The following is a 72,089-nucleotide window of genomic DNA, read 5'->3' on the forward strand; positions in this document are numbered from 1 at the left end:
AACTCAACCGCTACTTGAGCAGCAGAGGTAGCATCCTTAAATTTCATGTTCCAATTCTGCCTGCCAATAGAAAATTACCATTACCATCTCAAGGAAACGATTTCCCATGTTCCAACCTTTCATCGTTGAAAACTAAGTGGCATGAACCACCATCATCAGCACAATATTTCCTTGAAAGTTCTACAACATCTCTTTTAGCTAGGCTTGCATGTTCTGCAAACTCAGCCGCTGCTTAAGCAGCAGAGGTAGCATCCTTAAATTTCATGTTCCAATTCTGCTTGCCAACAGAAAAATTACCATTACCATCTCCAGGAAATGCTTGCCCATGTTCCAACCTTTCATCCTTGAAACCTAAGTGGCATGAGCCACCATCATCAACACAATATTGCCTAGAAAGTTCTCCAACAGCTCTGGCAGCTAGGCTTGTATGTTCTCCAAACTCAGCTACTGCTTGAGCAGCAAAGGCAGCATCCTTAAATTTCATGTTCAAATACTGCCTACCAACAGAAAAATTACCATTACCACCTCAAGGAAATGATCGGCCATGTTCCAACCTTTCATCCTTGAAAACTAAGTGGCATGAACCATCATCATCAACAAAATATTGCCTTGAAAGTTCTGCAACAGCTCTTGCAGCTAGGCTTGCATGTTGTTCAAACTCAGCCGCTACTTGAGCAACAGAGGTAGCATCCTTAAATTTCATGTTCCAATTCTGCCTGCCAATAGAAAAATTACCATTACCATCTCCAGGAAATTATTGCCCATGTTCCAACCTTTCATCCTTGAAAACTAAGTGGCATGAACCACCATCATAAAAACAATATTGCCTTGAAAGTACTACAACATCTCTGGCAGCTAGGCTTGCATGTTCTGTAAACTCAGCCGCTGCTTGAGCAGCAGAGATAGCATCCTTAAATTTCATGTTCCAATTCTGCTTTCCAACAGAAAAATTAACATTACCATCTCCAGGAAATGCTTGCCCATGATCCAACCTTTCATCCTTGAAACGTAAGTGGCATAAACCACTATCATCAACACAATATTGCCTTGAAAGTTCTACAACAGCTCTGGCAGCTAGGCTTGGATGTTCTGCAAACTCAGCCGCTACTTGAGCTGCAGAGGTAGCATCCTTAAATTTCATGTTCCAATTCTGCCTGCCAATAGAAAAATTACCATTATCATCTCAAGGAAATGATTTCCCATGTTCCAACCTTTCATCCTTGAAACCTAAATGGCATGAAATGGCAGCTAGGCTTGCATGTTCTCCAAACTCAGCCGCTGCTTGAGCAGCATCGGTAGCATCCTTAAATTTCATGTTCCAATACTGCCTGCTAATACAAAAATTACCATTATCATCTCAAGGAATTGATTGCCCATGTTCCAACATTTCATCCTTGAAACCTAAGTGGAATGAACCACCATCATCAACACAATATTTACTTGAAAGTTCTACAACAGCTCTGGCAGCTAGGCTTAAATGTTCTGCAAACTCAGCCGCTGCTTGAGCAGCAGAGGTAGCATCCTTAAATTTCATGTTCCAATTCTGCTTGCCAATAGAAAAATTAACATTACCATCTCCAGGAAACGCTTTCCGATGTTCCAACCTTTTATCCTTGAAGCCTAAGTAGCATGAACCATTATCATCAACACAATATTGCCTTAAAAGTTCTACAACAGCTCTGGCAGCTAGGCTTGCATTTTCTGCAAACTCAGCCGCTACTTGAGCAGCAGAGGTAGCATCCTTAAATTTCATGGTTCAATTTTGCCTGCCAATAGAAACATTACCATTACCATATCTAGGAAATGATTGCCCATGTTCCAACCTTTCATCCTTGAAACCTAAGTGGCATGAGCCATCATCATCAACACAATATTGCCTTGAAAGTTCTACAACAACTCTGGCAGCTAGGCTTGCATGTTCTGCAAACTCAGCCGTTGCTTGAGCAGTAGTGGTAGCATCTTTAAATTTCGTGTTCCAATACTTCCTGCCCACAGAAAAATTACCATAACCATCTCAAGGAAATGATTGCGCATGTTCCAACCTTTCATCCTTGAAAACTAAGTGTCATGAACCACCATCATCAACACAAAATTGCCTTGAAAGTTCTACAATAGCTCTGGCAGCTAGTCTTACATGTTCTACAAACTCAGCCGCTGCTTGAGCAGCAGAGGTAGCATCCTTAAATTTCATGTTCCAATTCTACTTGCCAACAGAAGAATTACCAATACAATCTCCTGGAAATGCTTGCCTATGTTTCAACCTTTCATCCTTGAAACCAAAGTGGCATGAACCACCATCATCAACACAATATTGCCTTGAAAATTCTACAACATCTCTGGCAACTAGGCTTGCATGTTCTGAAAACTCAGCCGCTGCTTGAGCAGCAGATGTAGCATCCTTAAATTTCATGTTCCAATTCTGCTTTCCAACAGAAAAATTAACATTACCATCTCCAGGAAATGCTTGCCCATGTTCTAACCTTTCATCCTTGAAACGTAAGTGGCATGAACCACTATCATCAACACAATATTGCCTTGAAAGTTCTACAACAGCTCTGGCAGCTAGGCTTGGATCTTCTGCAAACTCAGCCGCTACTTGAGCTGCAGAGGTAGCATCCTTAAATTTCATGTTCCTATTCTGCCTGCCAATAGAAAAATTACAATTATCATATCAAGGAAATGATTGCCCATGTTCTAACCTTTCATCCTTGAAACCTAAATGGCATGAACCACCATCATCAACAAAATATTTCCTTGAAAGTTCTCCAACAACTCTGGCAGCTAGGCTTGCATGTTCTCCAAACTCAGTCGCTGCTTGAGCAGCAGAGGTAGCATCCTTAAATTTCATATTCCAATACTGCCTGCCAAACGATTACCCATGTTCCAAACTTTCATCCTTGAACACTAAGTGGCCGGAACCATAATCATCAACTCAATATTGCCTTGAAAGTTCTACAACAGCTCTGGCAGCTAGGCTTGCATGTTCTGCAAACTCAGTCGCTGCTTGAGTAGCAATGGTAGCATCCTTAAATATCATGTTCCAATTCTGCCTGCCAATAGAAAAATTACCATTACCATATCCAGGAAATGCTTTCCCATGTTCCAACCTTTTATCCTTGAAACCTAAGTAGCATGAACCATCATCATCAACACAATATTGCCTTGAAAGTTCTATAACAGCTCTGGCAGTTAGGCTTGCATGTTCTGCAAACTCAGCCGCTGCTTGAGCAGCAGAGGTAGCATCCTTAAATTTCATGTTCCAATACTACCTGCCAATAGAAAAATTACCATTACCATCTCAAGGAAATGATTTCCCATGTTCCAACCTTTCATCCTTGAAACCTAAGAGGCATGAGCCACCATCATCAAAACAATATTGCCTTGAAAGTTATACAACAGCTCTGGTAGCTAGGCTTGCATGTTCTGCAAACTCAGCCACTGCTTGAGCAGCAGAGGTAGCATCCTTAAATTTCATGTTCCAATTCTTCTTGCCAATAGAAAAATTACCATTACCATCTCCAGGAAATGATTGCCCATGTTCCAACCTTTCATCCTTGAAACCTAAGTGGCATGAACCATCATCATCAACACAATATTGCCTTGAAAGTTCTACAACAGCTCTGGTAGCTAGGCTTGCGTTTCTCCAAAATCAGCCGCTGCTTGAGCAGCAGAGGGAGCATCTTTAAATTTCATGTTCCAATTCTGCCTGCCAATAGAAAAATTACCATTACCATCTCAAGGAAATGATTGTCCATGTTCCAACCTTTAATCCTTGAAACCTAAGTGGCATGAACCACCATCATCAACACAATATTGCCTTGAAAGTTCTACAACAGCTCTGGCAGTTAGGCTTGCATGTTCTGCAAACTCAGCCGCTGCTTGAGCAGCAGAGGTAGCATCCTTAAATTTCATATTCCAATTCTGCCTGCCAACCGAAAAATTACCATTACCATCTCCAGGAAATGATTGCCCATGTTCCAACCATTCATCCTTGAAACCTATGCGGCATAAACCACCATCATCAACATAATATTGCCTTTAAAGTTCTACAACAGCTCTGGCAGCTAGGCTTGCAAGTTCAGCAAACTCAGCCGCTGCTTGAGTAGCAGAGGTAATATCCTTAAATTTCATGTTCCAATTCCGCCTGCCAACAGAAAATTTTTCATTACCATCTCCAGGAAATGTTTGCCCATGTTCCAACCTTTCATCCTTGAAACCTAAGAGGCATGATCCTCAATATTCCCTTGAAAGTTCTACAACAGCTAGGTTTCCATTTTCTGCAAACTCAGCCGCTGCTTGAGAAGCAGAGGTAGAATCTTTAAATTTCATGATCTAATTCTGCCTGCCAACTGAAAAATTACCATTACCATCTCCAGGAAATGATTTCCCATGTTCCAATCTTTCATCCTTGAAACCTAAGTGGCATGAACCACCATCATCAACACAATATTTCCTATAGAGTTCTACATCAACTCTGGTAGTTAGGCTTGCAAGTTCAACAAACTCAGCTGCTGCTTGAGAAGCAGAGGTAGCATCCTTAAATTTCATATTCCAATACTGCCTGCCAATAGAAAAATTACCATTACCATCTCAACGAAATGATTGCCCATGTTCCAACCTTTTATCCTTGAAACCTAACTGGCATGAACCACCATCATCAACACAATATTGCCTTGAAAGTTCTACAACAGCTCTGGCAGCTGGCTTGCATGTTCTGCAAACTCAGCCGCTGCTTGAGCAGCAGAGGTAGCATACTTAAATTTCATATTCCAATACTGCCTGCCAATAGAAAAATTACCATTACCATCACAAGGAAATGATTGCCCATGTTCCAACCTTTCATCCTTGAAACCTAAGTAGAATGAACCACCATCATCAACACAATATTGCCTTGAAGGTTCTCCAATAGCGCTGGCAGATAGGCTTGCATATTCTCCAAAATCAGCCGCTGCTTGAGCAGCAGAGGTAGCATCCTTAAATTTCATGTTCCAATACTGCCTGCCAATAGAAAAATTACCATTACCATCTCAAGGAAATGATTCCCCATGTTCCAACCTTTCATCCTTGAAACCTAAGTGGCATGAACCATCATCATCAACACAATATTGCCTTGAAAGTTCTACAACAGCTCTGGTAGCTAGGCTTGCGTTTCTCCAAAATCAGCCGCTGCTTGAGCAGCAGAGGGAGCATTCTTAAATTTCATATTCCAATACTGCCTGCCAATAGAAAAATTACCATTACCATCTCAACGAAATGATTGCCCATGTTCCAACCTTTTATCCTTGAAACCTAACTGGCATGAACCACCATCATCAACACAATATTGCCTTGAAAGTTCTACAACAGCTCTGGCAGTTAGGCTTGGATGTTCTGCAATCTCAGCCGCTTCTTGAGCAGCAAAGGTAGCATCCTTAAATTTCATGTTCCAATTCTACTTGCCAACAGAAAACTTAACATAACCATCTCCCGGAAATGCTTGCCCATATTCTAACCTTTCATCCTTTAAACCTAAGTGGCATCAACCACAATCATCAACTCAATATTGCCTTGAAATTTATACAACAACATTTGTAGCTAGGCTTGCATGTTTTGCAAACTCAGTCTCTACTTGAGCAGCAGAGGTAGCATCCTTAAATTTCATGTTCCAATACTGCCTGCCAATAGAAAAATTACCATTACCATCTCAAGGAAATGATTCCCCATGTTCCAACCTTTCATCCTTGAAACCTAAGTGGCATGAACCATCATCATCAACACAATATTGCCTTGAAAGTTCTACAACAGCTCTGGTAGCTAGGCTTGCGTTTCTCCAAAATCAGCCGCTGCTTGAGCAGCAGAGGGAGCATCTTTAAATTTCATGTTCCAATTCTGCCTGCCAAATAGAAAAATTACCATTACCATCTCAAGGAAATGATTGTCCATGTTCCAACCTTTAATCCTTGAAACCTAAGTGGCATGAACCACCATCATCAACACAATATTGCCTTGAAAGTTCTACAACAGCTCTGGCAGTTAGGCTTGGATGTTCTGCAATCTCAGCTGCTTCTTGAGCAGCAAAGGTAGCATCCTTAAATTTCATTTTCCAATTCTACTTGCCAACAGAAAACTTAACATAACTATCTCCCGGAAATGCTTGCCCATATTCTAACCTTTCATCCTTGAAACCTAAGTGGCATCAACCACAATCATCAACTCAATATTGCCTTGAAATTTATACAACAACATTTGTAGCTAGGCTTGCATGTTTTGCAAACTCAGTCTCTACTTGAGCAGCAGAGGTAGAATCCTTAAATTTCATGTTCAAATTCTGCCTGCCAACAGAAAAATTACCATTACCACCTCAAGGAAATGATTACCCATGTTCCAACCTTTCAACCTTGAAAACTAAGTGGCATGAACCATAATTATCAACTCAATATTGCCTTGAAAGTTCTACAATAGCTGTGGCAGCTAGGATTGCATGTTCTGCAAACTCAGCCGCTGCTTGAGTAGCAATGGTAGCATCCTTAAATATCATGTTCCAATTCTGCCTGCCAATAGAAAAATTACCATTACCATATCCAGGAAATGATTTCCCATGTTCCAACCTTTTATCCTTGAAACCTAAGTGGTATGAACCACCATCATCAACACAATATTGCCTTGAAAAATCTCTTACAGCTCTGGCAGCTAGGCTTGCATGTTCTCCAAACTCAGCCGTTGCTTGAGCAACAGAGGTAGCATCCTTAAATTTCATGTTCCAATTCTGCTTGCCAACAGAAAAATTAACATTACCATCTCCAGGAAATGCTTTCCCATGTTCCAACCTTTTATCCTTGAAACCTAAGTAGCATGAACCATCATCATCAACACAATATTGCCTTGAAAGTTCTATAACAGCTCTGGCAGTTAGGCTTGCATGGTCTGCAAACTCAGCCGCTGCTTGAGCAGCAGAGGTAGCATCCTTAAATTTCATGTTCCAATACTACCTGCCAATAGAAAATTTACCATTACCATCTCAAGGAAATGATTTCCCATGTTCCAACCTTTCATCCTTGAAACCTAAGTGGCATGAGCCACCATCATCAAAACAATATTGCCTTGAAAGTTATACAACAGCTCTGGTAGCTAGGCTTGCATGTTCTGCAAACTCAGCCACTGCTTGAGCAGCAGAGGTAGCATCCTTAAATTTCATGTTCCAATTCTTCTTGCCAACAGAAAAATTAACATAACCATCTCCAGGAAATGATTGCCCATGTTCCAACCTTTCATCCTTGAAACCTAAGTGGCATGAACCACCATCAACTACTCAATATTGCCTTGAAAGTTATACAACAACATTTGTAGCTAGGCTTGCATGTTTTGCAAACAAAGTCGCTACTTGAGCTGCTGAGTTAGCATCCTTAAATTTCATGTTCCAATTCTGCCTGCCAACAGAAAAATTACCATTACCACCTCAAGGAAATGATTACCCATGTTCCAACCTTTCACCCTTGAAAACTAAGTGGCATGAACCATAATCATCAACTCAATATTGCCTTGAAAGTGCTACAATAGCTCTGGCAGCTAGGCTTGCATGTTCTGCAAACGCAGCCGCTGCTTGAGTAGCAATGGTAGCATCCTTAAATTTCATGTTCCAATTCTGCCTGCCAATAGAAAAATTAACATTACCATCTCCAGGAAATGTTTGCCCATGTTCCAACCTTTCATCCTTGAAACCTAAGAGGCTTGAACCACCATCATCAACACAATATTGCCTTGAAAAATCTCTTACAGCTCTGGCAGCTAGGCTTGCATGTTCTCCAAACTCAGCCGCTGCTTGAGCAGTAGAGGTAGCATCCTTAAATTTCATATTTCAATACTGCCTGCCAATAGAAAAATTACCATTACCATCTCAACGAAATGATTGCCCATGTTCCAACCTTTTATCCTTGAAACCTAACTGGCATGAACCACCATCATCAACACAATATTGCCTTGAAAGTTCTACAACAGCTCTGGCAGCTGGCTTGCATGTTCTGCAAACTCAGCCGCTGCTTGAGCAGCAGAGGTAGCATACTTAAATTTCATATTCCAATACTGCCTGCCAATAGAAAAATTACCATTACCATCACAAGGAAATGATTGCCCATGTTCCAACCTTTCATCCTTGAAACCTAAGTGGAATGAACCACCATCATCAACACAATATTGCCTTGAAGGTTCTCCAATAGCGCTGGCAGATAGGCTTGCATATTCTCCAAAATCAGCCGCTGCTTGAGCAGCAGAGGTAGCATCCTTAAATTTCATGTTCCAATACTGCCTGCCAATAGAAAAATTACCATTACCATCTCAAGGAAATGATTCCCCATGTTCCAACCTTTCATCCTTGAAACCTAAGTGGCATGAACCATCATCATCAACACAATATTGCCTTGAAAGTTCTACAACAGCTCTGGTAGCTAGGCTTGCGTTTCTCCAAAATCAGCCGCTGCTTGAGCAGCAGAGGGAGCATCTTTAAATTTCATGTTCCAATTCTGCCTGCCAATAGAAAAATTACCATTACCATCTCAAGGAAATGATTGTCCATGTTCCAACCTTTAATCCTTGAAACCTAAGTGGCATGAACCACCATCATCAACACAATATTGCCTTGAAAGTTCTACAACAGCTCTGGCAGTTAGGCTTGCATGTTCTGCAAACTCAGCCGCTGCTTGAGCAGCAGAGGTAGCATCCTTAAATTTCATATTCCAATTCTGCCTGCCAACCGAAAAATTACCATTACCATCTCCAGGAAATGATTGCCCATGTTCCAACCATTCATCCTTGAAACCTATGCGGCATGAACCACCATCATCAACATAATATTGCCTTTAAAGTTCTACAACAGCTCTGGCAGCTAGGCTTGCAAGTTCAGCAAACTCAGCCGCTGCTTGAGTAGCAGAGGTAATATCCTTAAATTTCATGTTCCAATTCCGCCTGCCAACAGAAAATTTTTCATTACCATCTCCAGGAAATGTTTGCCCATGTTCCAATCTTTCATCCTTGAAACCTAAGAGGCATGATCCTCAATATTCCCTTGAAAGTTCTACAACAGCTAGGTTTCCATGTTCTGCAAACTCAGCCGCTGCTTGAGAAGCAGAGGTAGAATCTTTAAATTTCATGATCTAATTCTGCCTGCCAACTGAAAAATTACCATTACCATCTCCAGGAAATGATTTCCCATGTTCCAATATTTCATCCTTGAAACCTAAGTGGCATGAACCACCATCATCAACACAATATTTCCTATAGAGTTCTACAACAACTCTGGTAGCTAGGCTTGCAAGTTCAGCAAACTCAGCCGCTGCTTGAGTAGCAGAGGTAGCATCCTTAAATTTCATGTTCCAATTTTGCCTGCCAACACAAAATTTATCATTACCATCTCTAGGAAATGATTGCCCATGTTTCAACCTTTAATCCTTTAAACCTAAGTGGCATGAACCACCATCATCAACACAATATTGCCATTAAAGTTCTACAACAGCTCTGGCAGCTAGGCTTGCATGTTTTGCAAACTCAGCCGCTGCTTGAGCAGCAGGGGTAGCATCCTTAAATTTCATGTTCCAATTTTGCTTGCCAACAGAAAAATTAACATTACCATCTCCAGGAAATGCTTTCCCATGTTCCAACCTTTTATCCTTGAAACCTAAGTAGCATGAACAATCATCATCAACATAATATTGCCTTGAAAGTTCTATAATAGCTCTGGCAGTTAGGGTTGCATGTTTGCAAACTCAGTCGCTACTTGAGCAGCAGCGGTAGCATCCTTAAATTTCATGTTCCAATTCTGCCTGCCAACAGAAAAATTACCATTACCACCTCAAGGAAACGATTACCCATGTTCCAACCTTTCATCCTTGAAAACTAAGTGGCATGAACCATAATCATCAACTCAATATTGCCTTGAAAGTTCTACAATAGCTCTGGCAGCTAGGCTTGCATGTTCTGCAAACTCAGCCACTGCTTGAGCAGCAGAGGTAGCATCCTTAAATTTCATGTTTCAATTCTGCTTGCCAATAGAAAAATTAACATAACCATCTCCAGGAAATGATTGCCCATGTTCCAACCTTTCATCCTTGAAACCTAAGTGGCATGAACCACCATCAACTACTCAATATTGCCTTGAAAGTTATACAACAACATTTGTAGCTAGGCTTGCATGTTTTGCAAACTCAGTCGCTACTTGAGCTGCTGAGTTAGTATCCTTAAATTTCATGTTCCAATTCTGCCTGCCAACAGAAAAATTACCATTACCACCTCAAGGAAATGATTACCCATGTTCCAACCTTTCACCCTTGAAAACTAAGTGGAATGAACCATAATCATCAACTCAATATTGCCTTGAAAGTGCTACAATAGCTCTGGCAGCTAGGCTTGCATGTTCTGCAAACGCAGCCGCTGCTTGAGTAGCAATGGTAGCATCCTTAAATTTCATGTTCCAATTCTCCCTGCCAATAGAAAAATTAACATTACCATCTCCAGGAAATACTTGCCCATGTTCCAACCTTTCATCCTTGAAACCTAAGTGGCTTGAACCACCATCATCAACACAATATTGCCTTGAAAAATCTCTTACAGCTCTGGCAGCTAGGCTTGCATGTTCTCCAAACTCAGCCGCTTCTTGAGCAGCAGAGGTTGTATCCTTAAATTTCATATTCCAATACTGCCTGCCAATAGAAAAATTACCATTACCATCTCAACGAAATGATTACCCATGTTCCAACCTTTTATCCTTGAAACCTAACTGGCATGAACCACCATCATCAACACAATATTGCCTTGAAAGTTCGACAACAGCTCTGGCAGCTGGCTTGCATGTTCTGCAAACTCAGCCGCTGCTTGAGCAGCAGAGGTAGCATACTTAAATTTCATATTCCAATACTGCCTGCCAATAGAAAAATTACCATTACCATCACAAGGAAATGATTGCCCATGTTCCAACCTTTCATCCTTGAAACCTAAGTGGAATGAACCACCATCATCAACACAATATTGCCTTGAAGGTTCTCCAATAGCGCTGGCAGATAGGCTTGCATATTCTCCAAAATCAGCCGCTACTTGAGCAGCAGAGGTAGCATCCTTAAATTTCATGTTCCAATACTGCCTGCCAATAGAAAAATTACCATTACCATCTCAAGGAAATGATTCCCCATGTTCCAACCTTTCATCCTTGAAACCTAAGTGGCATGAACCATCATCATCAACACAATATTGCCTTGAAAGTTCTACAACAGCTCTGGTAGCTAGGCTTGCGTTTCTCCAAAATCAGCCGCTGCTTGAGCAGCAGAGGGAGCATCTTTAAATTTCATGTTCCAATTCTGCCTGCCAATAGAAAAATTACCATTACCATCTCAAGGAAATGATTGTCCATGTTCCAACCTTTAATCCTTGAAACCTAAGTGGCATGAACCACCATCATCAACACAATATTGCCTTGAAAGTTCTACAACAGCTCTGGCAGTTAGGCTTGCATGTTCTGCAAACTCAGCCGCTGCTTGAGCAGCAGAGGTAGCATCCTTAAATTTCATATTCCTATTCTGCCTGCCAACCGAAAAATTACCATTACCATCTCCAGGAAATGATTGCCCATGTTCCAACCATTCATCCTTGAAACCTATGCGGCATGAACCACCATCATCAACATAATATTGCCTTTAAAGTTCTACAACAGCTCTGGCAGCTAGGCTTGCAAGTTCAGCAAACTCAGCCGCTGCTTGAGTAGCAGAGGTAATATCCTTAAATTTCATGTTCCAATTCCGCCTGCCAACAGAAAAATTTTCATTACCATCTCCAGGAAATGATTGCCCATGTTCCAACCTTTCATCCTTGAAACCTAAGAGGCATGATCCTCAATATTCCCTTGAAAGTTCTACAACAGCTAGGTTTCCATGTTCTGCAAACTTAGCCGCTGCTTGAGAAGCAGAGGTAGAATCTTTAAATTTCATGATCCAATTCTGCCTGCCAACCGAAAAATTACCATTACCATCTCCAGGAAATGATTTCCCATGTTCCAATCTTTCATCCTTGAAACCTAAGTGGCATGAACCACCATCATCAACACAATATTTCCTATAGAGTTCTACAACAGCTCTGGTAGCTAGGCTTGCAAGTTCAGCAAACTCAGCCGCTGCTTGAGTAGCAGAGGTAGCATCCTTAAATTTCATGTTCCAATTCTGCCTGCCAACACAAAATTTATCATTACCATCTCTAGGAAATGATTGCCCATGTTTCAACCTTTAATCCTTTAAACCTAAGTGGCATGAACCACCATCATCAACACAATATTGCCATTAAAGTTCTACAACAGCTCTGGCAGCTAGGCTTGCATGTTCTGCAAACTCAGCCGCTGCTTGAGCAGCAGGGGTAGCATCCTTAAATTTCATGTTCCAATTTTGCTTGCCAACAGAAAAATTAACATTACCATCTCCAGGAAATGCTTTCCCATGTTCCAACCTTTTATCCTTGAAACCTAAGTAGCATGAACAATCATCATCAACATAATATTGCCTTGAAAGTTCTATAATAGCTCTGGCAGTTAGGGTTGCATGTTTGCAAACTCAGTCGCAACTTGAGCAGCAGCGGTAGCATCCTTAAATTTCATGTTCCAATTCTGCCTGCCAACAGAAAAATTACCATTACCACCTCAAGGAAACGATTACCCATGTTCCAACCTTTAATCCTTGAAACCTAAGTGGCATGAACCATCATCATCAACACAATATTTCCTTGAAAGTTCTCCAACAGCTCTGGCAGATAGGCTTGCATATTCTACAAACTCAGCCGCTGCTTGAGCAGTAGAGGTAGCATTCTTAAATTTCATGTTCCAATTCTGCCTGCCAATAGAAAAATTACCATTACCATCTCAAGGAAATGATTGCCCATGTTCCAACCTTTCATCCTTGAAACCTAAGTGGCATGAACCACCGTCATGAACACAATATTGCCTAGAAAGTTCTCCAACAGCTCTGGCAGCTAGGCTTGCATATTCTCCAAAATCAGCCGCTGCTTGAGCAGCAGAGGTAGCATCCTTAAATTTCATGTTCCAATACTGCCTGCCTATAAAAAATTACCATTACCATCTCAAGGAAATGATTTCCCATGTTCCAACCTTTCATCCTGGAAACCTAAGTGGCATGAACCACCATCATCAACGCAATAATGCCTTGAAAGTTCTACAACTGCTCTGGCAAATAGGCTTGCATGTTCTACAAACTCAGCCGCTACTTGAGTAGTAATGGTAGCATCCTTAAATTTCATGTTCCAATTATGCCTGCCAATAGAAAAATTAGCATTACCATCTCTAGGAAATGCTTGCCCATGTTCCAACCTTTCATCCTTGAAACCTAACTGGCATGAACCACCATCATCAACACAATATTGCGTTGAAAGTTCTACAACAGCTCTGGCAGCTGGCTTGCATGTTCTGCAAACTCAGCCGCTACTTGAGCAGCAGAGGTAGCATACTTAAATTTCATATTCCAATACTGCCTGCCAATAGAAAAATTACCATTACCATCTCAAGGAAATGATTGCCCATGTTCCAAACTTTCATCCTTGAAACCTAAGTGGCATGAACCACCATCATGAACACAATATTGCCTTGAAAGTTCTCCAACAGCTCTGGCAGCTAGGCGTGCATATTCTCCAAAATCAGCCGCTGCTTGAGCAGCAGAGGTAGCATCCTTAAATTTCATATTCCAATACTGCCTGCCAATAGAAAAATTACCATTACCATCTCAAGGAAATGATTGCCCATATTCCAACCTTTCATCCTTGAAACCTAAGTGGCATGAACCACCATCATGAACACAATATTGCCTTGAAAGTTCTCCAACAGCTCTGGCAGCTAGGCTTGCATATTCTCCAAAATCAGCCGCTGCTTAAGCAGAGGTAGCATCCTTAAATTTCATGTTCCAATACTGCCTGCCAATACAAAATTACCATTACCATCTCAAGGAAATGATTGCCCATGTTCCAACCTTTAATCCTGAAACCTAAGTGGCATGAACCATCATCATCAACATAATATTGCCTTGATAGTTCTACAACAGCTCTCGCAGCTAGGCTTGGATATTCTGCAATCTCAGCCGCTTCTTGAGCAACAGAGGTAGCATCCTTAAATTTCATGTTCCAATTCTGCTTGCCAACAGAAAAATTAACATAACCATCTCCAGGAAATGCTTGCCCATGTTCCAACCTTTCATCCTTGAAACCTAAGTGGCATCAACCACCATCATCAACTCAATATTGCCTTGAAAGTTATACAACAACATTTGTAGCTAGGCTTGCATGTTTTGCAAACTCAGTCGCTACTTGAGCAACAGAGGTAGCATCCTTAAATTTCATGTTTCAATTCTGCCTGCCAACAGAACAATTACCATTACCACCTCAAGGAAACGATTACCCATGTTCCAACCTTTCATTCTTGAAAACTAAGTGGCATGAACCATAATCATCAACTCAATATTGCCTTGAAAGTCCTACAATAGCTCTGGCAGCTAGGCTTCCATGTTCTGTAAACTCAGCCGCTGCTTGAGTAGTAATGGTAGCATCCTTAAATTTCATGTTCCAATTATGCCTGCCAATAGAAAAATTAGCATTACCATCTCTGGGAAATGCTTGCCCATGTTCCAACCTTTCATCCTTGAAACCTAACTGGCATGAACCACCATCATCAATACAATATTGGGTTGAAAGTTCTACAACAGCTCTGGCAGCTGGCTTGCATGTTCTGCAAACTCAGCCGCTATTTGAGCAGCAGAGGTAGCATACTTAAATTTCATATTCCAATACTGCCTGCCAATAGAAAAATTACCATTACCATCTCAAGGAAATGATTGCCCATGTTCCAAACTTTCATCCTTGAAACCTAAGTGGGATGAACCACCATCATGAACACAATATTGCCTTGAAAGTTCTCCAACAGCTCTGGCAGCTAGGCTTGCATAATCTCCAAAATTAGCCGCTGCTTGAGCAGCAGAGGTAGCATCCTTAAATTTCATGTTCCAATACTGCCTGCCAATACAAAATTACCATTACCATCTCAAGGAAATGATTGTCCATGTTCCAACCTTTAAACCTTGAAACCTAAGTGGCATGAACCATCATCATCAACATAATATTTCCTTGAAAGTTCTCCAACAGCTCTAGCAGCTAGGCTTGCATATTCTCCAAACTCAGCCGTTGCTTGAGCAGCAGAGGTAGCATCCTTAAATTTCAAGTTCCAATACTACCTGCCAACAAAAAATTAACATTACCATCAACAGGAAATGATTGCCCGTGTTCCAACCTTTCATCCTTGAAACCTAAGTGGCATGAACCACTATCATCAACACAATATTGCCTTGAAAGTTCTACAACAGCTCTGGCAGCTAGGCTTGGATGTTCTGCAATCTCAGCCGCTTCTTGAGCAGCAGAGGTAGCATCCTTAAATTTCATGTTCCAATTCTGCTTGCCAACAGAAAAATTAACATAACCATCTCTAGGAAATGCTTACACATGTTCCAACCTTTCATCCTTAAAACCTAAGTGGCCTCAACTACCATCATCAACTCGATATTGCCTTGAAAGTTATACAACAACATTTGTAGCTAGGCTTGCATGTTTTGCAAACTTAGTCGCTACTTGAGCAGCAGAGGTAGAATCCTTAAATTTCATGTTCAAATTCTGCCTGCCAACAGAAAAATTACCATTACCACCTAAAGGAAATGATTACCCATGTTCCAACCTTTCATCCTTGAAAACTAAGTGGCATGAACCATAATTTTCAACTCAATATTGCCTTGAAAGTTCTACAATAGCTCTGACAGCTAGGCTTGCATGTTCTGCAAACTGAGCCGCTGCTTGAGTAGCAATGGTAGCATCCTTAAATTTCATGTTCCAATTCTGCCTGCCAATAGAAAAATTACCATTACCATCTCCAGGAAATGATTGCCCATGTTCCAACCTTTTATCCTTGAAACCTAAGTGGCATAAACCACCATCATCAACACAATATTGCCTTGAAAAATCTCTTACAGCTCTGGCAGCTAGGCTTGCATATTCTCCAAACTCAGCCGTTGCTTGAGCAACAGAGGTAGCATCCTTAAATTTCATGTTCCAATTCTACTTGCCAACAGAAAAATTAACATAACCATCTCCAGGAAATGCTTTCCCATGTCCCAACCTTTTATCCTTGAAACTTAAGTAGCATGAACCATCATCATCAACACAATATTGCCTTGAAAGTTCTATAACAGCTCTGGCAGTTAGGCTTGCATGGTCTGCAAACTCAGCTGCTGCTTGAGCAGCAGAGGTAGCATCCTTAAATTTCATGTTCCAATACTACCTGCCAATAGAAAAATTACCATTACCATCTCAAGGAAATGATTTCCCATGTTCCAACCTTTCATCCTTGAAACCTAAGTGGCATGAACCACCATCATCAACACAATATTGCCTTGAAAGTTATACAACAGCTCTGATAACTAGGCTTGCATGTTATGCAAACTCAGTCGCTACTTGAGCAGCAGAGGTAGCATCCTTAAATTTCATGTTCCAATTCTGCCTGCCAACAGAAAAATTACCATTACCACCTCAAGGAAACGATTACCCATGTTCCAACCTTTCATCCTTGAAAACTAAGTGGCATGAACCATAATCATCAACTTAATATTGCCTTGAAAGTCCTACAATATCTCTGGCAGCTAGGCTTGCATGTTCTGCAAACTCAGCCGTTGATTGAGTAGCAATGGTAGCATCCTTAAATTTCATGTTCCAATTCTGCCTGCCAATAGAAAAATTAACATTACCATCTCCAGGAAATGCTTGCCCATGTTCCAACCTTTCATCCTTGAAACCTAAGTGGCTTGAACCACCATCATCAACACAATATTACCTTGAAAAATCTCTTACAGCTCTGGCAGCTAGGCTTGCATGTTCTCCAAACTCAGCCGCTGCTTGAGCAGCAGAGGTAGCATCCTTAAATTTCATATTCCAATACTGCCTGCCAATAGAAAAATTACCATTACCATCTCAAGGAAATGATTGCCCATGTTCCAACCTTTCATCCTTGAAACCTAACTGGCATGAACCACCATCATCAACACAATATTGCCTTGAAAGTTCTACAACAGCTCTGGAAGCTGGCTTGCATGTTCTGCAAACTCAGCCGCTGCTTGAGCAGCACAGGTAGCATACTTAAATTTCATATTCCAATACTGCCTGCCAATAGAAAAATTACCATTACCATCTCAAGAAAATGATTACCCATGTTCCAAACTTTCATCCTTGAAACCTAAGTGGAATGAACGACCATCATCAACACAATATTGCCTTGAAAGTTCTCCAATAGCGCTGGCAGCAAGGCTTGCATATATTCCAAAATCAGCCGCTGCTTGAGCAGCAGAGGTAGCATCCTTAAATTTCATGTTCCAATACTGCCTGCCAATAGAAAAATTACCATTACCATCTCAAGGAAATGATTGCCCATGTTCCAACCTTTCATCCTTGAAACCTAAGTGGCATGAACCATCATCATCAACACAATATTGCCTTGAAAGTTCTATAACAGCTCTGGTAGCTAGGCTTGCATATTCTCCAAAATCAGCCGCTGCTTGAGCAGCAGAGGGAGCATCTTTAAATTTCATGTTCCAATTCTGCCTGCCTATAGAAAAATTACCATTACCATCTGAAGGAAATGATTGTCCATGTTCCAACCTTTAATCCTTGAAACCTAAGTGGCATGAACCACCATCAACAACACAATATTGCCTTGAAAGTTCTACAACAGCTCTGGCAGTTAGGCTTGCATGTTCTGCAAACTCAGCCGCTGCTTGAGCAGCAGAGGTAGCATCCTTAAATTTCATATTCCAATTCTGCTTGCCAACCGAAAACTTACCATTACCATCTCCAGGAAATGATTGCCCATGTTCCAACCCTTCATCCTTGAAACCTAAGCGGCATGAACCACCATAATCAACTCAATATTGCCTTTAAAGTTCTATAACAGCTCTGGCAGCTAGGCTTGCAAGTTCAGCAAACTCAGTCGCTGCTTGAGTAGCAGAGGTAGCATCCTTAAATTTCAGGTTCCAATTCTGCCTGCCAACAGAAAAATTACCATTACCACCTCAAGGAAACGATTACCCATGTTCCAACCTTTGATCCTTGAAAACTACGTGGCATGAACCATAATCATCAACTTAATATTGCCTTGAAAGTCCTACAATAGCTCTGGCAGCTAGGCTTGCATGTTCTGCAAACTCAGTCGTTGATTGAGTAGCAATGGTAGCATCCTTAAATTTCATGTTCCAATTCTGCCTGCCAATAGAAAAATTAACATTACCATCTCCAGGAAATGCTTGCCCATGTTCCAACCTTTCATCCTTGAAACCTAAGTGGCTTGAACCACCATCATCAACACAATATTGCCTTGAAAAATCTCTTACAGCTCTGGCAGTTAGGCTTGCATGTTCTGCAAACTCAGCCGCTGCTTGAGCAGCAGAGGTAGCATCCTTAAATTTCATATTCCAATACTGCCTGCCAATAGAAAAATTACCATTACCATCTCAAGGAAATGATTGCCCATGTTACAACCTTTCATCCTTGAAACCTAACATGCATGAACCACCATCATCAACACAATATTGCCTTGAAAGTTCTACAACAGCTCTGGCAGCTGGCTTGCATGTTCTGCAAACTCAGCCGCTGCTTGAGCAGTAGAGGTAGCATACTTAAATTTCATATTCCAATACTGCCTGCCAATAGAAAAATTACCATTACCATCTCAAGGAAATGATTACCCATGTTCCAAACTTTCATCCTTGAAACCTAAGTGGAATGAACCACCATCATCAACACAATATTGCCTTGAAAGTTCTCCAATAGCGCTGGCAGCAAGGCTTGCATATTCTCCAAAATCAGCTGCTGCTTGAGCAGTAGAGGTAGCATCCTTAAATTTCATGTTCCAATTCTGCCTGCCAACAGAAAAATTACCATTACCACCTCAAGGAAACGATTACCCATGTTCCAACCTTTCATCCTTGAAAACTAAGTGGCATGAACCATAATCATCAACTTAATATTGCCTTGAAAGTCCTACAATATCTCTGGCAGCTAGGCTTGCATGTTCTGCAAACTCAGCCGTTGATTGAGTAGCAATGGTAGCATCCTTAAATTTCATGTTCCAATTCTGCCTGCCAATAGAAAAATTAACATTACCATCTCCAGGAAATGCTTGCCCATGTTCCAACCTTTCATCCTTGAAACCTAAGTGGCTTGAACCACCATCATCAACACAATATTGCCTTGAAAAATCTCTTACAGCTCTGGCAGCTAGGCTTGCATGTTCTCCAAACTCAGCCGCTGCTTGAGCAGCAGAGGTAGCATCCTTAAATTTCATATTCCAATACTGCCTGCCAATAGAAAAATTACCATTACCATCTCAAGGAAATGATTGCCCATGTTCCAACCTTTCATCCTTGAAACCTAACTGGCATGAACCACCATCATCAACACAATATTGCCTTGAAAGTTCTACAACAGCTCTGGCAGCTGGCTTGCATGTTCTGCAAACTCAGCCGCTGCTTGAGCAGCAGAGGTAGCATACTTAAATTTCATATTCCAATACTGCCTGCCAATAGAAAAATTACCATTACCATCTCAAGAAAATGATTACCCATGTTCCAAACTTTCATCCTTGAAACCTAAGTGGAATGAACGACCATCATCAACACAATATTGCCTTGAAAGTTCTCCAATAGCGCTGGCAGCAAGGCTTGCATATATTCCAAAATCAGCCGCTGCTTGAGCAGCAGAGGTAGCATCCTTAAATTTCATGTTCCAATACTGCCTGCCAATAGAAAAATTACCATTACCATCTCAAGAAAATGATTGCCCATGTTCTAACCTTTCATCCTTGAAACCTAAGTGGCATGAACCATCATCATCAACACAATATTGCCTTGAAAGTTCTATAACAGCTCTGGTAGCTAGGCTTGCATATTCTCCAAAATCAGCCGCTGCTTGAGCAGCAGAGGGAGCATCTTTAAATTTCATGTTCCAATTCTGCCTGCCTATAGAAAAATTACCATTACCATCTCAAGGAAATGATTGTCCATGTTCCAACCTTTAATCCTTGAAACCTAAGTGGCATGAACCACCATCATCAACACAATATTGCCTTGAAAGTTCTACAACAGCTCTGGCAGTTAGGATTGCATGTTCTGCAAACTCAGCCGCTGCTTGAGCAGCAGAGGTAGCATCCTTAAATTTCATATTCCAATTCTGCTTGCCAACCGAAAACTTACCATTACCATCTCCAGGAAATGATTGCCCATGTTCCAACCCTTCATCCTTGAAACCTAAGCGGCATGAACCACCATCATCAACTCAATATTGCCTTTAAAGTTCTACAACAGCTCTGGCAGCTAGGCTTGCAAGTTCAGCAAACTCAGTCGCTGCTTGAGTAGCAGAGGTAGCATCCTTAAATTTCAGGTTCCAATTCTGCCTGCCAACAGAAAAAATACCATTACCACCTCAAGGAAACGATTACCCATGTTCCAACCTTTGATCCTTGAAAACTACGTGGCATGAACCATAATCATCAACTTAATATTGCCTTGAAAGTCCTACAATAGCTCTGGCAGCTAGGCTTGCATGTTCTGCAAACTCAGTCGTTGATTGAGTAGCAATGGTAGCATCCTTAAATTTCATGTTCCAATTCTGCCTGCCAATAGAAAAATTAACATTACCATCTCCAGGAAATGCTTGCCCATGTTCCAACCTTTCATCCTTGAAACCTAAGTGGCTTGAACCACCATCATCAACACAATATTGCCTTGAAAAATCTCTTACAGCTCTGGCAGCTAGGCTTGCATGTTCTCCAAACTCAGCCGCTGCTTGAGCAGCAGAGGTAGCATCCTTAAATTTCATATTCCAATACTGCCTGCCAATAGAAAAATTACCATTACCATCTCAAGGAAATGATTGCCCATGTTACAACCTTTCATCCTTGAAACCTAACATGCATGAACCTCCATCATCAACACAATATTGCCTTGAAAGTTCTACTACAGCTCTGGCAGCTGGCTTGCATGTTCTGCAAACTCAGCCGCTGCTTGAGCAGCAGAGGTAGCATACTTAAATTTCATATTCCAATACTGCCTGCCAATAGAAAAATTACCATTACCATCTCAAGGAAATGATTACGCATGTTCCAAACTTTCATCCTTGAAACCTAAGTGGAATGAACCACCATCATCAACACAATATTGCCTTGAAAGTTCTCCAATAGCGCTGGCAGCAAGGCTTGCATATTCTCCAAAATCAGCCGCTGCTTGAGCAGCAGAGGTAGCATCCTTAAATTTCATGTTCCAATACTGCCTGCCAATAGAAAAATTACCATTACCATCTCAAGGAAATGATTGCCCATGTTCCAACCTTTCATCCTTGAAACCTAAGTGGCATGAACCATCATCATCAACACAATATTGCCTTGAAAGTTCTACAACAGCTCTGGTAGCTAGGCTTGCATATTCTCCAAAATCAGCCGCTGCTTGAGCAGCAGAGGGAGCATCTTTAAATTTCATGTTCCAATTCTGCCTGCCAATAGAAAAATTACCATTTCCATCTCAAGGAAATGATTGTCCATGTTCCAACCTTTAATCCTTGAAACCTAAGTGGCATGAACCACCATCATCAACACAATATTGCCTTGAAAGTTCTACAACAGCTCTGGCAGTTAGGCTTGCATGTTCTGCAAACTCAGCCGCTGCTTGAGCAGCAGAGGTAGCATCCTTAAATTTCATATTCCAATTCTGCCTGCCAACCGAAAATTTACCATTACCATCTCTAGGAAATGATTGCCCATGTTCCAACCCTTCATCCTTGTAACCTAAGCGGTATGAACCATCATCATCAACTCAATATTACCTTTAAAGTTCTACAACAGCTCTGGCAGCTAGGCTTGCAAGTTCAGCAAACTCAGTCGCTGCTTGAGTAGCAGAGGTACCATCCTTAAATTTCATGTTCCAATTCCGCCTGCCAACAGAAAATTTATCATTACCATCTCCAGGAAATGATTGCCCATGTTCCAACCTTTCATCCTTGAAACCTAAGAGTCATGATCCTCCATCATCAATACAATATTGCCTTGAAAGTTCTACAACAGCTTTGGCAGCTAGGTTACCATGTTCTGCAAAATCAGCCGTTGCTTGAGAAGCAGTGGTAGAATCTTTAAATTTCATGATCCAATTCTGCCTGCCAACCGAAAAATTACCATTACCATCTCCAGGAAATAATTTCCCATATTCCAATCTTTCATCCTTGAAACCTAAGTGGCATGAACCACCATCATCAACATAATATTTCCTATAGAGTTTACAACAACTGTGGTCGCTAGGCTTGCAAGTTCAGCAAACTCAGCCGCTGCTTGAGTAGCAGAGGTAGCATCCTTAAATTTCATGTTCCAATTCTGCTTGCCAACAGAAAATTTATCATTACCATCTCCAGGAAATGATTGCCCATGTTTCAGCCTTTAATTCTTGAAACCTAAGTGGCATGAACCACCATCATCAACACAATATTGCCATTAAAGTTCTACAACAGCTCTGGCAGCTAGGCTTGCATGTTCTGCAAACTCGGCCGCTCCTTGAGCAGTAGTGGTAGCAGCCTTAAATTTCATGTTCCAATTCTGCCTGCCTAAGAAATATTACCATTACCATCTCCAGGAAATGATTGCCCATGTTCCAACCTTTCATCCTTGAAACCTAAGTGGCATGAACCACCATCATCAACACAATATTTCCTATAAAGTTCTACAACAGCTCTGGCAACTAGGCTTGCAAGTTCAGCAAACTCAGCCGCTGCTTGAGTAGCAGAGGTAGCATCCTTTAATTTCATGTTCCAATTCTGCCTGCCAACAGAAAATTTACCATTACCATCTCCATGAAATGATTGCCCATGTTCCAACCCAATACAGAGTACCAAACATTGATGATCAAGTGTAGGATGAGCCAGACCAAATGAAGACCAAGGTTACCACACTGAAAAAGATGTCCAAAACCAAAAGTAAGCTAATATATATCGATTTTAAGAAAAATGAATATTATGCTCCTCTAAACATAGAAGGAATCTTTAAACCTATGTTGCCTAGACTCTCCAAAATGATGGCGCACCCATGTCGGATCCTCCAAAAATACACTATTTTGGAGGATCCGACACGCACCCGGCGACATTTTCGAAGAGCCCTTGCAACATAGCTTTAAACTACAATCCCCTTAAAGCTGATAGCCTAATCACTTAAGAGGCCAAGAGAGTGACTGAGGAAAGGGGCTACTACTTTATCAACCTTTGTTACTTAGAGAGCCGAGAAGCAAGATGATAACTTTTCATTCATAGCATTCTTCATTGCTTACAGGAAGAAACTGCAAACCATAGTTGGGCAATGTTGAGTCCTTAGCAAATGAATTAGATTCAGCCATAATATAGATGCAATTGATACATTTCATATTATCTCTTTCATGTTTACAGCTCAATCTCAATGAACTTGAATGAGCTACTTTGTAACACAAGGGATCGGTTTAGTGTGACCAAAGACACTCAAAAACTAAACTCAATCCAGTTGAAGCTCAAAGGTTTCAAACACCCCTTCATGGAACACTTGGCTTTAATTCCTATATATTAGGAGTTTTTACATAGTTCAAATAAGAAATAATTTAATAAATAAAATTTAGTTGATTTTAAAGTTTTATATATTAGGAAAATAATTAATATACAATCACAATTTTGTCCAATGTGACATTAATTTTTAAAGGGTAAAAAAAACAATCGACATTTCATTAAGGGGCTTCGCGCTTTTAGTATAGTATATATATATATATATATATATATATATATATATATATATATAGATAGATAAGCTTCAGTTAAGATCTACCAACATGGCAGGATTTTGTACTAAATGCAATATAATAATACAATATTTAGGGATGGCAATGCGGCGGGTGCGGGGCGGGTTTGGCAAAATCCACAAAAATTTTAATCCGCCCCGCATAGCCATTTTTTCTGTTTTCAACCCGACCCGCCACACTTATGTTTTTTTTTTTTTCTAAAACAAACTAGTTTGACATTTTATACTACTAGAAGTTTAGATTGAGAGTTCAGTAGAAATGTACGAACAATAAAATATGATAAATAGCAATTTGTATATTGGATAGAGTGATTAAATGTTGAGCTAAAGACATAAAAGTAGTTTTTGCAGTTTAGAATTAAAATTTAATGGCATATTAATTTGTAGATCTAATCACTCTTATCCTAAGATTATTCATGATTCTGCCCCTAATTGATACTAGATAATTATCTCCACTGGAATATAAGGAAATTAGCAGTAAAAAGGAATACTTGTAGAAGAACAGTAGTTTTTCATATTAAGAAAATTAAGTCACTTATGGTGACAGTGCTTAACTGATTATATATATCCCTTATTACTAATTTCTGAAAGTTAACTATTCATGCTTTCCAAAGTTAACCATTATCGTTTTTAAAAATAAATTAATGAAAATAAAATAAGTACAAGATACAAAAACAAGAATGCTTTTCTTGGAGAGAAACCAAAATTAAATTGCTAGTGAGTTAGAATGTGAAATTTAGTGGAAATGATCACTTTGTTTCGGAGAAGATCAAAATTCAAAGCCAGTCCGCATTAAACCCGCTACCAGCCTCGCATTAACTTTTTAAAAACTGGTTTAACCTGCCTCCCCCCGCATAAGAGTAAACCCGCCCAGCCCAGCCCAGCCCAGCCCCACACCGTCCCATTGCCATCCCTAACAATGTTTATAGCTAAAAGTTCTACCATTTTGTCATATTGTTATGTACCAAATTGCAATTTCTAAAGGCACTGTATTGAACAACACAAACAAAATCATACCAACCAGGTAGACTTTAATAAACAATTTAACAAATAGGTTGATTATAGATGACACAAAGTTACACCAATCTAGTAGAGTTAGACAAACAATTGAATAAGCACAAAATATGCCAATCAGATAAAGTTTGTGAACAATTAACAATATAGATAGAGTAAATATAGCACAAACTCCAGTAGAAAAATTCCTGAGAGCATAATTGTGTGCAATGGTCCGAAAGCTATTTTTTTAAATACGGCCAATTACAAGGACATTCCGCTAAGACCACCCCTTATAGGGTCATTCCTGTCAATCTCCCGTAAGCTAATCAGGAAAGGGGGGGAAAACAAACAGACAAGAGACGTTTATTTACTTTATAGGTTAGTACTTCACGTCATTGTAGAATATCATCCTTAACGATGAACCAATTAGTGTCTGAAATAAATCTGAATGTTTCCAATTCTATGTCGTCAACTGATCCAGGATGGAGGGATAGACAAAGCGTATCCACATTGTTTACGTGTACCTACCACATACATTGTTATCACTAAACCATAGTTAATAGTTAATACATACATATTCTCACTTCTATATATCATTTAAGCATAGTAAATTAATATAGTCTGGTGTATACGAGAAGTTAGAGATCTGGTATCTATCATTGCCATTACAGCAATCTTTTTCACCCTATACAGTTTATACTGTCCTTGTCATAGCTTTTCTCCTATTGACAAATACCATAAGTTCATCTGTGACTTCTACAAAATGAGAATCTCATGAAGAGGCATCTCTAACTAATAAGTTATAACAATGTGCATATACGAGTCCCTTCTTGTCTATATTTTCATTAATGTAGTGCTTATGCTTTCCTGAGCCGAGGGTCAATTGAAACAACCTCTCTATGCTCATGTAGGGGTAAGGTTTGCGTACACACTACCCTCCCCATACAGTGTGGGATAATATTGGGTATATTGTTGTTGTTATTGTTGTAATGTGCACACACGAGTAATTATGTATGAGAGAGTGAGAGAGAGTGCACAAAGGGGTATTTGTTATTAGAATTTAAGGTTTGCAGCCACATATTTTGTATGAAATCTTGGAATAATATAAATATATAAGACGAAGCTGACTGCATATTGTAAATGCTGAGAAGCATAACAATCTCATACTGAGGAAAAAATCACTCCATCTTCAAGTGTTCATTGGCCTGAAAACAAAAACGTGAAGAAGTCAGATTAGTTCTCTTTAAACCAAAGCTGCTGAATCAGTGTATGCAATTGAAATTGCAGAAGCAAATTTTGGAAAACAATTCCATGTCCCCTTCCCACCCCCTCAACGACAAAAAAGAAAAGATAAAGAGATAAATAAAAGTTTTTTTTTTGGGTGGGGCGGGGTGTGTGTTCAAAGGAGAGTCCGAGAGGATTGGTGTGATCAGTTTGGACGTTCATCAACGTATTAAAGTGTACCCTAAATTATGCTTAAATACCAAATAGATACATCACTACTACAATAGTACGGAAATTCAAAATTTCCCATATTTTGCATCTTTAAAGGAGATTGAGTTATCCAACCTCTAAACACAAGATATACGATAAGACAAAATTTGCTTTGTTTCTAATTTGATAGAGATTAAGGGGAGTCTTGGAGCAACAGTAAAGTTGTCTCCGTTTACATGTCACGGCTTCGAGCCAACCCGATGCTTGCATCATGGTAGGCTACCTACATCACACCCCTTAGGGTGAATCCACTTCCCCAGATCCTGCGTGAATGTGGGATGCTAGTGAACCGGGCGGACCTTTTTTCTAATTTGGTAGAGAGACAGGCTCAGGGGTGACATGCATAAAGAGCAAGGTTGGTTTCTGAAAGCAGAGAAGATTAGCATTCCCAGCTATATAAATGTTATACATACCATAGTTTTGATGCACCTTTGTGAATTTATGGATGGTTTTTATGAGGGAACCAAATTTCATGGACTTCAGGGGCCCCATATGTCTGCAGCCATAAATGAATTTAAACTCAGATCCAAAACCTTTTTGTAACATGTCCTAAAATTAGTGCACGCTCCAGAAACGTTAACAAGTTGCTAATTATTAAAAAAGAAAAAATATTATAACCATGATTTGACCACAAGGGAAGACAAGAAGAATCAATTCAAATATGAACTAACTTTATACTAGGAATATAACTTTGAGAGAATCTCGTACCCTAAGACACTATCCCTTATGTTGTTTAATAACTCCAGATAATCAACAATAAGAATTTCATAACAGATGCATGTCTGCAGTCAGAGTTAAACTGTTCAAGACTATACCACAGTAGCAGTACCTTTAATATACTCAAATCAAATGAGCCGACGCATTATCTAGAGAGTCACATCATGCCACAGATAAGCAAAAAAAAGGCCAAGTATTTCAGCAGGGGTGTACTTACTCAATCTCAGTGTACCGGATTCTCCATGCTGGGAAACCCATGTGACATCTCACAGGACCATAAACTAATAAAAGATCAGGCTCTCGTCCCTCATAACCTGCAGGATTGATAATTTATCCACGTGTATAGAAAGCTATCGTTTAAGAAAAGATGAAAAATTCATATTGATGAATAAATCAGGCAAACAGGGGGAAGGAAGATAAATCGACAGACCTGCTGCTTGTAGAGCCTCAGACATGTCAGACTCAGTAATATTCGGTTTTCCTGGTTTGGTGCTGGCGTAATGCTTGACAAAAAGTAAATTAGCTGCCTTGGCCACGGCAGGTTTTGAATCAGCAAAAGAGACAAACTCCAGATCTACATGCTTGCGGCACAGAAGGATATCGGCAAAAGAAACATAAGACAGTCATTAGTGCAATATTATGTAGATTTAACTTTAAGCTGAGACCCGGATGGCATTTGCCATTAAATCATTTAAACCTCATTATTCCACAGTTTTCATTTGATTTTATCACTTAGTTTGTTTTTGGCTCTTTTCACTTTGTATCCAGTATTTCTAGGTGTGCTTGGCTCTTTATCACTTCTCATTCAATCTTTCAGGTCTCTGCACTCCTCCCTTTTCATTTGTAAGATATTTATTTATAAAACTGGTTACAAAGAGCAAAATTTTAAAAAAGCAAAAATGGCAATTGTAACTGGGACAAAGTTAGATGTCAATCACATAGAACCTACTAGAAAAAGTTAACTTTCTTATGTACCAATAATCTCTTCTCCTTCACCCCCTAACCCCACCCCAATATAACCAAAAAAAGAGGAAAAGAACTAAACATTATATAGAGAAAAAGTGACGAGAAAATCTTAACTTATTTTGTTTATCATTCTTCTTTTCACGATCCAGGTTCACAGTCCATCATAATTGTAAAAATAGCACTGGTGACACTTCATGCGTTTAAAGTTGCTTCAGATTAGCATTCGGTAAAAAAGAAGAGAAATGTAATTCGAAAGAAAATATTGGTCACTGTCCTAGGCACGTCCGAATATTAAGATTTAACAGACACCCAATAACAGACGAGAAAGGGTCTTTTGAGGGTCTTCTGTTTTTTCTCCGTCCTTCCTATTTTAAGTGACATAATGAAAATTAGAGGTGGATAAAATATTCTGAGTAGGTTATCATTATTGAGCTAGTTAGAGATATCTTTAAACATAATATTTCCTAGATCCAGAAAACGTAAGAAATATATGTCATCGTAAATATAAAAATATTGTGCACTCCTCCCCTTCCCAGAACATTGCCTGCGTGCTTTTCAAGAGTCAACAGTCTAATGTTCTGAAATGAGAAAATCTCAACTTTCCTGATCCATATCAAAAAGATGGACATTAAGATCCTACATTATCGATCAGTGATCCCCCCCTCATTCTTGAAACCTAAGTGGCATGAACCACCATCATCAACATAATATTGCTTTGCAAATTCTACAACAGCTCTGGCATCTAGGCTTCCATGTTCTGCAAACTCAGCCGCTCCTTGAGCAGCAGTGGTAGCAGCCTTAAATTTCGTGTTCCAATTCTGCCTGCCAAAAAAAATATTACCATTACCATCTCCAGGAAATGATTGCCCATGTTCCAACCTTTCATCCTTGAAACCTTAGTGGCATGAACCACCATCATCAACACAATATTTCCTTTAAAGTTCTACAACAGCTCTGGCAGCTCGGCTTGCAAGTTCAGAAAACTCAGCCGCTGCTTGAGCAGCAGAAGTAGCATCCTTAAATTACATGTTCCAATTCTGCCTGCCAACAGAAAATTTATCATTACCATCTCCAGGAAATGATTGCCCATGTTCCAACCTTTCATCCTTGAAACCTAAGTGGCATGAACCACCATCATCAATACAATATTGCCTTGAAAGTTCTACAACAGCTCTGGCAGCTAGGCTTCCATGTTTTGCAAACTTAGCCACTGCTTGAGCAACAGAGGTAGCATCTTAAAATTTCATGTTCTAATTCTACCTGCCAACCGAAAAATTACCATTACCATCTCCAGGAAATGATTTCCCATGTTCCAATCTTACATCCTTGAAACCTAAGTGGCATGAACCACCATCATCAACACAATATTACCTTCAAAATTCTACAACAGCTATGGCATCTAGGCTTCCATGTTCTGCAAACTCAGCCGCTCCTTGAGCAGCAGTGGTAGCAGCCTTTAATTACATGTTCAATTCTTCCTGCCAAAAGAAAATTTACCATTACCATCTCCAGGAAATGATTGCCCATGTTCCAACCTTTCATCCTTGAAACGAAAGTGGCATGAACCACTATCATCAACACAACATTGCCTTTAAAGTTCTACAACAGCTCTGGCTGCTAGGCTAGCAAGTTCTGCAAACTCAGCCGTTGCTTGAGCAGCAGAGGTAGCATCCCTAAATTTCATGTTCCTATTCTGCCTGCCAATAGAAAATTTATCATTACCATCTCCAGGAAATGATTGCCCATGTTCCAACCTTTCATCCTTCAAACCTAAGAGGCATGAACCTCCATCATCAATACAATATTGCCTTGAAAGTTCTACAACACCTTTGGCAGCTAGGCTTCCATGTTCTGCAAATTCAGCCGCTGCTTGAGAAGCAAAGGTAGAATCTTTAAATTTCATGTTCCAATTCTGCCTGCCAACCGAAAAATTACCATTACCATCTCCAGGAAATGATTGCCCATGTTCCAATCTTTCATCTTTGAAACCTAAGTGGCATGAACCACCATCATCAACACAATATTTCCTATAGAGTTCTACAACAGCTCTGGCAGCTAGGCTTGCAAGTTCAGCAAATTCAGCAGCTACTTGAGTAGTAGAGGTAGTATCCTTAAATTTCACGTTCCAATTCTGCCTGCCAACAGAAAATTTATCATTACCATCTCCAAGAAATGATTGCCCATGTTTAAACCTTTCATCCTGGAAACCTAAGTGGCATGAACTACCATCATCAACACAATATTGCCTTTAAAGGTCTACAACTGCTCTGGCAGCTAGGCTTGCATGTTCTGCAAACTCAGTCGCTGCTTGAGCAGCAGAGGTAGCATCCTTAAATTTCATGTTCCAATTCTGCCTGCCAACCGAAACATTAACATTACCATCTCCAGGAAATGATTGCCCATGTTCCAATATTTCATCCTTGAAACCTAAGTGGCATGAACCACCACCATCAACACAATATTGCCTTGAAAGTTCTACAACAGCTCTGGTAGCTAGGCTTCTATGTTCTGCAAACTCAGCCGCTCCTTGAGCAGCAGTGGTAGCAGCCTTAAATTTCATGTTCCAATTCTACCTGCCAAAAGAAAATTTACCATTACCATCTCCAGGAAATGATTGCCCATGTTCCAACCTTTCATCCTTGAAACCAAAGTGGCATGAACCACTATCATCAACATAATATTTCCTTTAAAGTTCTACAACAGCTCTGGCAGCTAGGCTTGCATGTTCTGCAAACTTTGCCGCTGCTTGAGCAGCAGAGGTAGCATCCTTAAATTTCATGTTCCAATTCTGCCTGCCAACCGAAAAATTAACATTAACTTCTCCAGGAAATGATTGCCCATGTTCCAATCTTTCATCCTTGAAACCTAAGTGGCATGAACCACCACTATCAACACAATATTGCCTTGAAAGTTCTACAACAGCTCTGGCAGCTAGGCTTCCATGTTCGGCATATTAAGCCGCTCCTTAAGTAGCAGTGGTAGCAGCCTTAAATTTAATGTTCCAATTCTGCCTGCCAAAAGAACATTTACCATTACCATCTCCAGAAATTGATTGCCCATGTTCCAACCTTTCATCCTTGAAACCAAAGTGGCATGAACCACTATCATCAACACAATATTGCCTTTAAAGTTCTACAACAGCTCTGGCTGCCAGGCTAGCAAGTTCTGCAAACTCAGCCGCTGCTTGAGCAGCAGAGGTAGCATCCTCAAATTTCATGTTCCAATTCTGCCTGCCAACAGAAAATTTAGCATTACCATCTCCAGGAAATGATTGCCCATGTTCCAACCTTTCATCCTTCAAACCTAAGAGGCATGAACCTCCATCATCAATACAATATTGCCTTGAAAGTTCTACAACAGCTTTGGCAGCTAGGCTTCCATGTTCTGCAAACTCAGCCGCTGCTTGAGAAGCAGAGGTAGAATCTTTAAATTTCATGTTCCAATTCTGCCTGCCAACCGAAAAATTACCATTACTATCTCCAGGAAATGATTTCCCATGTTCTAATATTTCATCCTTGAAACCTAAGTGGCATGAACCACCATCATCAACACAATATTTTCTATAGAGTTCTACAACAGCTCTGGCAGCTAGGCTTGCAAGTTCAGCAAACTTAGCCGCTGCTTGAGTAGCAAAGGTGGCATCCTTAAATTTCATGTTCCAATTCTTCCTGCCAACAGAAAATTTATCATTAACATCTCCAGGAAATGATTGCCCATGTTTCAACCTTTCATCCTTGAAACCTAAGTGGCATGAACCACCATCATCAACACAATATTGCCTTTAATGTTCTACAACAGCTCTGGCAGCTAGGCTTGCATGTTCTGTAAACTCAGCCGCTGCTTGAGCAGCAGAGGTAGCATCCTTAAATTTCATGTTCCAATTCTACCTGCCAATCGAAAAATTAACATTACCATCTCAAGGAAATGATTGCCCATGTTCCAATCTTTCATCCTTGAAACCTAAGTGGCATGAACCACCACCATCAACAAAATATTGCCTTGAAAGTTCTACAACAGCTCTGGCAGCTAGGCTTCCATGTTCTGCAAACTCAGCTGCTTCTTGAGAAGCAGAGGTAGAATCTTTAAATTTCATGTTCCAATTCTGCCTGCCAACCGAAAAATTACCATTACCATCTCCAGGAAATGATTGCCCATGTTCCAATCTTTCATCCTTGAAACCTAAGTGGCATGAACCACCATCATCAACACAATATTTCCTATAGAGTTCTACAACAGCTCTGTCAGCTAGGCTTGCAAGTTCAGCAAACTCAGCCGCTGCTTGAGTAGCAGAGGTGGCATCCTTAAATTTCATGTTCCAATTCTGCCTTCCAAGAGAAAATTTATCATTACCATCTCCAGGAAATGATTGCCCATGTTCCAACCTTTCATATTTGAAAACTAAGTGGCATGAACCACCATCATCAACACAATATTGCCTTAAATGTTCAACAACAGCTCTGGCAGCTAGGCCTGCATGTTCTGCAAACTCAGTCGCTGCTTGAGCAGCAGAGGTAGCATCCTTAAATTTCATGTTCCAATTCTGCCTGCCAACCGAAAAATTAACATTACCATCTCCAGGAAATGATTGCCCATGTTCCAATCTTTCATCCTTGAAACCTAAGTGGCATGAACCACCACCATCAACACAATATTGCCTTGAAAGTTCTACAACAGCTCTGGCAGCTAGGCTTCCATGTTCTACAAACTCAGCCGCTCCTTGACCAGCAGTGGTAGCAGCCTTAAATTTCATGTTCCAATTCTGCCTGCCAAAAGAACATTTACCATTACCATCTCCAGGAAATGATTGCCCATGTTCCAACCTTTCATCCTTGAAACCAAATGGGCATGAACCACCATCATCAACACAATATTGCCTTAAATGTTCAACAACAGCTCTGGCAGCTAGGCCTGCATGTTCTGCAAACTCAGTCGCTGCTTGAGCAGCAGAGGTAGCATCCTTAAATTTCATGTTCCAATTCTGCCTGCCAACAGAAAATTTATCATTACCTTCTCCAGGAAATGATTGCCCATGTTCCAACCTTTCATCCTTGAAACCTAAGAGGCATGAACCTCCATCATCAATACAATATTGCCTTAAAAGTTCTACAATAGCTTTGGCAGCTAGGCTTCCATGTTCTGCAAACTCAGTCGCTTCTTGAGAAGCAGAGGTAGAATCTTTAAATTTCATGTTCCAATTCTACCTGCCAACCGAACAATTACCATTACCATCTCCAGGAAATGATTGCCCATGTTCCAATCTTTCATCCTTGAAACATAAGTGGAATGAACCACCATCATCAACACAATATTTCCTATAGAGTTCTACAACAGCTCTGGCAGCTAGGCTTGCAAGTTCAGCAAACTCAGCCACTGCTTGAGTAGCAGAGGTGGCATCCTTAAATTTCATGTTCAAATTCTGCCTGCCAACAGAAAATTTATCATTACCATCTCCTGGAAATGATTGCCCATGTTCCAACCTTTCATATTTGAAAACTAAGTGGCATGAACCTCCATCATCAACACAATATTGCCTTAAATGTTCAACAACAGCTCTGGCAGCTAGGCCTGCATGTTCTGCAAACTCAGTCGCTGCTTGAGCAGCAGAGGTAGCATCCTTAAATTTCATGTTCCAATTCTGCCTGCCAACCGAAAAATTAACATTACCATCTCCAGGAAATGATTGCCCATGTTCCAATTTTTCATCCTTGAAACCTAAGTGGCATGAACCACCACCATCAACACAATATTGCCTTGAAAGTTCTACAACAGCTCTGGCAGCTAGGCTTCCATGTTCTGCAAACTCAGCCGCTCCTTGACCAGCAGTGGTAGCAGCCTTAAATTTCATGTTCCAATTCTGCCTACCAAAAGAACATTTACCATTACCATCTCCAGGAAATGATTGCCCATGTTCCAACCTTTCATCCTTGAAACCAAAGTGGCATGAACCACTATCATCAATACAATATTGCCTTTAAAGTTCTACAACAGCTCTGGTTGCTAGGCTAGCAAGTTCTGCAAACTCAGCCGCTGCTTGAGCAGCAGAGGTAGCATCTTTAAATTTCATGTTCCAATTCTGCCTACCAACAGAAAATTTATCATTACCATCTCCAGGAAATGATTGCCCATGTTCCAACCTTTAATCCTTGAAACCTAAGAGGCATGAACCTCCATCATTAATACAATATTGCCTTAAAAATTCTACCATAGCTTTGGTAGCTAGGCTTTCATGTTCTGCAAACTCAGTCGCTGCTTGAGTATCAGAGGTAGCATCCTTAAATTTCATGTTCTAATTCTGCCTTCCAACAGAAAATTTATCATTACCATCTCCAGGAAATGATTGCCCATGTTTCAACCTTTCATCCTTGAAACCTAAGTGGCATGAACCACCACCATCAACACAATATTTCCTATAGAGTTCTACAATAGCTCTGGCAGCTAGGCTTGCAAGTTCAGCAAACTCAGCCGCTGCTTGAGTAGCAGAGGTGGCATCCTTAAATTTCATGTTCCAATTCTGCCTGCCAACAGAAAATTTATCATTACCATCTCCATGAAATGATTGTCCATGTTCCAACCTTTCATATTTGAAAACAAAGTGGCATGAACCACCATCATCAACACAATATTGCCTTAAATGTTCAACAACAACTCTGGCAGCTAGGCCTGCATGTTCTTCAAACTCAGTCGCTGCTTGAGCAGCAGATGTAGCATCCTTAAATTTCATGTTCCAATTCTGCCTGCCAACCGAAAAATTAACATTACCATCTCCAGGAAATGATTGCCCATGTTCCAATCTTTCATCCTTGAAACCTAAGTAGCATGAACCACCACCATCAACACAATATTGCCTTGAAAGTTCTACAACAGCTCTGGCAGCTAGGCTTCCATGTTCTGCAAACTCAGCCGCTCCTTGACCAACAGTGGTAGCAGCCTTAAATTTCATGTTCCAATTCTGCCTGCCAAAAGAACATTTACCATTACCATCTCCAGGAAATGATTGCCCATGTTCCAACCTTTCATCCTTGAAACCAAATGGGCATGAACCACCATCATCAACACAATATTGCCTTAAATGTTCAACAACAGCTCTGGCAGCTAGGCCTGCATGTTCTGCAAACTCAGTCGCTGCTTGAGCAGCAGAGGTAGCATCCTTAAATTTCATGTTCCAATTTTGCCTGCCAACAGAAAATTTATCATTACCTTCTCCAGGAAATGATTGCCCATGTTCCAACCTTTCATCCTTGAAACCTAAGAGGCATGAACCTCCATCATCAATACAATATTGCCTTAAAAGTTCTACAATAGCTTTGGCAGCTAGGCTTCCATGTTCTGCAAACTCAGTCGCTTCTTGAGAAGAAGAGGTAGAATCTTTAAATTTCATGTTCCAATTCTGCCTGCCAACCGAACAATTACCATTACCATCTCCAGGAAATGATTGCCCATGTTCCAATCTTTCATCCTTGAAACATAAGTGGAATGAACCACCATCATCAACACAATATTTCCTATAGGGTTCTACAACAGCTCTGGCAGCTAGGCTTGCAAGTTCAGCAAACTCAGCCGCTGCTTGAGTAGCAGAGGTGGCATCCTTAAATTTCATGTTCCAATTCTGCCTGCCAACAGAAAATTTATCATTACCATCTCCTGGAAATGATTGCCCATGTTCCAACCTTTCATATTTGAAAACTAAGTGGCATGAACCTCCATCATCAACACAATATTGCCTTAAATGTTCAACAACAGCTCTGGCAGCTAGGCCTGCATGTTCTGCAAACTCAGTCGCTGCTTGAGCAGCAGAGGTAGCATCCTTAAATTTCATGTTCCAATTCTGCCTGCCAACCGAAAAATTAACATTACCATCTCCAGGAAATGATTGCCCATGTTCCAATTTTTCATCCTTGAAACCTAAGTGGCATGAACCACCACCATCAACACAATATTGCCTTGAAAGTTCTACAACAGCTCTGGCAGCTAGGCTTCCATGTTCTGCAAACTCAGCCGCTCCTTGACCAGCAGTGGTAGCAGCCTTAAATTTCATGTTCCAATTCTGCCTGCCAAAAGAACATTTACCATTACCATCTCCAGGAAATGATTGCCCATGTTCCAACCTTTCAGCCTTGAAACCAAAGTGGCACGAACCACTATCATCAATACAATATTGCCTTTAAAGTTCTACAACAGCTCTGGTTGCTAGGCTAGCAAGTTCTGCAAACTCAGCCGCTGCTTGAGCAGCAGAGGTAGCATCTTTAAATTTCATGTTCCAATTCTGCCTACCAACAGAAAATTTATCATTACCATCTCCAGGAAATGATTGCCCATGTTCCAACCTTTAATCCTTGAAACCTAAGAGGCATGAACCTCCATCATCAATACAATATTGCCTTAAAAATTCTACCATAGCTTTGGTCGCTAGGCTTTCATGTTCTGCAAACTCAGTCGCTGCTTGAGTAGCAGAGGTAGCATCCTTAAATTTCATGTTCTAATTCTGCCTTCCAACAGAAAATTTATCATTACCATCTCCAGGAAATGATTGCCCATGTTTCAACCTTTCATCCTTGAAACCTAAGTGGCATGAACCACCACCATCAACACAATATTTCCTATAGAGTTCTACAATAGCTCTGGCAGCTAGGCTTGCAAGTTCAGCAAACTCAGCCGCTGCTTGAGTAGCAGAGGTGGCATCCTTAGATTTCATGTTCCAATTCTGCCTGCCAACAGAAAATTTATCATTACCATCTCCAGGAAATGATTGCCCATGTTCCAACCTTTCATATTTGAAAACAAAGTGGCATGAACCACCATCATCAACACAATATTGCCTTAAATGTTCAACAACAACTCTGGCAGCTAGGCCTGCATGTTCTTCAAACTCAGTCGCTGCTTGAGCAGCAGAGGTAGCATCCTTAAATTTCATGTTCCAATTCTGCCTGCCAACCAAAAAATTAACATTACCATCTCCAGGAAATGATTGCCCATGTTCCAATCTTTCATCCTTGAAACCTAAGTAGCATGAACCACCACCATCAACACAATATTGCCTTGAAAGTTCTACAACAGCTCTGGCAGCTAGGCTTCCATGTTCTGCAAACTCAGCCGCTCCTTGACCAGCAGTGGTAGCAACCTTAAATTTCATGTTCCAATTCTGCCTGCCAAAAGAACATTTACCATTACCATCTCCAGGAAATGATTGCCCATGTTCCAACCTTTCATCCTTGAAACCAAATGGGCATGAACCACCATCATCAACACAATATTGCCTTTAAAGTTCTACAACAGCTCTGGCTGCTAGGCTAGCAAGTTCTGCAAACTCAGACGCTGCTTGAGCAGCAGAGGTAGCATCCTTAAATTTCATGTTCCAATTCTGCCTGCCAACAGAAAATTTATCATTACCTTCTCCAGGAAATGATTGCCCATGTTCCAACCTTTCATCCTTGAAACCTAAGAGGCATGAACCTCCATCATCAATACAATATTGCCTTAAAAGTTCTACAATAGCTTTGGCAGCTAGGCTTCCTTGTTCTGCAAACTCAGCCGCTTCTTGAGAAGCAGAGGTAGAATCTTTAAATTTCATGTTCCAATTCTGCCTGCCAACCGAAAAATTACCATTACCATCTCCAGGAAATGATTGCCCATGTTCCAATCTTTCATCCTTGAAACCTAAGTGGCATGAACCACCATCATCAACACAATATTTCCTATAGAGTTCTACAACCGCTCTGGCAGCTAGGCTTGCAAGTTCAGCAAACTCAGCCGCTACTTGAGTAGCAGAGGTGGCATCCTTAAATTTCTTGTTCCAATTCTGCCTGCCAATAGAAAATTTATCATTACCATCTCCAGGAAATGATTGCCCATGTTCCAACCTTTCATATTTGAAAACTAAGTGGCATGAACCACCATCATCAACACAATATTGCTTTAAATGTTCAACAACAGCTCTGGCAGCTAGGCCTGCATGTTCTGCAAACTCAGTCGCTGCTTGAGCAGCAGAGGTAGCATCCTTAAATTTCATGTTCCAATTCTGCCTGCCAACCGAAAAATTAACATTACCATCTCCAGGAAATGATTGCCCATGTTCCAATCTTTCATCCTTGAAACCTAAGTAGCATGAACCACCACCATCAACACAATATTGCCTTGAAAGTTCTACAACAGCTCTGGCAGCTAGGCTTCCATGTTCTGCAAACTCAGCCGCTCCTTGACCAGCAGTGGTAGCAGCCTTAAATTTCATGTTCCAATTCTGCCTGCCAAAAGAACATTTACCATTACCATCTCCAGGAAATGATTGCCCATGTTCCAATTTTTCATCCTTGAAACCAAAGTGGCATGAACCACTATCATCAATACAATATTGCCTTTAAAGTTCTACAACAGCTCTGGCTGCTAGGCTAGCAAGTTCTGCAAACTCAGCCGCTGCTTGAGCAGCAGAGGTAGCATCCTTAAATTTCATGTTCCAATTCTGCCTACCAACAGAAAATTTATCATTACCATCCCCAGGTAATGATTGCCCATGTTCCAACCTCTCATCCTTGAAACCTAAGAGGCATGAACCTCCATCATTAATACAATATTGCCTTAAAAATTCTACCATAGCTTTGGTAGCTAGGCTTCCATGTTCTGCAAACTCAGTCGTTGCTTGAGTAGCAGAGGTAGCATCCTTAAATTTCATGTTCCAATTCTGCCTGCCAACAGAAAATTTATCATTACCATCTCCAGGAAATGATTGCCCATGTTTCAACCTTTTATCCTTGAAACCTAAGTGGCATAAACCACCATCATAAACACAATATTGCCTTTAAAGTTCTATAACAGCTCTGGCAACTAGGCTTGCATGTTCTACAAACTCAGCCACTGCTTGGGCAGCAGAGGTAGCATCCTTAAATTTCATGTTCCAATTCTGCCTGCCAACCAAAAAATTAACATTACCATCTCCAAGAAATGATTGCCCATGTTCCAATCTTTCATCCTTGAAACCTAAGTGGCATGAACCACCACCATCAACACAATATTGCCTTGAAAGTTCTACAACAGCTCTGGCAGCTAGGTTTCCATGTTTTGCAAACTCAGCCGCTCCTTGAGCAGCAGTGGTAGCAGCCTTAAATTTCATGTTCCAATTCTGCCTGCGAAAAGAAAATTTACCATTACCACGTCCAGGAAATGATTGCCCATGTTCCAACCTTTCATCCTTGAAACCAAAGTGGCATGAACCACCATCATCAACACAACATTGCCTTTAAAGTTCTACAATAGCTCTGGCAGCTAGGCTTGCATGTTCTGCAAACTCAGCCGTTGCTTGAGCAGCAGAGGTAGCATCATAAAATTTCATGTTCCAATTCTACCTGCCAACAGAAAAATTACCATTACCATCTCAAGAAAATGATTGCCCATGTTCCAACCTTTCATTCTTGAAAACTAAGTGGCATGAACTACCATCATCAACACAATATTGCCTTTAAAGTTCTATAACAGCTCTGGCAGCTAGGCTTGCATGTTCTGCAAACTCAGCCACTGCTTGAGCAGTAGAGGTTGCATCCTTAAATTTCATGTTCCAATTTTGCCTGCCAACGGAAAATTTACCATTACCATCTCCAGGAAATAATTTCCCATGATCCAACCTTTCATCTTTGAAACCTAAGTGGCATGAACCACCATCATCAATACAATATTGCCTTTAAAGTTCTACAATAGCTCTGGCAGCCAGGCTTGCATGTTCTGCAAACTCAGTCGTTGCTTGAGCAGCAGAGGTAGCATCATAAAATTTCATGTTCCAATTCTACCTGCCAATAGAAAAATTACCATTACAATCTCAAGGAAATGACTGCCCATGTTCCAACCTTTCAACCTTTAAAACTTAGTGGCATGAACCACCATCATCAATAAAATATTGCCTTAAAAGTTCTTCAACTTCTCTGGCAGCTAGGCTTGCATGTTCTGCAAACTCAGCCGCTGCTTGAGCAGCAGAGGTAGCATCCTTAAATTTCATGTTCCAATTCTACCCGCCAACAGAAAAATTACCATTACCATCTCAAGAAAATGATTGCCCATGTTCCAACCTTTCATTCTTGAAAACTAAGTGGCATGAACCACCATCATCAACAAAATATTGCCTTTAAAGTTCTATAACAGCTCTGGCAGCTAGGCTTGCATGTTCTGCAAACTCAGCTACTGCTTGAGCAGCAGAGGTTGCATCCTTAAATTTCATGTTCCAATTTTGCCTTCCAACAGAAAATTTACCATTACCATCTCCAGGAAATAATTTCCCATGATCCAACCTTTCATCTTTGAAACCTAAGTGGCATGAACCACCATCATCAACACAATATTGCCTTTAAAGTTCTACAATAGCTCTTGCATTTAGGCTTGCATGTTCTGCAAACTCAGCCGCTGCTTGAGCAGTAGAGGTAGCAACCTTAAATTTCATGTTCCAATTCTGCCTGCCAACAGAAAAATTATCATTACCATCTTCAGGAAATGATTGCCCATGTCCCAACCTTTCATCCTTGAAACCTAAGTGGCATGAACCACCATCATCAACACAATATTGCCTTTAAATTTCTACAACAGCTCTGGCAGCTAGGCTTGCAAGTTCTGCAAACTAAGCCTCTGCTTGAGCAGCAGAGGTAGCATCATTAAATTTCATGTTCCAATTCTACCTGCCAACAGAAAAATTACCATTACAATCTCAAGGAAATAACTGCCCATGTTCCAACCTTTTAACCTTCAAAACTAAGTGGCATGAACCACCATCATCAATAAAATATTGCCTTAAAAGTTCTCCAACTTCTCTGGCAGCTAGGCTTGCATGTTCTGCAAACTCAGCCGCTGCTTGAGCAGTAGAGGTAGCATCCTTAAATTTCATGTTCCAATTCTACCTGCCAACAGAAAAATTACCATTACTATCTCAAGAAAATGATTGCCCATGTTCCAACCTTTCATTCTTGAAAACTAAGTGGCATGAACCACCATCATCAACACAATATTGCCTTTAAAATTCTACAACAGCTCTGGCAGCTAGGCTTGCATGTTCTGAAAATTCAGCCGTTGCTTGAGCAGCAGAGGTAGCATCGTTAAATTTCATGTTCCAATTCTGCCTGCCAATAGTAAAATTACCATCACCATATCCAGGAAATGATAGCCCATGTTCCAACCTTTCATGCTTGAAACCTAAGTGGCATGAACCACCATCATCAACACAATATTTCCTTGAAAGTTCTACAACAGCTCTTGCATTTAGGCTTGCATGTTTTGCAAACTCAGTCGCTGCTTGAGCAGAGAGGTAGCATCCTTAAATTTCATGTTCCAATTCTGCCTGCCAATAGAAAAATTATCATAACCATCTTCAGGAAATGATTGCCCAGGTTCCAACCTTTCATCCTTGAAACCGAAGTGGCATGAACTACCATCATCAACAAAATATTGCCTCGAATGTTCTCCAATAGCTGTGGAAGCTAGGTTTCCATGTTCTGCAAACTCAGCCGCTGCTTGAGCAGCAGAGGTAGCATCCTTAAATTTCATGTTCTAATTCTACCTGCCAATAGAAACATTACCATCTACATCTCCAGGAAATGATTGCCCATGTTCCAACCTTTCATCCTTGAAACCTAAGTGGCATGAACCACCATCATCAACACAATATTGCCTTTAAAGTTCTACAACAGCTCTGGCAGCCAGGCTTGCATGTTCTGCAAACTAAGCCGCTGCTTGAGCAGCAGAGGTAGCATCCTTAAATTTCATGTTCCAATTCTACCTACCAACAAAAACATTACCATCACCATCTCCAGGAAGTGATTGCCCATGTTCCAAACTTTCATCATTGAAACCTAAGTGGCATGAACCACCATCATCAACACAATATTACCTTTAAAGTTCTACAACAGCTCTGGAAGCTACGCTTGCATGTTCTGCAAACTCAGCCGCTGCTTGAGCAGCAGAGGTAACATCTTTAAATTCCATGTTCCAATTCTACCTGTCAACAGAAAAATTACCATCTACATCTCCAGGAAATGATTGCCCATGTTCCAACCTTTCATCCTTGAAACCTAAGTGGCATGAACCACCATCATCAACACAATATTGCCTTTAAAGTTCTACAATAGCTCTGGCAGCTAGGCTTGCATGGTCTGCAAACTTAGCAGTTGCTTGAGTAGCAGAGGTAGCATCATAAAATTTCATGTTCCAATTCTACCTGCCAACAGAAAAATTACCATTACAATCTCAAGGAAACGACTGCCCATGTTCCAACCTTTCAACCTTCAAAACTTAGTGGCATGAACCACCATCATCAATAAAATATTGCCTTAAAAGTTCTCCAACTTCTCTGGCAGCTAAGCATGCATGTTCTGCAAACTCAGCCGCTGCTTGAGCAGCAGAGGTAGCATCCTTAAAATTCATGTTCCAATTCTACCTGCCAACAGAAAAATTACCATTACCATCTCAAGAAAATGATTGCCCATGTTCCAACCTTTCATTCTTGAAAACTAAGTGGCATGAACCACCATCATCAACACAATATTGCCTTTAAAGTTCTATAACAGCTCTGGCAGCTAGGCTTGCATGTTCTGCAAACTCAGCCACTGCTTGAGCAGTAGAGGTTGCATCCTTAAATTTCATGTTCCAATTTTGCCTGCCAACAGAAAATTTACCATTACCATCTCCAGGAAATAATTTCCCATGATCCAACCTTTCATCCTTGAAACCTAAGTGGCATGAACCACCATCATCATCACAATATTGACTTTAAAGTTCTACAATAGCTCTGGCAGCTAGGCTTGTATGTTCTGCAAACTCAGCCGTTGCTTGAGCAGCAGAGGTAGCATCATAAAATTTCATGTTCCAATTCTACCTGCCAACAGAAAAATTACCATTACAATCTCAAGGAAATGACCTCCCATGTTCCAACCTTTCAAACTTCAAAACTTAGTGGCATGAACCACCATCATCAATAAAATATTGCCTTAAAAGTTCTCCAACTTCTCTGGCAGCTAGGTTTGCATGTTCTGCAAACTCAGCCGCTGCTTGAGCAGCAGAGGTAGCATCCTTAAATTTCATGTTCCAATTCTACCTGCCAACAGAAAAATTACCTTTACCATCTTAAGAAAATGATTGCCCATGTTCCAACCTTTCAATCTTGAAAACTAAGTGGCATGAACCACCATCATCAACACAATATTGCCTTTAAAGTTCTATAACAGCTCTGGCAGCTAGGCTTGCATGTTGTGCAAACTCAGCCACTGCTTGAGCAGCAGAGGTTGCATCCTCAAATTTCATGTTCTAATTTGGCCTGCCAACAGAAAATTTACCATTACCATCTCTAGGAAATAATTTGCCATGATCCAACCTTTCATCTTTAATACCTAAGTGGCATTAACCATCATCATCAACACAATATTGCCTTGAAAGTTCTACAACAGCTCGTGCATTTAGGCTTGCATGTTTTGCAAACTCAGCCGCAGCTTGAGCAGAGAGGTAGCAACCTTAAATTTCATGTTCCAATTCTGCCTGCCAACCGAAAAATTATCATTACCATCTTCAGGAAATGATTGCCCATGTTCCAACCTTTCATCCTTGAAACCTAAGTGGCATTAACCACCATCATCAACACAATATTGCCTTTTAAGTTCTACAACAGCTCTGGCAGCTAGGCTTGCAAGTTCTGCAAATTAAGCCTCTGCTTGAGCAGCAGAGGTAGCATCATTAAATTTCATGTTCCAATTCTACCTGCCAAGAGAAAAATTACCATTAAAATCTCAAAGAAAATGACTGCCCATGTTTCTACCTTTCAACCTTCAAAACTAAGTGGCATGAACCACCATCATCAATAAAATATTGCCTTAAAAGTTCTCTAACTTCTCTGGCAGCTAGGCTTGCATGTTCTGCAAACTCAGCCGCTGCTTGAGCAGTAGAGGTAGCATCCTTAAATTTCATGTTCCAATTCTACCTGCCAACAGAAAAATTACCATTACTATCTCAAGAAAATGATTGCTCATGTTCCAACCTTTCATTCTTGAAAACTAAGTGGCATGAACCACCATCATCAACACAATATTGCCTTTAAAGTTCTATAACAGCTCTGGCAGCTAGGCTTGCATGTTCTGCAAACTCAGCCACTGCTTGAGAAGCAGAGGTTGCACCCTTAAATTTCATGTTCCAATTTTGCCTGCCAACAGAAAATTTACCATTACCATCTCTAGAAAATAATTTCCCATGATCCAACCTTTCATCTTTGAAAGATAAGTGGCATTAACCACCATCATCAACACAATATTGCCTTGAAAGTTCTACAACAACTCTTGCATTTAGGCTTGCATGTTCTACAAACTCAGCCGCAGCTTGAGCAGAGAGGTAGCATCCTTAAATTTCATGTTCCAATTCTGCCTGCCAACAGAAAAATTATCATTACCATCTTCAGGAAATGATTGCCCATGTTCCAACCTTTCATCCTTGAAACCTAAGTGGCATGAACCACCATCATCAACAAAATATTGCCTTGAATGTTCTCCAATAGCTCTGGAAGCTAGGCTTCCATGTTCTGCAAACTCAGCCGCTGCTTGAGCAGCAGAGATAGCATCCTTAAATTTCATGTTCTAATTCTACCTGCCAATAGAAACATTACCATCTACATCTCCAAGAAATGATTGCCCATGTTCCAACCTTTCATCCTTGAAACCTAAGTGGCATGAACCACCATCATCAATACAATATTGCCTTTAAAGTTCTACAACAGCTCTGGCAGCTAGGCTTGCATGTTCTGCAAACTAAGCCACTGCTTGAGCACCAGAGGTAGCATCCTTAAATTTCATGTTCCAATTCTACCTACCAACAGAAACATAACCATCACCATCTCCAGGAAGTGATTGCCCATGTTCCAAACTTTCATCATTGAAACCTAAGTGGCATGAACCACCATCATCAACACAATATTACCTTAAAAGTTCTACAACAGCTCTGGAAGCTAGGCTTGCATGTTCTGCAAACTCAGCCGCTGCTTGAGCAGCAGAGGTAGCATCTTTAAATTGCATGTTCCAATTCTACCTCTCAACAGAAAAATTACAATCTACATCTCCAGGAAATGATTGCCCATGTTCCAACCTTTCATCCTTGAAACCTAAGTGGCATGAACCACCATCATCAACAGAATATTGCCTTTAAAGTTCTACAATAGCTCTGGCAGCTAGGCTTGCATGTTCTGCAAACTCAGCCGTTGCTTGAGCAGCAGAGGTAGCATCATTAAATTTCATGTTCCAATTCTACCTGCCAACAGAAAAATTACCATTACAATCTCAAGGAAATGACTGCCCATGTTCCAACCTTTCAACCTTTAAAACTTAGTGGCATGAACCACCATCATCAATAAAATATTGCCTTAAAAGTTCTCCAACTTCTCTGGCAGCTAGGCTTGCATGTTCTGCAAACTCAGTCACTGCTTGAGCAGCAGAGGTAGCATCCTTAAATTTTATGTTCCAATTCTACCTACCAACAGAAAAATTACCATTACCATCTCAAGAAAATGATTGCCCATGTTCCAACCTTTCATTCTTGAAAACAAAGTGGCATGAACCACCATCATCAACACAATATTGCCTTTAAAGTTCTATAACAGCTCTGGCAGCTAGGCTTGCATGTTCTGCAAACTCAGCCACTGCTTGAGTAGCAGAGGTTACATCCTTAAATTTCATGTTCCAATTTTGCCTGCCAACAGAAAATTTACCATTACCATCTCGAGGAAATAATTTCCAATGATCCAACCTTTCATCTTTGAAACATAAGTGGCATGAACCACCATCATCAACACAATATTGCATTTAAAGTTCTACAATAGCTATGGCAGTTAGCCTTGCATGTTCTGCAAACTCAGCCGCTGCTTGAGTAGCATAGGTAGCATCATAAATTTTCATGTTCCTATTCTATCTGCAAACAGAAAAATTACCATTACAATCTCAAGGAAATGACTGCCCATGTTCCAACCTTTCAACCTTCAAAACTAAGTGGCATGAACCACCATCATCAATAAAATATTGCCTTAAAAGTTCTCCAACTTCTCTGGCAGCTAGGCTTGCATGTTCTGCAAACTCAGCCGCTGCTTGAGCAGTAGAGGTAGCATCCTTAAATTTCATGTTCCAATTCTACCTGCCAACAGAAAAATTACCATTACTATCTCAAGAAAATGATTGCCCATGTTCCAACCTTTCATTCTTGAAAACAAAGTGGCATGAACCACCATCATCAACACAATATTGCCTTTAAAGTTCTATAACAGCTCTGGCAGCTAGGCTTGCATGTTCTGCAAACTCAGCCACTGCTTGAGCAGCAGAGGTTGCATCCTTAAATTTCATGTTCCAATTTTGCCTCCCAACAGAAAATTTACCATTACCATCTCCAGGAAATAATTTCCCATGATCCAACCTTTCATCTTTGAAACCTAAGTAGCATGAACCACCATCATCAACACAATATTGCCTTTAAAGTTCTACAATAGCTCTGGCAGCTAGGCTTGCATGTTCTGCAAACTCAGCCGTTGCTGGAGCAGCAGAGGTAGCATCATAAAATTTCATGTTCCAATTCTACCTGCCAACAGAAAATTTACCATTACCATCTCTTGGAAATAATTTCCCATGATCCAACCTTTCATCTTTAATAACTAAGTGGCATTAACCACCATCATCAACACAATATTGCCTTGAAAGTTCTACAACAGCTCTTGCATTTAGGCTTGCATGTTTTGCAAACTCAGCCGCAGCTTGAGCAGAGAGGTAGCAACCTTAAATTTCATGTTCCAATTCTGCCTGCCAACAGAAAAATTATCATTACCATCTTTAGGAAATGATTGCCAATGTTCCAACCTTTCATCCTTGAAACCTAAGTGGCATGAACCACCATCATCAACACAATATTGCCTTTAAAGTTCTACAACAGCTCTGGCAGCTAGGCTTGCAAGTTCTGCAAACTAAGCCTCTGCTTGAGCAGCAGAGGTAGCATCATTAAATTTCATGTTCCAATTCTACCTGCCAACAGAAAAATTACCATTACCATCTCAAGAAAATGATTGCCCATGTTCCAACCTTTCATTCTTGAAAATTAAGTGGCATGAACCACCATCATCAACACAATATTGCCTTTAAAGTTCTATAACAGCTAGGCTTGCATGTTCTGCAAACTCAGCCACTGCTTGAGCAGCAGAGGTTGCATCCTTAAATTTCATGTTCCAATTTTGCCTCCCAACAGAAAATTTACTATTACCATCTCCCGGAAATAATTTCCCATGATCCAACCTTTCATCATTAAAACCTAAGTGGCATGAACCACCATCATCAACACAATATTGCCTTTAAAGTTCTACAATAGCTCTGGCAGCTAGGCTTGCATGTTCTGCAAACTCAGCCACTGCTTGAGAAGCAGAGGTTGCATCCTTAAATTTCATGTTCCAATTTTGCCTGCCAACAGAAAATTTACCATTATCATCTCTAGGAAATAATTTCCCATGATCCAACCTTTCATCTTTGAAACCTAAGTGGCATTAACCACCATCATCAACACATTATTGCCTTTAAAGTTCTACAATAGCTCTGGTAGCTAGGCTTGCATGTTCTGCAAACTCAGCCGCTGCTTGAGCAGCAGAGGTAGCATCATAAATTTTCATGTTCCTATTCTATCTGCAAACAGAAAAATTACCATTACAATCTCAAGGAAATGACTGCCCATGTTCCAACCTTTCAACCTTCAAAACTAAGTGGCATGAACCACCATCATCAATAAAATATTGCCTTAAAAGTTCTCCAACTTCTCTGGCAGCTAGGTTTGCATGTTCTGCAAACTCAGCCGCTGCTTGAGCAGCAGAGGTAGCGTCCTTAAATTTCATGTTCCAATTCTACCTGCCAACAGAAAAATTACCATTACCATCTCAAGAAAATGATTGCCCATGTTCCAACCTTTCATTCTTGAAAACAAAGTGGCATGAACCACCATCATCAACACAATATTGCCTTTAAAGTTCTATAACAGCTCTGGCAGCTAGGCTTGCATGTTCTGCAAACTCTGCCACTGCTTGAGCAGCAGAGGTTGCATCCTTAAATTTCATGTTCCAATTTTGCCTCCCAACAGAAAATTTACCATTACCATCTCCAGGAAATAATTTCCCATGATCCAACCTTTCATCTTTGAAACCTAAGTGGCATGAACCACCATCAGCAACACAATATTGCCATTAAAGTTCTACAATAGCTCTGGCAACTAGGCTTGCATGCTCTGCAAACTCAGCCATTGCTTGAGCAGCAGAGGTAGCATCATAAAATTTCATGTTCAAATTCTACCTGCCAACAGAAAAATTACCATTACCATCTCAAGAAAATGATTGCCCATGTTCCAACCTTTCATTCTTGAAAATTAAGTGGCATGAACCACCATCATCAACACAATATTGCCTTTAAAGTTCTATAACAGCTCTGGCAGCTAGGCTTGCATGTTCTGCAAACTCAGCCACTGCTTGAGCAGCAGAGGTTGCATCCTTAAATTTCATGTTCCAATTTTGCCTCCCAACAGAAAATTTACTATTACCATCTCCCGGAAATAATTTCCCATGATCCAACCTTTCATCATTAAAACCTAAGTGGCATGAACCACCATCATCAACACAATATTGCCTTTAAAGTTCTACAATAGCTCTGGCAGCTAGGCTTGCATGTTCTGCAAACTCAGCCACTGCTTGAGAAGCAGAGGTTGCATCCTTAAATTTCATGTTCCAATTTTGCCTGCCAACAGAAAATTTACCATTATCATCTCTAGGAAATAATTTCCCATGATCCAACCTTTCATCTTTGAAACCTAAGTGGCATTAACCACCATCATCAACACATTATTGCCTTTAAAGTTCTACAATAGCTCTGGTAGCTAGGCTTGCATGTTCTGCAAACTCAGCCGCTGCTTGAGCAGCAGAGGTAGCATCATAAATTTTCATGTTCCTATTCTATCTGCAAACAGAAAAATTACCATTACAATCTCAAGGAAATGACTGCCCATGTTCCAACCTTTCAACCTTCAAAACTAAGTGGCATGAACCACCATCATCAATAAAATATTGCCTTAAAAGTACTCCAACTTCTCTGGCAGCTAGGTTTGCATGTTCTGCAAACTCAGCCACTGCTTGAGCAGCAGAGGTAGCATCCTTAAATTTCATGTTCCAATTCTACCTGCCAACAGAAAAATTACCATTACCATCTCAAGAAAATGATTGCCCATGTTCCAACCTTTCATTCTTGAAAACAAAGTGGCATGAACCACCATCATCAACACAATATTGCCTTTAAAGTTCTATAACAGCTCTGGCAGCTAGGCTTGCATGTTCTGCAAACTCTGCCACTGCTTGAGCAGCAGAGGTTGCATCCTTAAATTTCATGTTCCAATTTTGCCTCCCAACAGAAAATTTACCATTACCATCTCCAGGAAATAATTTCCCATGATCCAACCTTTCATCTTTGAAACCTAAGTGGCATGAACCACCATCAGCAACACAATATTGCCATTAAAGTTCTACAATAGCTCTGGCAACTAGTCTTGCATGCTCTGCAAACTCAGCCATTGCTTGAGCAGCAGAGGTAGCATCATAAAATTTCATGTTCCAATTCTACCTGCCAACAGAAAAATTACCATTACCATCTCAAGAAAATGATTGCCCATGTTCCAACCTTTCATTCTTGAAAATTAAGTGGCATGAACCAGCATCATCAACACAATATTGCCTTTAAAGTTCTATAACAGCTCTGGCAGCTAGGCTTGCATGTTCTGCAAACTCAGCCACTTCTGGAGCAGCAGAGGTTGCATCCTTAAATTTCATGTTCCAATTTTGCCTCCCAACAGAAAATTTACTATTACCATCTCCCGGAAATAATTTCCCATGATCCAACCTTTCATCATTAAAACCTAAGTGGCATGAACCACCATCATCAACACAATATTGCCTTTAAAGTTCTACAATAGCTCTGGCAGCTAGGCTTGCATGTTCTGCAAACTCAGCCACTGCTTGAGAAGCAGAGGTTGCATCCTTAAATTTCATGTTCCAATTTTGCCTGCCAACAGAAAATTTACCATTATCATCTCTAGGAAATAATTTCCCATGATCCAACCTTTCATCTTTGAAACCTAAGTGGCATTAACCACCATCATCAACACATTATTGCCTTTAAAGTTCTACAATAGCTCTGGTAGCTAGGCTTGCATGTTCTGCAAACTCAGCCGCTGCTTGAGCAGCAGAGGTAGCATCATAAATTTTCATGTTCCTATTCTATCTGCAAACAGAAAAATTACCATTACAATCTCAAGGAAATGACTGCCCATGTTCCAACCTTTCAACCTTCAAAACTAAGTGGCATGAACCACCATCATCAATAAAATATTGCCTTAAAAGTTCTCCAACTTCTCTGGCAGCTAGGTTTGCATGTTCTGCAAACTCAGCCGCTGCTTGAGCAGCAGAGGTAGCATCCTTAAATTTCATGTTCCAATTCTACCTGCCAACAGAAAAATTACCATTACCATCTCAAGAAAATGATTGCCTATGTTCCAACCTTTCATTCTTGAAAACAAAGTGGCATGAACCACCATCATCAACACAATATTGCCTTTAAAGTTCTATAACAGCTCTGGAAGCTAGGCTTGCATGTTCTGCAAACTCTGCCACTGCTTGAGCAGCAGAGGTTGCATCCTTAAATTTCATGTTCCAATTTTGCCTCCCAACAGAAAATTTACCATTACCATCTCCAGGAAATAATTTCCCATGATCCAACCTTTCATCTTTGAAACCTAAGTGGCATGAACCACCATCATCAACACAATATTGCCTTTAAAGTTCTACAATAGCTCTGGCAACTAGGCTTGCATGCTCTGCAAACTCAGCCATTGCTTGAGCAGCAGTGGTAGCATCATAAAATTTCATGTTCCAATTCTACCTGCCAACAGAAAAATTACCATTACCATCTCAAGAAAATGATTGCCCATGTTCCAACCTTTCATTCTTGAAAATTAAGTGGCATGAACCACCATCATCAACACAATATTGCCTTTAAAGTTCTATAACAGCTCTTGCAGCTAGGCTTGCATGTTCTGCAAACTCAGCCACTGCTTGAGCAGCAGAGGTTGCATCCTTAAATTTCATGTTCCAATTTTTCCTCCCAACAGAAAATTTACTATTACCATCTCCCGGAAATAATTTCCCATGATCCAACCTTTCATCATTAAAACCTAAGTGGCATGAACCACCATCATCAACACAATATTGCCTTTAAAGTTCTACAATAGCTCTGGCAGCTAGGCTTGCATGTTCTGCAAACTCAGCCGTTGCTTGAGCAGCAGAGGTAGCATCATAAAATTTCATGTTCCAATTCTACCTGCCAACAGAAAAATTACCATTACAATCTCAAGGAAATGACTGCCCATGTTCCAACCTTTCAACCTTCAAAACTTAGTGGCATGAACCACCATCATCAATAAAATATTGCCTTAAAAGTTCTCCAACTTCTCTGGCAGCTAGGCTTGCATGTTCTGCAAACTCAGCCGCTGCTTGAGCAGCAGAGGTAGCATCCTTAAATTTCATGTTCCAATTCTACCTGCCAACATAAAAATTACCATTACCATCTCAAGAAAATGATTGCCCATGTTCCAACCTTTCATTCTTGAAAATTAAGTGGCATGAACCACCATCATCAACACAATATTGCCTTTAAAGTTCTATAACAGCTCTGGCAGCTAGGCTTGCATGTTCTGCAAACTCAGCCACTGCTTGAGCAGCAGAGGTAGCATCATAAAATTTCATGTTCCAATTCTACCTGCCAACAGAAAAATTACCATTACAATCTCAAGGAAATGACTGCCCATGTTCCAACCTTTCAACCTTCAAAACTTAGTGGCATGAACCACCATCATCAATAAAATATTGCCTTAAAAGTTCTCCAACTTCTCTGGCAGCTAGGCTTGCATGTTCTGCAAACTCAGCCGCTGTTTGAGCATCAGAGGTAGCATCCTTAAATTTCATGTTCCAATTCTACCTGCCAATAGAAAAATTACCATTACAATCTCAAGGAAATGACTGCCCATGTTCCAACCTTTCATTCTTGAAAATTAAGTGGCATGAACCTACATCATCAACACAATATTGCCTTTAAAGTTCTATAACAGCTCTGGCAGCTAGGCTTGCATGTTCTGCAAACTCAGCCACTGCTTGAGCAGCAGAGGTTGCATCCTTAAATTTCATGTTCCAATTTTGCCTCCCAACAGAAAATTTACTATTACCATCTCCCGGAAATAATTTCCCATGATCCAACCTTTCATCATTAAAACCTAAGTGGCATGAACCACCATCATCAACACAATATTGCCTTTAAAGTTCTACAATAGCTCTGGCAGCTAGGCTTGCATGTTCTGCAAACTCAGCCGTTGCTTGAGCAGCAGAGGTAGCATCATAAAATTTCATGTTCCAATTCTATCTGCCAACAGAAAAATTACCATTACAATCTCAAGGAAATGACTGCCCATGTTCCAACCTTTCATTCTTGAAAATTAATGGCATGAACCACCATCATCAACACAATATTGCCTTTAAAGTTCTATAACAGCTCTGGCAGCTAGGCTTGCATGTTCTGCAAACTCAGCCACTGCTTGAGCAGCAGAGGTAGCATCATAAAATTTCATGTTCCAATTCTACCTGCCAACAGAAAAATTACCATTACAATCTCAAGGAAATGACTGCCCATGTTCCAACCTTTCAACCTTCAAAACTTAGTGGCATGAACCACCATCATCAATAAAATATTGCCTTAAAAGTTCTCCAACTTCTCTGGCAGCTAGGCTTGCATGTTCTGCAAACTCAGCCGCTGCTTGAGCATCAGAGGTAGCATCCTTAAATTTCATGTTCCAATTCTACCTGCCAATAGAAAAATTACCATTACAATCTCAAGGAAATGACTGCCCATGTTCCAACCTTTCATTCTTGAAAATTAATGGCATGAACCACCATCATCAACAAAATATTGCCTTTAAAGTTCTATAACAGCTCTGGCAGCTAGGCTTGCATGTTCTGCAAACTCAGCCACTGCTTGAGCAGCAGAGGTTGCATCCTTAAATTTCATGTTCCAATTTTGCCTCCCAACAGAAAATTTACTATTACCATCTCCCGGAAATAATTTCCCATGATCCAACCTTTCATCATTAAAACCTAAGTGGCATGAACCACCATCATCAACACAATATTGTCTTTAAAGTTCTACAATAGCTCTGGCAGCTAGGCTTGCATGTTCTGCAAACTCAGCCGTTGCTTGAGCAGCAGAGGTAGCATCATAAAATTTCATGTTCCAATTCTACCTGCCAACAGAAAAATTACCATTACAATCTCAAGGAAATGACTGCCCATGTTCCAACCTTTCAACCTTCAAAACTTAGTGGCATGAACCACCATCATCAATAAAATATTACCTTAAAAGTTCTCCAACTTCTCTGGCAGCTAGGCTTGCATGTTCTGCAAACTCAGCCGCTGCTTGAGCAGCAGAGGTAGCATCCTTAAATTTCATGTTCCAATTCTACCTGCCAACAGAAAAATTACCATTACCATCTCAAGAAAATGATTGCCCATGTTCCAACCTTTCATTCTTGAAAATTAAGTGGCATGAACCACCATCATCAACACAATATTGCCTTTAAAGTTCTATAACAGCTCTGGCAGCTAGGCTTGCATGTTCTGCAAACTCAGCCACTGCTTGAGCAGCAGAGGTTGCATCCTTAAATTTCATGTTCCAATTTTGCCTCCCAACAGAAAATTTACTATTACCATCTCCCGGAAATAATTTCCCATGATCCAACCTTTCATCATTAAAACCTAAGTGGCATGAACCACCATCATCAACACAATATTGCCTTTAAAGTTCTACAATAGCTCTGGCAGCTAGGCTTGCATGTTCTGCAAACTCAGCCACTGCTTGAGAAGCAGAGGTTGCATCCTTAAATTTCATGTTCCAATTTTGCCTGCCAACAGAAAATTTACCATTATCATCTCTAGGAAATAATTTCCCATGATCCAACCTTTCATCTTTGAAACCTAAGTGGCATTAACCACCATCATCAACACATTATTGCCTTTAAAGTTCTACAATAGCTCTGGTAGCTAGGCTTGCATATTCTGCAAACTCAGCCGCTGCTTGAGCAGCAGAGGTAGCATCATAAATTTTCATGTTCCTATTCTATCTGCAAACAGAAAAATTACCATTACAATCTCAAGGAAATGACTGCCCATGTTCCAACCTTTCAACCTTCAAAACTAAGTGGCATGAACCACCATCATCAATAAAATATTTCCTTAAAAGTACTCCAACTTCTCTGGCAGCTAGGTTTGCATGTTCTGCAAACTCAGCCGCTGCTTGAGCAGCAGAGGTAGCATCCTTAAATTTCATGTTCCAATTCTACCTGCCAACAGAAGAATTACCATTACCATCTCAAGAAAATGATTGCCCATGTTCCAACCTTTCATTCTTGAAAACAAAGTGGCATGAACCACCATCATCAACACAATATTGCCTTTAAAGTTCTATAACAGCTCTGGCAGCTAGGCTTGCATGTTCTGCAAACTCTGCCACTGCTTGAGCAGCAGAGGTTGCATCCTTAAATTTCATGTTCCAATTTTGCCTCCCAACAGAAAATTTACCATTACCATCTCCAGGAAATAATTTCCCATGATCCAACCTTTCATCTTTGAAACCTAAGTGGCATGAACCACAATCAGCAACACAATATTGCCATTAAAGTTCTACAATAGCTCTGGCAACTAGGCTTGCATGCTCTGCAAACTCAGCCATTTCTTGAGCAGCAGAGGTAGCATCATAAAATTTCATGTTCCAATTCTACCTGCCAACAGAAAAATTACCATTACCATCTCAAGAAAATGATTGCCCATGTTCCAACCTTTCATTCTTGAAAATTAAGTGGCATGAACCACCATCATCAACACAATATTGCCTTTAAAGTTCTATAACAGCTTTGGCAGCTAGGCTTGCATGTTCTGCAAACTCAGCCACTGCTTGAGCAGCAAAGGTTGCATCCTTAAATTTTATGTTCCAATTTTGCCTCCCAACAGAAAATTTACTATTACCATCTCCCGGAAATAATTTCCCATGATCCAACCTTTAATCATTAAAACCTAAGTGGCATGAACCACCATCATCAACACAATATTGCCTTTAAAGTTCTACAATAGCTCTGGCAGCTAGGCTTGCATGTTCTGCAAACTCAGCCACTGCTTGAGAAGCAGAGGTTGCATCCTTAAATTTCATGTTCCAATTTTGCCTGCCAACAGAAAATTTACCATTATCATCTCTAGGAAATAATTTCCCATGATCCAACCTTTCATCTTTGAAACCTAAGTGGCATTAACCACCATCATCAACACATTATTGCCTTTAAAGTTCTACAATAGCTCTGGTAGCTAGGCTTGCATGTTCTGCAAACTCAGCCGCTGCTTGAGCAGCAGAGGTAGCATCATAAATTTTCATGTTCCTATTCTATCTGCAAACAGAAAAATTACCATTACAATCTCAAGGAAATGACTGCCCATGTTCCAACCTTTCAACCTTCAAAACTAAGTGGCATGAACCACCATCATCAATAAAATATTGCCTTAAAAGTTCTCCAACTTCTCTGGCAGCTAGGTTTGCATGTTCTGCAAACTCAGCCGCTGCTTGAGCAGCAGAGGTAGCATCCTTAAATTTCATGTTCCAATTCTACCTGCCAACAGAAAAATTACCATTACCATCTCAAGAAAATGATTGCCCATGTTCCAACCTTTCATTCTTGAAAACAAAGTGGCATGAACCACCATCATCAACACAATATTGCCTTTAAAGTTCTATAACAGCTCTGGCAGCTAGGCTTGCATGTTCTGCAAACTCAGCCACTGCTTGAGAAGCAGAGGTTGCATCCTTAAATTTCATGTTCCAATTTTGCCTGCCAACAGAAAATTTACCATTATCATCTCTAGGAAATAATTTCCCATGATCCAACCTTTCATCTTTGAAACCTAAGTGGCATTAACCACCATCATCAACACATTATTGCCTTTAAAGTTCTACAATAGCTCTGGTAGCTAGGCTTGCATGTTCTGCAAACTCAGTCGCTGCTTGAGCAGCAGAGGTAGCATCATAAATTTTCATGTTCCTATTCTATCTGCAAATAGAAAAATTACCATTACAATCTCAAGGAAATGACTGCCCATGTTCCAACCTTTCAACCTTCAAAACTAAGTGGCATGAACCACCATCATCGATAAAATATTGCCTTAAAAGTTCTCCAACTTCTCTGGCAGCTAGGTTTGCATGTTCTGCAAACTCAGCCGCTGCTTGAGCAGCAGAGGTAGCATCCTTAAATTTCATGTTCCAATTCTACCTGCCAACAGAAAAATTACCATTACCATCTCAAGAAAATGATTGCCCATGTTCCAACCTTTCATTCTTGAAAACAAAGTGGCATGAACCACCATCATCAAAAAAATATTGCCTTTAAAGTTCTATAACAGCTCTGGCAGCTAGGCTTGCATGTTCTGGAAACTCTGCCACTGCTTGAGCAGCAGAGGTTGCATCCTTAAATTTCATGTTCCAATTTTGCCTCCCAACAGAAAATTTACCATTACCATCTCCAGGAAATAATTTCCCATGATCCAACCTTTCATCTTTGAAACCTAAGTGGCATGAACCACCATCATCAACACAATATTGCCTTTAAAGTTCTACAATAGCTCTGGCAACTAGGCTTGCATGCTCTGCAAACTCAGCCATTGCTTGAGCAGCAGAGGTAGCATCATAAAATTTCATATTCCAATTCTACCTGCCAACAGAAAAATTACCATTACCATCTCAAGAAAATGATTGCCCATGTTCCAACCTTTCATTCTTGAAAATTAAGTGGCATGAACCACCATCATCAACACAATATTGCCTTTAAAGTTCTATAACAGCTCTGGCAGCTAGGCTTGCATGTTCTGCAAACTCAGCCACTGCTTGAGCAGCAGAGGTTGCATCCTTAAATTTTATGTTCCAATTTTGCCTCCCAACAGAAAATTTACTATTACCATCTCCCGGAAATAATTTCCCATGATCCAACCTTTCATCATTAAAACCTAAGTGGCATGAACCACCATCATCAACACAATATTGCCTTTAAAGTTCTACAATAGCTCTGGCAGCTAGGCTTGCATGTTCTGCAAACTCAGCCGTTGCTTGAGCAGCAGAGGTAGCATCATAAAATTTTATGTTCCAATTCTACCTGCCAACAGAAAATTTACCATTACCATCTCTTGGAAATAATTTCCCATGATCCAACCTTTCATCTTTAATAACTAAGTGGCATTAACCACCATCATCAACACAATATTGCCTTGAAAGTTCTACAACAGCTCTTGCATTTAGGCTTGCATGTTTTGCAAACTAAGCCGCAACTTGAGAAGAGAGGTAGCAACCTTAAATTTCATGTTCCAATTATGCCTGCCAACAGAAAAATTATCATTACCATCTTTAGGAAATGATTGCCAATGTTCCAACCTTTCATCCTTGAAACCTAAGTGGCATGAACCACCATCATCAACACAATATTGCCTTTAAAGTTCTACAACAGCTCTGGCAGCTAGGCTTGCAAGTTCTGCAAACTAAGCCTCTGCTTGAGCAGCAGAGGTAGCATCATTAAATTTCATGTTCCAATTCTACCTGCCAACAGAAAAATTACCATTACAATCTCAAGGAAATGACTGCCCATGTTCCAACCTTTCAACCTTCAAAACTAAGTGGCATGAACCACCATCATCAATAAAATATTGCCTTAAAAGTTCTCCAACTTCTCTGGCAGCTAGGCTTGCATGTTCTGCAAACTCAGCCGCTGCTTGAGCAGTAGAGGTAGCATCCTTAAATTTCATGTTCCAATTCTACCTGCCAACAGAAAAATTACCATTATATCTCAAGAAAATGATTGCCCATGTTCCAACCTTTCATTCTTGAAAACTAAGTGGCATGAACCACCATCATCAACACAATATTACCTTTAAAGTTCTATAACAGCTCTGGCAGCTAGGCTTGCATGTTCTGCAAACTCAGCCACTGCTTGAGAAGCAGAGGTTGCATCCTTATATTTCATGTTCCAATTTTGCCTGCCAACAGAAAATTTACCATTATCATCTCTAGGAAATAATTTCCCATGATCCAACCTTTCATCTTTGAAACCTAAGTGGCATTAACCACCATCATCAACACAATATTTCCTTGAAAGTTCTACAACAGCTCTTGCTTTTAGGCTTGCATGTTCTACAAACTCAGCCGCAGCTTGAGCAGAGAGGTAGCATCCTTAAATTTCAGGTTCCAATTCTGCCTGCCAACAGAAAAATTATCATTACCATCTTCAGGAAATGATTGCCCATGTTCCAACCTTTCATCCTTGAAACCTAAGTGGCATGAACCACCATCATCAACAAAATATTGCCTTGAATTTTCTCCAATAGCTCTGGAAGCTAGGCTTCTATGTTCTGCAAACTCAGCCGCTGCTTGAGCAGCAGAGATAGCATCCTTAAATTTCATGTTCTAATTCTACCTGCCAATAGAAACATTACCATCTACATCTCCAGGAAATGATTGCCCATGTTCCAACCTTTCATCCTTGAAACCTAAGTGGCATGAACCACCATCATCAACACAATATTGCCTTTAAAGTTCTACAACATCTCTGGCAGCTAGGCTTGCATGTTCTGCAAACTAAGCCGCTGCTTCAGCAGCAGAGGTAGCATCCTTAAATTTCATGTTCCAATTCTACCTACCAACAGAAACATAACCATCACCATCTCCAGGAAGTGATTGCCCATGTTCCAAATTTTCATCATTGAAACCTAAGTGGCATGAACCACCATCATCAACAAAATATTACCTTTAAAGTTCTACAACAGCTCTGGAAGCTAGGCTTGCATGTTCTGCAAACTCAGCCGCTGCTTGAGCAGCAGAGGTAGCATCTTTAAATTCCATCTTCCAATTCTACCTGTCAACAGAAAAATTACAATCTACATCTCCAGGAAATGATTGCCCATGTCCCAACCTTTCGTCCTTGAAACCTAAGTGGCATGAACCACCATCATCAACACAATATTGCCTTTAAAGTTCTACAATAGCTCTGGCAGCAAGGCTTGCATGTTCTGCAAACTCAGCCATTGCTTGAGCAGCAGAGGTAGCATCATTAAATTTCATGTTCCAATTCTACCTGCCAACAGAAAAATTACCATTACAATCTCAAGGAAACGACTGCCCATGTTCCAACCTTTCAACCTTCAAAACTTAGTGGCATGAACCACCATCATCAATAAAATATTGCCTTAAAAGTTCTCCAACTTCTCTGGGAGCTAGGCTTGCATGTTCTACAAACTCAGCCGCTGCTTGAGCAGCAGAGGTAGCATCCTTAAATTTCATGTTCCAATTCTACCTGCCAACAGAACAATTACCATTACCATCTCAAGAAAATGATTGCCCATGTTCCAACCTTTCATTCTTGTAAACTAAGTGGCATGAACCACCATCATCAACATAATATTGCCTTTAAATTTCTATAACAACTCTGGCAGCTAGGCTTGCATGTTCTGCAAACTCAGCCACTGCTTGAGCAGCAGAGGGTACATCCTTAAATTTCATGTTCCAATTTTGCCTGCCAACAGAAAATTTACCATTACCATCTCCAGGAAATAATTTCCCATGATCCAACCTTTCATCTTTAATACCTAAGTGGCATTAACCACCATCATCAACACAATATTGCCTTGAAAGTTCTACAACAACTCTTGCATTTAGGCTTGCATGTTTTGCAAACTCAGCCGCAGCTTGAGCAGAGAGGTAGCAACCTTAAATTTCATGTTCCAATTCTGCCTGCCAACAGAAAAATTATCATTACCATCTTCAGGAAATGATTGCCCATGTTCCAACCTTTCATCCTTGAAACCTAAGTGGCATGAACCACCATCATCAACACAATATTGCCTTTAAAGTTCTACAACAGCTCTGGCAGCTAGGCTTGCAAGTTCTGCAAACTAAGCCTCTGCTTGAGCAGCAGAGGTAGCATCATTAAATTTCATGTTCCAATTCTACCTGCCAACAGAAAAATTTTCATTACCATCTTCAGGAAATGATTGCCCATGTTCCAACCTTTCATCCTTGAAACCTAAGTGGCATGAACCACCATCATCAACAAAATATTGCCTTGAATGTTCTCCAATAGCTCTGGAAGCTAGGCTTCCATGTTCTGCAAACTCAGCCGCTGCTTGAGCAGCAGAGATAGCATCCTTAAATTTCATGTTCTAATTCTACCTACCAATAGAAACTACATCTCCAGGAAATGATTGCCCATGTTCCAACCTTTCATCCTTGAAACCCAAGTGGCATGAACCACCATCATCAACACAATATTGCCTTCAAAGTTCTACAACAGCTCTGGCAGCTAGGCTTGCATTTTCTGCAAACTAAGCCGCTGCTTGAGCAGCAAAGGTAGCATCCTTAAATTTCATGTTCCAATTTTACCTACCAACAGAAACATAACCATCATCATCTCCAGGAAGTGATTGCCCATGTTCCAAACTTTCATCATTGAAACCTAAGTGGCATGAACCACCATCATCAACTCAATATTGCCTTTAAAGTTCTACAATAGCTCTGGCAGCTAGGCTTGCATGTTCTGCAAACTCAACCGTTGCTTGAGCAGCAGAGGTAGCATCATTAAATTTCATGTTCCAATTCTACCTGCCAACAGAAAAATTACCATTACAATCTCAAGGAAATGACTGCCCATGTTCCAACCTTTCATCCTTCAAAACTAAGTGGCATGAACCACCATCATCAATAAAATATTGCCTTAAAAGTTCTCAAACTTCTCTGGCAGCTAGGCTTGCATGTTCTGCAAACTCAGCCGCTGCTTGAGCAGCAGAGGTAGCATCCTTAAATTTCATGTTCCAATTCTACCTGCCAAGAGAAAATTACAATTACCATCTTAAGAAAATGATTGCCCATGTTCCAACCTTTCATTCTTGAAAACTAAGTGGCATGAACCACCATCATCAACACAATATTCCCTTGAAAGTTCTATAAAAGCTCTGGCAGCTAGGCTTGCATGTTCTGCAAACTCAGCCACTGCTTGAGCAGTAGAGGTTGCATCCTTAAATTTCATGTTCCAATTCTACCTGCCAAGAGAAAAATTACCATTACCATCTCCAGGAAATAATTTCCCATGATCCAACCTTTCATCTTTGAAACCTAAGTGGCATTAACCACCATCATCAACACAATATTGCCTTGAAAGTTCTACAACAGCTCTTGCATTTTGGCTTGCATGTTCTGCAAACTCAGCCGCAGCTTGAGCAGAGAGGTAGCATCCTTAAATTTCATGTTCCAATTCTGCCTCCCAACAGAAAAATTATCATTACCATCTTCAAGAAATGATTGCCCATGTTCCAACCTTTCATCCTTGAAACCTAAGTGGCATGAACCACCATCATCAACAAAATATTGCCTTGAATGTTCTCCAATAACTCTGGAAGCTAGGCTTCCATGTTCTGCAAACTCAGCCGTTGCTTGAGCAGCAGAGGTAGCATCCTTAAATTTCATGTTCCAATTTTTCCTACCAACAGAAACATTACCATCACCATCTCCAGGAAGTGATTGCCCATGTTCCAAACTTTCATCATTGAAACCTAAGTGGCATGAACCACCTTCATCAACACAATATTACCTTTAAAGTTATACAACAGCTCTGGAAGCTAGGCTTGCATGTTCTGCAAACTCAGCCACTGCTTGAGCAGCAGAGGTAGCATCTTTAAATTCCATGTTCCAATTCTACCTGTCAACAGAAAAATTACCATCTACATCTCCAAGAAATGATTGCCCGTGTTCCAACCTTTCATCCTTGAAACCTAAGTGGCATGAACCACCATCATCAACACAATATTGCCTTTAAAGTTCTACAATAGCTCTGGCAGCTAGGCTTGCATGTTCTGCAAACTCAGCCGATGCTTGAGCAGTAGAGATAGCATCCTTAAATTTCATGTTCTAATTCTACCTGTCAATAGAAACATTACAATCTACATCTCCAGGAAATGATTACCCATGTTCCAACCTTTCATCCTTGAAACCTAAGTGGCATGAACCACCGTCATCAACACAATATTGCCTTTAAAGTTCTACAACAGCTCTGGCAACTAGGCCTGAAAGTTTTGCAAGCTCAGCCGCTGCTTGAGCATCAGAGGTAGCATCCTTAAATTTCATGTTCCAATTCTGCCTGCCAACAGAAAATTTATCATTACCATCTCCAGGAAATGATTGCCCATGTTCCAACCTTTCATCATTGAAACCTAAGTGGCATGAACCACCATCATCAACACAATATTGCTTTTAAAGTTCTATAACAGCTCTGGCAGCTAGGTTTGCATGTTCTGCAAACTCAGCCACTGCTTGAGCAGCAGAGGTTGCATCCTTAAATTTCATGTTCCAATTTTGCCTGCCAACAGAAAATTTACCATTACCATCTCCAGGAAATAATTTCCCATGATCCAACCTTTCATCTTTGAAACCTAAGTGGCATTAACCACCATCATCAACACAATATTGCCTTGAAAGTTCTACAACAACTCTTGCATTTTGGCTTGCATGTTCTGCAAACTCAGCCGCAGCTTGAGCAGAGAGGTAGCATCCTTAAATTTCATGTTCCAATTCTGCCTGCCAACAGAAAAATTATCATTACCATCTTCAAGAAATGATTGCCCATGTTCCAACCTTTCATCCTTGAAACCTAAGTGGCATGAACCACCATCATCAACAAAATATTGCCTTGAATGTTCTCCAATAGCTCTGGAAGCTAGGCTTCCATGTTCTGTAAACTCAGCCGCTGCTTGAGCAGCAGAGGTAGCATCCTTAAATTTCATGTTCCAATTTTACCTACCAACAGAAACATTACCATTACCATCTCCAGGAAGTGATTGCCCATGTTCCAAACTTTCATCATTGAAACCTAAGTGGCATGAACCACCTTCATCAACACAATATTACCTTTAAAGTTATACAACAGCTCTGGAAGCTAGGCTTGCATGTTCTGCAAACTCAGCCGTTGCTTGAGCAGCAGAGGTAGCATCTTTAAATTCCATGTTCCAATTCTACCTGTCAACAGAACAATTACCATCTACATCTCCAGGAAATGATTGCCCGTGTTCCAACCTTTCATCCTTGAAACCTAAGTGGCATGAACCACCATCATCAACACAATATTGCCTTTAAAGTTCTAGCATAGCTCTGGCAGCTAGGCTTGCATGTTCTGCAAACTCAGCCGATGCTTGTGCAGTAGAGGTTGCATCATTAAATTTCATGTTCCAATTCTACCTGCCCACAAAATAATTACCATTACAATCTCAAGGAAATGACTGCCCATTTTCCAACCTTTCATCCTTCAAAACTAAGTGGCATGAACCACCATCATCAACAAAATATTGCCTTAAAAGTTCTCCAACTTCTCTCGCAACTAGGCTTGCATGTTCTGCAAACTCAGCCGTTGCTTGAGCAGCAGAGGTAGCATCGTTAAATTTCATGTTCCAATTCTACCTGCCAACAGAAACATTACCATTACAATCTCAAGGAAATGACTGCCCATGTTCCAACCTTTAATCCTTCAAAACTAAGTGGCATGAACCACCATCATCAACAAAATATTTCCCTAAAAGTTCTCCAACTTCTCTGGTAGCTAGGCTTGCATGTTCTTCAAACTCAGCCGCTGCTTGAGCAGCAGAGGTAGCATCCTTAAATTTCATGTTCCAATTCTACCTGCCAACAAAAAATTACCATTACCATCTCAAGAAAATGATTGCCCATGTTCCAATCTTTCATTCTTGAAAACTAAGTGGCATGAACTACCGTCATCAACACAATATTGCCTTTAAAGTTCTATAACAGCTCTGGCAGCTAGGCTTGCATGTTCGGCAAACTCAGACAGTGCTTGAGCAGCAGAGGTTGAATCCTTAAATTTCATGTTCCAATTTTGCCTACCAACAGAAAATTTACCATTACCATCTCCAGGAAATAATTTCCCATGATCCAACCTTTCATCTTTGAAACCTAAGTAGCATTAACCACTATCATCAACACAATATTGCCTTGAAAGTTCTAGGCTTGCATGTTCTGCAAACTCAGCCGCTGCTTGAGCAGCAGAGGTAGCATCCTTAAATTTCATGTTCCAATTCTGCCTGCCAATAGAAAAATTACCATCTCAAGGAAATGATTGCCCATGTTCCAACCTTTCATCCTTGAAACCTAAGTGGCATGAACCACCATCATCAACAAAATATTGCCTTGAATGTTTTCCAATAGCTCTGGCAGCTAGGTTTGCATGTTCTGCAAACTCAGCCATTGCTTGAGCAGCAGAGGTAGCATCATTAAATTTCATGTTCCAATTCTACCTGCCAACAGAAAAATTACCATTACAATCTCACTGAAATGACTACCCATGTTCCAACCTTTCATCCTTCAAAACTAAGTGGCATGAACCACCATCATCAACAAAATATTGCCTTAAAAGTTCTCCAACTTCTCTGGTAGCTAGGCTTGCATGTTCTGCAAACTTAGCCGTTGCTTGAGCAACAGAGGTAGCATCCTTAAATTTCATGTTCCAATTCGACCTGCCAACAGAAAAATTACCATTACCTTCTCAAAAAAATGATTGCCCATGTTCCAATCTTTCATTCTTGAAAACTAAGTGGCATGAACCACCGTCATCAACACAATATTCCCTTTAAAGTTCTATAACAGCTCTAGCAGCTAGGCTTGCATGTTCTACAAACTCAGCCACTGCTTGAGCAGCAGAGGTTTTCATGTTCCAATTTTGCCTGCCAACAGAAAATTTACCATTACCATCTCCAGGAAATAATTTCCCATGATCCAACCTTTCATCTTTGAAACCTAAGTGGCATTAACCACCATCATCAACACAATATTGCCTTGAAAGTTCTACAATAGCTCTTGCATTTTGGCTTGCATGTTCTGCAAACTCAGCCGCAGCTTGAGCAGAGAGGTAGCATCCTTAAATTTCATGTTCCAATTCTGCCTGCCAACAGAAAAATTATCATTACCATCTTCAAGAAATGATTGCCCATGTTCCAACCTTTCATCCTTGAAACCTAAGTGGCATGAACCACCATCATCAACAAAATATTGCCTTGAATGTTCTCCAATAGCTCTGGAAGCTAGGCTTCCATGTTCTGCAAACTCAGCCGCTGCTTGAGCAGCAGAGGTAGCATCCTTAAATTTCATGTTCCAATTTTACCTACCAACAGAAACATTACCATCACCATCTCCAGGAAGTGATTGCCCATGTTCCAAACTTTGATCATTGAAACCTAAGTGGCATGAACCAACTTCATCAACACAATATTACCTTTAAAGTTATACAACAGCTCTGGAAGCTAGGCTTGCATGTTCTGCAAACTCAGCCACTGCTTGAGCAGCAGAGGTAGCATCTTTAAATTCCATGTTCCAATTCTACCTGCCGACAGAACAATTACCATCTACATCTCCAAGAAATGATTGCCCGTGTTCCAACCTTTCATCCTTGAAACCTAAGTGGCATGAACCACCATCATCAACACAATATTGCCTTTAAAGTTCTACAATAGCTCTGGCAGCTAGTCTTGCATGTTCTGCAAACTCAGCCGATGCTTGAGCAGTAGAGGTAGCATCCTTAAATTTCATCTTCTAATTCTACCTGCCAATAGAAACATTACAATCTACATCTCCAGGAAATGATTACCCATGTTCCAACCTTTCATCCTTGAAACCTAAGTGGCATGAACCACCGTCATCAACACAATATTGCCTTTAAAGTTCTACAACAGCTCTGGCAGCTAGGCCTGAAAGTTTTGCAAGCTCAGCCGCTGCTTGAGCATCAGAGGTAGCATCCTTAAATTTCATGTTCCAATTCTGCCTGCCAACAGAAAATTTATCATTACCATCTCCAGGAAATGATTGCCCATGTTCCAACCTTTCATCATTGAAACCTAAGTGGCATGAACCACCATCATCAACACAATACTGCTTTTAAAGTTCTATAACAGCTCTGGCAGCTAGGCTTGCATGTTCTGCAAACTCAGCCACTGCTTGAGCAGCAGAGGTTGCATCCTTAAATTTCATGTTCCAATTTTGCCTGCCAACAGAAAATTTACCATTACCATCTCCAGGAAATAATTTCCCATGATCCAACCTTTCATCTTTGAAACCTAAGTGGCATTAACCACCATCATCAACACAATATTGCCTTGAAAGTTCTACAACAACTCTTGCATTTTGGCTTGCATGTTCTGCAAACTCAGTCGCAGCTTGAGCAGAGAGGTAGCATCCTTAAATTTCATGTTCCAATTCTGCCTGCCAACAGAAAAATTATCATTACCATCTTCAATAAATGATTGCCCATGTTCCAACCTTTCATCCTTGAAACCTAAGTGGCATGAACCACCATCATCAACAAAATATTGCCTTGAATGTTCTCCAATAGCTCTGGAAGCTAGGCTTCCATGTTCTGCAAACTCAGCCGCTGCTTGAGCAGCAGAGGTAGCATCCTTAAATTTCATGTTCCAATTTTACCTACCAACAGAAACATTACCATTACCATCTCCAGGAAGTGATTGCCCATGTTCCAAACTTTCATCATTGAAACCTAAGTGGCATGAACCACCTTCATCAACACAATATTACCTTTAAAGTTATACAACAGCTCTGGAAGCTAGGCTTGCATGTTCTGCAAACTCAGCCGTTGCTTGAGCAGCAGAGGTAGCATCTTTAAATTCCATGTTCCAATTCTACCTGTCAACAGAAAAATTACCATCTACATCTCCAGGAAATGATTGCCCGTGTTCCAACCTTTCATCATTGAAACCTAAGTGGCATGAACCACCATCATCAACACAATATTGCCTTTAAAGTTCTAGCATAGCTCTGGCAGCTAGGCTTGCATGTTCTGCAAACTCAGCCGATGCTTGTGCAGTAGAGGTAGCATCATTAAATTTCATGTTCCAATTCTACCTGCCAACAAAAAAATTACCATTACAATCTCAAGGAAATGACTGCCCATTTTCCAACCTTTCATCCTTCAAAACTAAGTGGCATGAACCACCATCATCAACAAAATATTGCCTTAAAAGTTCTCCAACTTCTCTCGCAGCTAGGCTTGCATGTTCTGCAAACTCAGCCGTTGCTTGAGCAGCAGAGGTAGCATCGTTAAATTTCATGTTCCAATTCTACCTGCCAACAGAAACATTACCATTACAATCTCAAGGAAATGACTGCCCATGTTCCAACCTTTCATCCTTCAAAACTAAGTGGCATGACCCACCATCATCAACAAAATATTTCCCTAAAAGTTCTCCAACTTCTCTGGTAGCTAGGCTTGCATGTTCTTCAAACTCAGCCGCTGCTTGAGCAGCAGAGGTAGCATCCTTAAATTTCATGTTCCAATTCTACCTGCCAACAAAAAATTACCATTACCATCTCAAGATAATGATTGCCCATGTTCCAATCTTTCATTCTTGAAAACTAAGTGGCATGAACCACCGTCATCAACACAATATTGCCTTTAAAGTTCTATAACAGCTCTGGCAGCTAGGCTTGCATGTTCTGCAAACTCAGCCACTGCTTGAGCAGCAGAGGTTGCATCCTTAAATTTCATGTTCCAATTTTGCCTACCAACAGAAAATTTACCATTACCATCTCCAGGAAATAATTTCCCATGATCCAACATTTCATCTTTGAAACCTAAGTGGCATTAACCACTATCATCAACACAATATTGCCTTGAAAGTTCTAGGCTTGCATGTTCTGCAAACTCAGCCGCTGCTTGAGCAGCAGAGGTAGCATCCTTAAATTTCATGTTCCAATTCTGCCTGCCAATAGAAAAATTACCATCTCAAGGAAATGATTGCCCATGTTCCAACCTTTCATCCTTGAAACCTAAGTGGCATGAACCACCATCATCAACACAATTTTGCCTTTCAAGTTCTACAACAGCTCTGGCAGCTAGGCTTGCAAGTTCTGCAAACTCAGCCGCTGCTTGAGCAGCAGAGGTAGCAACCTTAAATTTCATGTTCCAATTCTGCCTGCCAATAGAACAATTACCATTACTATCTCAAGGAAATGATTGCCCGTGTTCCAACCTTTCATCCTTGAAACCTAAGTGGCATGAACCACCATCATCAATACAATATTGCCTTGAAAGTTCTAAAATAGGTCAGGCAGCGAGGCTTGTATATTCTACAAACTCAGCCGTTGCTTGAGCAATAGAGGTAGCATCCTTAAATTTCATGTTCCAATTCTGCGTGCCAATAGAACATTTATCATTACCATCTCCAGGAAATGATTGCCCATGTTCCAACCTTTCTTCCTTGAAACCTAAGTGGTATGAACCACCATTATCAACACAATATTGCCTTGAAAGTTCTACAACAGCTCTGGCAGTTAGACTTGCATGTTCTGCAAACTCGGTCGCTACTTGAGCAGCAGAGGTAGCATCCTTAAATTTCATGTTCCCATTCTGCCTGCCAATAGAAACATTACCATCACCATCTCCAGGATATAATTGCCCATGTTCCAACCTTTCATCCTTGAAACGTAAGTGGCATGAACCACCATCATCAACATAATAATGCCTTGAAAGTTCTACTACAGCTATGGCAGCTAGGCTTGCATGTTCTGCAAACTCAGCCGCTGCTTGAGCAGCAGAGGTAGTATCCTCAAATTTCATGTTCCAATTCTGCCTGCCAATAGAAAAATTACCATTACCATCTCCAGGAAATGATTGCCCAAGTTCCAACCTTTCATTTTTGAAACCTAAGTGGCATGAACCACCATCATCAACACAATATTGCCTTGAAAGTTCAACAACAGCTCTGGCAGCTAGGCTTAGATATTCTGCAAACTCACCCGCTGCTTGAGCAGCAGAGGTAGCATCCTTAAATTTCATGTTCCAATTCTGCTTGCCAACAGAAAAATTACCATTACCATCTCCAGGAAATGATTGACCATGTTCCAACCTTTCATCCTTGAAACCTAAGTGGCATGAACCACCATCATCAACACAATATTGCCTTTAAAGTTCTACAACTGCTCTGGTAGCTAGGCTTGCATGTTCTGCAAACTCAGCCGCTACTTTAGCAGCAGAGGTAGTATCCTTAAATTTCATGTTCCAATTCTGCCTGCCAACAGAAAAATTACCATTACCATCTCCAGGAAATGATTGCCCAAGTTCCAACCTTTCATCCTTGAAACCTAAGTGGCATGACCCACCATCATCAACACAATTTTGCCTTTCAGGTTCTACAATAGCTCTGGCAGCTAGGCTTGCAAGTTCTGCAAACTCAGCCGCTGCATGAGCAGCAGATGTAGCATCCTTAAATTTCATGTTCTAATTCTGCCTGCCAATAGAAAAATTACCATTACTATCTCAAGGAAATGATTGCCCGAGTTCCAACCTTTCATCCTTGAAACCTAAGTGGCATGAACCACCATCATCAATACAATATTGCCTTGAAAGTTCTAAAATAGGTTAGGCAGTGAGGCTTGTATATTCTGCAAACTCAGCCGTTGCTTGAGCAACAGAGGTAGCATCCTTAAATTTCATGTTCCAATTCTGCGTGCCAATAGAACATTTATCATTACCATCTCCAGGAAATTATTGCCCATGTTCCAGCCTTTCATCCTTGAAACCTAAGTGGCATGAACCACCATTATCAATACAATATTACCTTGAAAGTTCTACAACAGCTCTCGCAGTTAGACTTGCATGTTCTGCAAACTCGGTCGCTACTTGAGCAGCAGAGGTAGCATCCTTAAATTTCATGTTCCCATTCTGCCTGCCAATAGAAACATTACCTTCACCATCTCCAGGATATAATTGCCCATGTCCCAACCTATCATCCTTGAAACCTAAGTGGCATGAACCACCATCATCAACATAATAATGCCTTGAAAGTTTTACTACAGCTATGGAAGCTAGGCTTGCATGTGCTGCAAACTCAGCCGCTGCTTGAGCAGCAGAGGTAGTATCCTTAATTTTCATGTTCCAATTCTGCCTGCCAATAGAAAAATTACCATTACCATCTCCAGGAAATGATTGCCCAAGTTCCAACCTTTCATCTTTGAAACCTAAGTGGCATGAACCACCATCAACAACACAATATTGCCTTGAAAGTTCTACAACAGCTCTGGCAGCTAGGCTTAGATATTCTGCAAACTCACCCTCTGCTTGAGCAGCAGAGGTAGCATTCTTAAATTTCATGTTCCAATTCTGCTTGCCAATAGAAAAATTACCATTACCATCTCCAGGAAATGATTGACCATGTTCCAACCTTTCATCCTTGAAACCTAAGTGGCATGAACCACCATCATCAACACAATATTGCCTTCAAAGTTCTACAACTGCTCTGGCAGCTAGGCTTCCATATTCTGCAAACTCAGCCGCTGCTCGAGCAGCAGAGGTAGCATCCTAAAATTTCATGTTCCAATTCTGCCTGCCATCCAAAAACTTTCCATTACCATCTCCAGGAAATGATTGCCCAAGTTCCAACCTTTCATCCTTGAAACCTAAGTGGCATGAACCACCATCATCAACACAATATTGCCTTGAAAGTTCTACAACAGCTCTAGCAGCTAGGCTTCAATATTCTGCAAACTCAGCCGCTACTTGAGCAGCAGATGTAGCATCCTTAAATTTCTTGTTCCAATTCTGCCTGCCAAAAGAAAAATTACCATTACCATCTCCAGGAAATAGTTGCCCAAGTTCCAACCTTTCATCCTTGAAACCTAAGTGGCATGAACCACTATCATCAACATAATATTGCCTTGAAAGTTCTACTACAACTCTAGCAGCTAGGCTTCAATATTCTGCAAACTCAGCCGCTGCTTGAGCAGCAGAGGTAGCATTCTCAAATTTCATGTTCCAATTCTGCCAGCCAGCAGAAACATTACTATCACCATCTCCAGGAAATGATTGCCCATGTTCCAACCTTTCATCCTTGAAAACCAAGTGGTATGAACCACCATCATCAACACAATATTCCCTTGAAAATCGTACAACAGCTCTGGCGGCTAGGCTTGCATGTTCTGTAAACTCAACCGCTGCTTGAACAGCAGAGGTAGCATCCTTAAATTTCTTGTTCCAATTCTGCCTGCCAACAGAAATATTACCATTACCATCTCCAGGAAATGATTGCCCAAGTTCCAACCTTTCATCCTTGAAACCTAAGTGGCATGAACCACCATTATCAACACAATATTTCCTTGAAAGTTCTACAATTGCTCTGGCAGCTAGGCTTGCATGTTCTGCAAACTCAGTCGTTGCTTGAGCAGCAGAGGTAGCATCCTTAAATTTCATGTTCCAATTCTGCCTGCCAACAGAAAAATTACCATCTCCAGGAAATGATTGACCATGTTCCAACCTTTCATCCTTGAAACCTAAGTGGCATGAACCACCATTATCAACACAATATTGCCTTCAAAGTTCTACAACTGCTCTGGCAGCTAGGCTTCCATATTCTGCAAACTCAGCCGCTGCATGAGCAGCAGAGGTAGCATCCTAAAATTTCATGTTCCAATTCTGCCTGCCAACTGAAAAATTACCATTACCATCTCCAGGAAATGATTGCCCAAGTTCCAACCTTTAATTCTTGAAACCTAAGTGGCATCAAACACCATCATCAACACAATATTGCCTTCAAAGTTCTACAACTGGTATGGCAGCTAGGCTTCCATATTCTGCAAACTCAGCCGCTGCTTGAGCAGCAGAGGTAGCATCCTAAAATTTCATGTTCCAATTTTGCCTGCCAACCAAAAAATTTCCATTACCATCTCCAGGAAATGATTGCCCAAGTTCCAACCTTTCATCCTTGAAACCTAAGTGGCATGAACCACCGTCATCAACACAATATTGCCTTGAAAGTTCTACAACAGCTCTAGCAGCTAGGCTTCAATATTCTGCAAACTCA

The 72,089-nt window shown here is 40.6% G+C and overlaps 2 protein-coding genes across 2 annotated transcripts; both read right to left on the minus strand.

The window, feature by feature from the left end:
• Positions 1-25,963: 25,963 nt before the first annotated feature.
• On the minus strand, positions 25,964-27,702 carry LOC138903851 (uncharacterized; the record flags this gene model as incomplete). Its single annotated transcript, XM_070192423.1, has 4 exons — positions 25,964-26,088; positions 26,791-26,873; positions 27,312-27,408; positions 27,525-27,702. Coding segments are annotated over 4 exons (366 nt in total), but the record flags the coding sequence as incomplete, so codon positions are not given.
• Positions 27,703-27,888: 186 nt separating this feature from the next.
• Positions 27,889-41,569, minus strand: LOC138903852 (uncharacterized). The gene is made up of 8 exons (XM_070192424.1): positions 41,421-41,569; positions 38,191-38,298; positions 37,096-37,203; positions 36,001-36,108; positions 34,906-35,013; positions 33,811-33,918; positions 32,716-32,823; positions 27,889-27,958 (listed from the first exon to the last, which is right to left on the minus strand). Exons 1-8 carry the CDS (start codon positions 41,567-41,569, stop codon positions 27,889-27,891), a joined length of 867 nt encoding a protein of 288 aa, XP_070048525.1.
• Positions 41,570-72,089: the final 30,520 nt, after the last annotated feature.

The sequence above is a fragment of the Nicotiana tomentosiformis genome, unplaced genomic scaffold (assembly GCF_000390325.3).
Source record: "Nicotiana tomentosiformis unplaced genomic scaffold, ASM39032v3 Un00044, whole genome shotgun sequence".
In the NCBI taxonomy this organism is placed as follows: domain Eukaryota; kingdom Viridiplantae; phylum Streptophyta; class Magnoliopsida; order Solanales; family Solanaceae; genus Nicotiana; species Nicotiana tomentosiformis.

Excerpts from the sequence above, each read along its gene's own strand:
- LOC138903852 (XM_070192424.1), bottom strand. The coding sequence starts at position 41,569 with ATGAAATTTAAGGATGCTACCTCTGCTGCTCAAGCAGCGGCTGAGTTT. Across the intron at positions 37,204-38,190 it reads GCTGTTGTAGAACTTTCAAG|GCAGAATTGGAACATGAAAT; the intron begins GCAATATTGTGT and ends TTCTTTTGGCAG. Across the intron at positions 33,919-34,905 it reads GCTGTTGTAGAACTTTCAAG|GCAGAATTGGAACATGAAAT; the intron begins GCAATATTGTGT and ends TTCTTTTGGTAG.